Genomic DNA, 72,089 nt, shown 5'->3' on the forward strand with positions numbered 1-72,089 from the left:
AGTGGCAGTCGCTAAAGTGGATGACAGGTTAACATACAACATAGCAACATAGCATCCTCACACAAAGTTGTGGAGGGAAGAGGACATCCTGGAGCCTTGAGTCCAATCTGTGGAGGAGCCCCAAAAAGGATTTCAAATGGCTGAGTTGGCTCCGTATTCGTTCCCACATCCGCATGTACATCAGCACAATGGACAGAGCTTGTGTCCATGACAGATCTGTGTCTGCACAGCATTTTGCTAGTTTGTTTTTGATTGTGCCGTTCTCTCTTTCCACCCCACCCCCACTCTGTGGATGATAAGCACAATGCTTTCTGATGTCTATGCCCATGTATTCTCCTATCTGCGTAATGGCCTCATTAGCAAAATGTGAACCGTTGTCGCTAGAAATTTTGTCTGGTAGTCCCCATCTAGTAATGATTTCCCTCAGTAGTGCCTTTGCCACAGCATTTGCTGTCTGTGCTTTTACTGGGAAAGCTTCAACCCATTTGGACCACATGTCAACCACCACCAGATTCTTAAATGGCCTGGTGGGAGGTGGATGTGCTCCGGGTCCTGTCCCCTTTTCTGGTCTACCAGAATTTTCATAATGCAAATTAGGCATGCTTCATGCTTTTGAGCTGTTACTGTGAACCCCCTTGTGAACCACTCCTGATTTATAGCTTCTAACATCCCCCCTTTTGACACGTGGTCTAACCCATGTGTCAACTTAGCAAAATGAGGGAAGAAATGTCTTGGGAGACATGGATTGGAGTTTGGACCAACCCAGATAATGGAGGTTGGGTCAAAAGCAGCCCCAACAGCCTTCCACTGAGCTTTCTCAACTGGTGTAGCTAGCTGCTGCATGGAAGTCAGTGACGACATTTAGTCAGTGAAGGAGGAGACAGGGATTTTAACAAATAAGTGTAAGTGAGGTGCGAGAGGAATCAGAGCAGCTGCCTTTGCGGCTGAGTCAGCAGGTAAATTAGCGGACCCAATTTCTTAGGGAAACTGGGTCTGTACTGCTTGCAGAAATTGTCTACACTTCCAAATAGCCACAAAATCGTGCACTACCCCAAAAGCATAGCGTGAGTCAGTGTAAATAGTCACGGTTTTGCCTTCTGCAAATGTGCAGGCTTCAGTTAGTGCGATGAGCTCTGCTGCTTGTGCCGATGTGACATGGAAGCGGTCCAGAACGGAGTACAGCAGAATCTGAAACAACAGAGAAAAAAACAAAACACCCGATTAGTGCCCCCTTGGTCGCGAGAGGCAGACCCATCAACATACAAAATTAGGTCAGCGTTGGTTAGAGGAACGTCTTTTAAGTCTGGTCTAGGTGTGCACACCATGAGAAGTTCGTCACCACAGTCGTGTTCGTCACCTCACATTAACTCACTCAGATGTTCTTTATGCTATAAACAACCAAATGTGTGTTTCGTGATAGCATTCTACACGAGGATGAAAAATTAAAGAAAAGAAAACCAAGTTTAATATTTCAAAATGAGTGATCTGTAGGTCTAAAAACGAATTCAGGCGACCTTTCACCTCCACTTAATTAAATGCACTGGTTGCAAGATAAAAATGTGAGTTAATTGATTTAGATAAAATCCCCAAAATCCACCCATAATTTGCAAAAATTAATTTAGAAGTTGTGTTGACGTAATAATGTTGGTAATTACATCAACTTAATATTGTGTCATTTGAACTCTGATTTCTGCGTTAATTGATTTCAAACTAAATTCAAGTTGAGGTATTGTAATGCAATGGCTTGATAACTTAATTGTTCTACACCTTGAGTTAAGGATTTCAAGTCCACTCCCACTTAAGATGCCTGGACAAGTTCCCACAGTTAAGACAAATAGAAATATACAAAGGACATTTTAAGGTGAGTGTCATCTTTTGTCATTCAAATACAACTTGAAATTCAACTCTCCTGATTGAAACATCATGTGTTGAAATAAACAACTGCAGTTCAAAAATAAAAAGTGAATTGCTTAATATTTTTGTTGTGCAATTCATTAATTTCTTTCTTTAAAGGCAAAAACATGAAAAAGCTAAGAGAAAAACCCTATTGAATACAATATTATTTGGAGCAACTTAATTTAATGGCTGTCAACTTAAAATCTGTCCATGTTCAACATGTGGTAATTAAGTATACACAACTTAAGATTACATTTAAATCATACGGTAAAACAAGTTGGAACTTTTGGAGTAATCAACTTAAAAACTTGTGTTTATGCTACCAATTATTAAGTAAGTGGTAATTGAAAACACCTGATTGTAGAGGAAACGCCTTCTCCCCTAACTCAAATAACTTTGTTGCTTTAACAACATTTCATTAGAAGTTGTCTTAACTCAATTACCATCGATGCAACCTATTGCCTTGATTCTCTTTGTTAAGCCAAGCATTTGTTTTTAGAGTGTACGTAGACTGGGCCTCCCATATAACCTGGCTGAGCCGATATAAAAACAATCAGCCAAATAACTTTTCAAAACATCATTGATTACTATTCTTTTAGGTACTTTTAGGTTGGCAGTGAACATAAGTCAGAGGTACATGGTGTACTTTTCCTCCACTACATGTATTTAATACCTTTAGTTACTTCACAGATCTGGATGAATGATGTGAAATCTAACCAAGTGTTAAATCAGACTTTAGTTCCACCTGGAGTAAATCCACAAGCTACCCTCCAGTATACAAAGTCATTCAAACTAGCTGCACCTTTACCAGCTTTGAGAACACTTTCATGATCAATCATTATAAAACATATCATATATATTATTCTGAAATGGACCAATCTGCACAATGAATACTTTTACTGTCGCTACTTTCACTATATTTTGATGAGAATCATTTTCTACTTTTACTTGAGGAACATTTTGAATGCAGGACTTTTACTGTACCACTCTGGTACTTCTACTTTTACTCAAGTACAATATCATATACTTCTACTTTTACTCAAGTACAAGATCTGAGTGTATTAGTCTGAATTGTAGCTACAAAATCACGCAGAGCTGCATAAAAATAGCCTCACAATGGTAACAAGTGGAAAATAATATTTACAAATGTGTACAATGATTTGTAGGTAATTTTGACTACTCAAGACACCTGACTTATACAAAGGAAGACTGTGTTCATTCTACAATTACATGGGATTAAAGCAAGATGTAGTTTTACTTGTATAATACTTCCATTTTGTATAAAAGACAGTTTGTTTTCATCTGTTTTCGAATAAACAAAGTATTGGCTTTCAGAATATTAAACTTGTTTCGGCAAATAACCTAACCCTAACCCTCCAACCGATGAACTTCAGGGAGAATGGACTCTGGAAAATAGCGATGTTTGGGGTTATGCATTCAACTATATAGCGAATGAATTGCATTTCTACAACCTAAAGAAGGGGGAAATGTACGGACCACAGAGTGCTAAAGCGACGCTGACCTCGACAGATTGGGCTGTGTTAACTCTGGTGTCTTCCAGAGAGCTCCACCCCACCACTGGATTGGAAGAAGGAGTGCATCAAGAAAACATAGTGGAACCAACGGTGTACAAGATTTTTGCAAAGAAAAGTCAAACGCAGACAGCAGGCGAGATCAAAAAAGAGTTTGCACCGCTGCCCCTCAAGGTGGAGGAAGAAGAAGGAGATATTTCCCCGCCGCCAGAAGTGAGAAGAGTCCTGTCAAGCACCGTATGGGAAACTAAAAGCGGACCCTCTGGGCGCTGGTATTACCGCTCAAGCCGTGTGGTGACGTTGGGTAAAGACCCCTCTGATGATTTTGTTTTGGAGTATTTCAACTCTACATGCGGGGTTTTTCAAACATCCCTGCGTGTGCCTCTGACTGCTTGGCTGAAAATGATTGATGAGAAATCTGTAAAGCTTAAAGAACTTTTTAAACAGAGTCAGACATCGATAGACATTATACTGGTGAAAAAGACCCTCACTTATGCAGACGACTCCGCCCCCCAATCAACATAACAAGTCCCACCCACCTCAACAGATCATTTAAAAGTAAGGACCCCTCAAGAACGTTCTGTGATCAACAACCATGGATCTGGAAAAAAACAACTATCACCGCGAGCTGCAGCCTGGATCAAACGCCTACAGGACCGCCATCCTCACCAACAATTTGGACACCAGATCTCGACAACTATATGGCGGGTATTGATATCACGGGGTGGCTAGATATGCCTCAACCTCCATCTACTCCATCCGAGTCTCCAGGGGAATCAGCAGTAGTAGGCGTTGATATGCCATGCTATACTCGTGTTCCAGAGGTTGATGCTACAGAACGTGCCCGGACATCATCATTCCTGAATACGGTAAAAGCGGTTGTAGCCCATCTATTGGATAGAGTCGTGCAACTGTACAGAGAGCAAAAATGTAACGGATGTCAAATCGCTCACCCCAGTCAGAGGCAGCACGAGTGTTTGTTTCCGTCCGAAGATTACTTTCTGGATATAAATTATGACGATGTGATAAAGAGACTGTGGACCGTTCGTTTTATTCCAGCCATTCGGGATGCTCTACACCAAAGCCAGCTTCATGTGTCAGAGAGGAGAGTCTTTGGAGCTACCGAGGCGATTCTGCACAATCTCAGAAACACCAGACTCTTTGAGGCTAAAATGGAGAAAATTTACGAACAGCTGATAGAGAACGACGAGACCCAACTGAAGAATATAAGGGGTGCCTGGGCCTTTTGGCAGCAATAGGAAAAACAAAATTTGATACTTTTTCGTTAACGTATGTTTTATTTTGATCTGTTTTTTATATTTTACTTCTTTTAACATGTTTTTTCTATACATGAGTGTGACATATCAATAAAATGCTTTGCAAGAAAAACTTTTGTACTCATTACCTCAACGGGGTGTAACAGGAAACATGTCTGAAACGTGCTATGCATAAAGTGTATTACACTCCTTCTAATCCAGGGAGTTTAGGAGGTGTGGATAAACTCCATAGAGCTGTACAGAATGAAATGGGTAAACAAATAAATGTAGAGAAAGTCAGAGAATATTTATCTGAGCAGGACGCATATACTTTACACAAGCCTGCTAGGGTGCATTTTGTAAGAAACAGAGTTTTCGTACTCAGACCGCTACAGCAATTTCAAGCAGATCTCTGCGATATGCAGTCGCTGTCAGAATATAATGATGGTTTTAATTATTTGTTAACAGATGTATTTTCTAAAAAAGCCTATGCTCAAGCATTAAAGAAGAAGACGGGTATTGAGGTTACCAAAGCCTTTGATACAATTTTAACACACAGTGAGATCCCTAAAAAGATACAAACAGATGCGGGGAAAGAATTATTTAATAAAGTTTTTCAAAACTTATTGAAGAAAAGAGGTATAGCCCATTATGCAACCGCTAGTGATATGAAGGCATGTGTGGTAGAGAGATTTAACCGTACGCTGAAAACAAAAATGTGGAGGTATTTTACAGCTAAAAACACTCATAGATATATAGACGTCTTACCCGAACTACTTGAAAGTTACAATAATAGTTATCACCGAAGTATTAAAATGACGCCACTGCAGGTAACCCAGGAAAATTAGGCTCAAGTGTTTCGGAATCTATATAACCCCTCCAGCCTTCGTAAAAAAGCTGCTGTCAAAATGACCTTTAAGGAGGAGGAGCTTGTAAGGATATCCAAATTGAGAGGAGTATTCGATAAAAAATATGAGCAGAATTATACGGACGAATTATTTACGGTGTCTGAAGGCTTACCTCGGCAGCCACCTGTTTACAAGCTCAAAGATTATGATGGAGAAGAGATCAAGGGGGCTTTTTATGAGAAAGAGTTACAAAAAGTGAAGATAACCAATGACAAGGCTTTTCAAGTCGAGAACATTCTAAAAAGGCGTGTGGTGAGAGGGAAAAAACAAATGTTTGTATCTTGGCATAATTGGCCCGAAAAATTCAACAGCTGGGTTGATGCTGGCGAAATCAAAGATGTATAAAAGCAAACAGAATCAACGCTCAGTCCTTCATTACAGCCATGGAGATAAATGAAGGGTTCTATATTACGCTGCCGTCTAATGCCAGCCTGGAGGTATTTCAAAACAATACAAGCTCTAGTTATCAGGTGAATCTGGCACAACCTTTACACTTGGATGGTTCGTGGCAGGTTGCCCTGACAGAAATATCATACCCACACACCTGGTATAACTTACCTACGGAAGCAGCCTTTTTTGAGTGGATAAAGAAAGCAAAACTCCCCGACATATCCCCGACTAGCAAGTTAAGGCTTCATATGTTTAGAGCTGGTTACTATAGTAGCATAACTCAGCTCATAGAGGAACTTGAGTCCTGCTTCAAAAAAATGTACTCTGATGTCAGTTTACACTATAGTCCAATTCACAAGAAAATCAAATTTCTAGGAGGGGCCCAATATCGTTTCCGCTTTCCAAAACCCGTCGCTTATATGCTTGGAATACAACCAGACCAGTGGCTCAAATTTGATGATAAATCAGCAGCCTATCCAGCGGATATAAATGCTGGCTCAACACATCTATACTGCTATAGCAATGTGGTCAGTCACCAGCGGGTAGGTGACGCTTTTGCTCCTCTCTTGAGAACCGTAGATATAAGAGGAACATTCGGCGATACCGTAACTCAGTATTTTAAATCCTGCATACTACTTGCCGGTAACAAAAACACACATCGAGAATATAAAGGTAGAAATAAAAAACGACCAGAACAAACCAGTAAAGTTCACCTACGGAAAAAGTGTAGTGAAACTTCATTTCCGAGCCTCAAAAGCAGGGCAATCTTTTACAAAACGATGATTCATCAAGACCCCAACGTTTTGTGAGTTACTATGAAAATCAAGCGGGGGGATCCCTGCCTGGTTTTTATGGTGCACCGATGATGTACGGGCGAGGCATTGGCTCTATATTTTCGAGATTATTTCGTTTTGTCGCCCCCCTGGTGAGAAAAGGGTTCGCCATAGCTAAACCTCATCTGAAATCGGCGGCCAAAAATATTGCATCAGATGTTATCAGTAAGGCTGTCCATAGATTCGGCCGCCAATCAGACCCCGGATCTCAAGAAGGATCAGGTGGTCTGATGGTTTTGGCAAGAAGGGCCAGGAAGAGACCTCCAGGCAAACGGGTTCCGAGGGGTGTCGAGAAAGGAAAGCACTCAGTCAAAAGAAAATCATTAGGGAAAAAACACCCTCGGAGAAGGAACGTATTGGGGAGAGATATATTTTAGAGTGTTAAATATGGCTCTTTTACATCATAAATCTGCTGAATGCAGCATGGCAGAGCTGGATTTATTTTCAGCCCCCATGACGCAACTTTCTATAGATGAAAAACACTACACAGAGGTCCTTCCGTTGTCTGCCATTACGGAAGACGGACCCATAGAATTTTTTATCCCCGGGGACGGAGATAAATACCTGGATATGAATGACACCTTGATACATCTCAGGATCAAAATAACCAACGCAGATGGGACTAATCTGGCAGCTGATGCCCCCGTGGCCCTAGTTAATTACCCTCTGAATACAATTTTTAGTCAATGCGACGTTATTCTAGGGGACAGACTAATTTCTCAATCCAGTTCGACTCATCCTTACAGGGCGATGATTGAAACGCTATTGAATTACTCTGATTCTACTTTAAAAACTCAGTTCACAGCCGGCTTATTTTATAAAGACACCGCGGGATCTATGGACTCTATAGTCATAGCCAATGGACCAAATAAGGGACTGGTAAAGAGGGCCTCATTCACAGCAGAATCTCGAGAGCTTCATTTGATGGGTGCTTTACACACGGATATATTTTTCAGCAAGAGGCTTCTCCTGAACTCTGTAGATTTGAGAATCAAACTCACCAGATCTAACGATGCCTTTACTCTCATGTGTGCAAATGACTCTACATACCATCTAAAAATACTGGGGGCTTCACTTTTTATCAAAAAGGCCACAATCACGCGCGTCTGCAGTGCGTTTAGGTCATGCTGCGGCTCTGCTGAGAGGTAACGCCCTCTACCCCCTATCACGGGTGAATCTCAAGACATATAGTATACCGGTGAATTCTAGAATATGCAACCAAGAAAATCTCTTTTTGGGTAATATGCCCAAGTACATAGTATTGGGTATGGTAAATCACGAAGCCTTCACAGGAAGGAGACCGCTTTCACCTTTTAATTTCCTTCATAATGATATGGAATACCTTGCTCTGTGTCAGGATGGCAGACAAGTACCGGCCAAAGCATTCCAACCACAATTTAACCGGGGGTCGTCAGTCAGAGAGTTTTACAACATGTTAACTGCTACAGGGAGACACATGAAAGACTTACCTCTGAGTATTGACAGAGATGATTTCGAACAAGGATACTCATTATTTGTGTTTAATTTAACTGCGGCGGAAGACGCCGACGCCTTATCTCCCATCACAAGCGGTAGTTTAAGATGGGAAATTAGGTTCAGAGTACCGCTGCCACAGACTACCACTTTAATCGTATATTCTTGTTTTGATTAGATTCTGGAGATTCATTCAAAACGACAAGTGCTGGTAGATTATTACTAAGAAGACTACAACATGAATAATCACCAATTGGATAGTCTCCTGCATCATATGGTGGGGGACTCTTTTGGGGGGGTATGGGCCTCAGACCAGCTACCCCGAGTAAAACAATTATTTAGATGCCCTGTATACATGATTGTAAACACCCACCCCTCCCACATGCCCGGAGAACACTGGCTAGCAGTGACTTTAGAGGAAGGGGAAGGAACTTTTTTTGATTCTTTCAGATTTCCCCCCCGATTTTAGTCATTATCCTAAAAGCATCCTGCAATTTCTAGAAACACAATGTGAAACTATTTTATACCATAACCGGCAACTTCAGAATGTCATGTCTACAGCCTGTGGTCAACACTGTGTTTTTTATCTATGCAAAAGAGCGTCCGGGTTGTCTTACGAAAATGTGTTATCTTTGTATCAAGATGATGTGATAAAAAATGATGCTGCTGTAACGAATTTTGTGAAAAAATACCAAAGGTGTGAGAGACGTCATAAAGACACTCAATTTAACCACAGTGTTTGTTCGCTACAAATGTTCAAAGATTGTTATAAAATGTAGAAATAAAAAATGTCTGAAGACAAAATTAATTCAGGTGACTCTGTCTTTATTAGGAAAATAAAATATATAATACAACTTTAAGGGGTTAAATGTAACCATATTGGACTTAATATTCGGTCTTGCCATATCCTTTTCTTCTTAAGCAGGGCATTCTGAGATTCTACGGCTGTTCCTAAAGTGTCCCAACCGGGAGTAGCGGGAGATGTTTTTATTTTTCTTCTTCTTTTTCGGGGGATATTTTCTCGATTTAGTTCGCCCTCTTTGATTATGCGATATTGTTCACGAGCGTGAAGGTTTTGAAAAGCTGTTAAGGGAATGTCGATCTCATTCAGACTATTTAAAAACCCCCGCCAGCCTTTAGGCTCCTGGACATTTGTTTTATACGCGCAGGATAAATGTTTAAATAAATCTAACATGTGGGAACCTTTTACAGCTACCCCCTTTTCTATAAATTCCCCCGCTGGTGTCCATCCAGCTGTACTCGTGGTTAATTTACTCATAATGTACTCGGCATTCTTGTGGTAACGCTTAGGGAGGTGTTGAAGCACATCGTTCTTTATTTTATCATCGGACGTGCCATCCTTTTCTTCTCCTTTTACCACCCCCGTGTCTTCAGGTAGAGTTAGAGTAATATGTCGTTCCTCAAGCCTGTCTTGTTTGAGTAGGGTGAGATATCTTTGTAACAAGGTGTTGTATTTTATGATTTTTTCATAAGGGGTTAATCCTGGTTCGTTTAGCGTTGCTCTCATTTTTTCATGCAGTGCGTCTCATTGTTTCCTTACTATGAGGGTTAGTTACACCATTCTGATTGAGCTGATTAAACTGGTGAGGTGATAGCAGAAACATCTTTTGACTCATGATCGAGCGAGCCCTCCTAAAAGTTGACCTAAAATGGGGATCACCGCACCGAGCAGCGGCAGAAGAAAACCTCCAGATTGCTTTCTTAAGGCCTTGAATTTAGTTTTTAAGTTGGTCTTTTTATTGGCCAAGAGTTTGAAAAATGTATTTTGCTTCTTAAGCTTCTTATACTGAATGCCTGACAGGGGGATATGACCTTTTAAAAGATTTAGAGACAGTTCACAGAGTGATTGAAGAAAATCCGTGGAGCAGTTCTCGAGAATATCCTTGCGCTTTGAAGGCGGGGCTTGACATAAGGCCCTCAGCAGAGGCATGTTTCTTTTTAAACGGGCCGACATACTGTTTTTTCAAGTCTTCGTTTTTGGTACATTGTTACGGTCCCTTCTAGATCTAGGGGGTACAAAGGGAAGTAACAACACACCAGGATGACCAAGCACGACAAAAAGGGAGAGAAAACCGATCTCTGAGTAACGATCCAGTCGTTTAATGATCAATCAGGAACACGGCTCACCAGCCAACTTGCAAAACAACTCTTGCTACAAATATATATATATTTGGAGACATGGACACCACGCTGCACACATCCAGCCCGGGGAGAAGGGAGAGAGAGACTGCAGCTTTTCCCAGGTCCTTTATGGAGGCCCTGATTAGTGATTGGGAGCACCTGAGGAGAAGCTGCACCTGGAGACAATATAGAGGGAGAGAGAGAAACACACACATACACGACCACACAAACACTACGGCACGTAACACTTCCCCCCATAAAACCAAACCAGTGTTTGGTCACAGTTACCAACAACACTCATTACATATTTCACAAGCATGCTTGGAAGCTGCCACCTGCTGCTTCCAAGCCACACACTCCGCCACTAAATGACCAGGGTCAAGACAATAAAAACACAATCGCTTAGTGTCGGGACCTGGGAGAGAAACAATGAGCACGTGTGACACGTCTGTTACGAGCCCTACAGTGAGGATATTTGCCCTGAGGATACACCTTACCCCCGGCTATATCATTACCCATTATGACATCCACACCGACGACAGGAAATTTGGGGAGCACAGCAACTGGAAAGTAACCAGTAGCCAGTTCAGACTGGACATGGACATTGTGAAGAGGTGCAGGCACAAAACACATTTCAATACCTCTTACCACCATATTCGCATCACAGGCAGACTCATTACTCAAGGGCAGAGCACTCGCAAGAATGAACGACTGTAAGCCACCACTGTCTCGTAACACAGTAACCTGCCGCTGATCCTCCACCTTCCCTGATAGAGAGACAAAAGCCGTGGAGATGAATGGCTTAAAACACTCATCAGGGCCCATTTTAACAGTGGCCTGCCTACTAGGACACACTGTTTTAAATCAGGCCCACCCCTTTTGGGTGCTTGCCACCTGCTGCCCGCTCTCGCTTCCAAGCTGCACAGTCTGCTATCATATGACCTGGGTCAAGACAAAAATAACAAGCCCTGTTTATCCTGGGACTTAACACTGGAACACTGGCACAGGGAACGTAATGGTCAGGAGCTCTCCGATAAGTGTCCCGCTGAGGCGGATCACGCTGAAAAAAAACGCTCTTGTGTATCAGCGCAAACTCGTCTGCCAGAGTGGCAGCCTGCTGAAGGGTAGTCACTTTCTGCTCATTCAGATAGACTACCGTACGCTCCGGTACACAGTTTTTAAACTCCTCCAACATCATCAGCTCACACACTAAAGCAATGTCATCCGCTTTACACCACCTGTCAAAGAGGACTTTCTTCTCCCTCGCGAAGTCCACGTACGTTTGGCCCGAAGTTTTCTTCAGGCCGCGAAAACGCTGCCTGTAGGCCTCAGGCACAAGCTCATATGCCCTGAGAATAGCACCTTTCACATTGTCATACACCAAACTATCCTCGACAGAAAGAGAAGAGCAAGCCTCTTGAGCCTTGCCGACTAGCTTGCACTGTAAAAGAATAGCCCACACATTTTCTGGCCAGTGCAGAGCAGCAGCAATGCGCTCAAATGCACCAAAATAGACTTCCACCTCTGATTCACGAAACACAGGGACCAAAGAAATATGCCTGCTCACGTCAAAGGAAGCAGCAGGACCAGAAGGTGTAACTGCGGGATCACCCACCACAGCTGCTTGGAGCTCTAGCTGACGCATCCGGACAGCAGTGTCTGCCTCCAGCTGCTGCTTCCTGATCTCCAGCTCCTGCTTCCTGATCTCCAGCTCCAGCTTCCTGATCTCCAGCTCCTGCTCCTGCTTCCTGATCTCCAGCTCCCTCCTGAGCTGAAAATCCCTATCTCGCTCCTCCCTCTCACACTGGAGACGAGCCATACGGACTTTTACCCTAGCATCTAATTTAGACCCCGTAGGTGAGGATCCTGCCGAGAACGAGCCAAATTGAGGTGTGGTGAAAAGTTTTGCCTGTTCCGTATCACTCTGAACACCAGGAGTAACACCAATGCGGCCTCCACCCTGAGATACTGCTGTTACAGCCCCGGCCACCGCGACAGGAGATTCCACTGAAGTAGGCCGACTCAAAACCCCCTGTTCCACTAGTCCAGTTAGCAAAGTAGCCTTTAGTTCACTTTTAACAAGAGCATAGGAGACAGAAACGTGATAATGGTCAGCCACTAACCGCAAATCAACCTTCCTACAGCAGTCTAGCTGACCCACAGTAGGACTGGCCACAAACTGCTCCAAAACAAAAGCCATCCTTAGCAACGGCTACTTATAAATGTATATATTATTATTACAATTTTTTTTTTTTTTTTACAAACTTCCCCAGATCCTGCCTACCAAACTTACCTAACTATCTTCTGGGGCGTGCCGGGCTCGAGGCGACTTTAAAGGCAAACATCAGTGGCCGAAACCCTGAATCGCCTGCCCCCAACAGGGAATAAATCCCCACCCAGGATTACCCCGAAAATAAAAAAGGCAAAATAAAAAATGAGTGCCTGAAGGAAGGACTGATTCAGCCCAGCTAGACACTCCCCTGTCTAAACTGAGGAAGTCAATGCTACCAAACACAATATCAACACTAAACCACAAACAACTACTCACTATTTTTCTGAAAGATTGGACGAGCCCCCATGTTACGTTCCCTTCTAGATCTAGGGGGTACAAAGGGAAGTAACAACACACCAGGATGACCAAGCACGACAAAAAGGGAGAGAAAACCGATCTCTGAGTAACGATCCAGTCGTTTAATGATCAATCAGGAACACGGCTCACCAGCCAACTTGTAAAACAACTCTTGCTACAAATATATATATATTTGCAGACATGGACACCACGCTGCACACATCCAGCCCGGGGAGAAGGGAGAGAGAGACTGCAGCTTTTCCCAGGTCCTTTATGGAGGCCCTGATTAGTGATTGGGAGCACCTGAGGAGAAGCTGCACCTGGAGACAATATAGAGGGAGAGAGAGAAACACACACATACACGACCACACAAACACTACGGCACGTAACATACATAAACAACTAGCCATTGATTAGGTAGTGCTCCCGATCTAAGCTTGTAGATGTCTGGACAGGTGGGGGTCATGTCTACGATTAAGTAACCATGAGGTTCCTTGGTGGCGTCTTCAAAACTTTGTAGGAAAAATGATTTATTACCAGGGTGTATTTGTTGAGCAAGTATGTTCATTTGTAATCTGTCTCTGGGGTTTTTAAACAAGACCATGTAAGTAGTATTTAAACTAATTGTGCGACTGTTTTTTCCCTGGTGAAAAACATTTTGGGTAAGCATGATAACGCTCATGTTTCTATGATGACGGTATTGGGTGAAAAGTCTGACTACTTCCGGATGCTCAGAGGCCTGAAATATAACATCGTCTAATATAATCAAATGACTTTGATCAGGAGGAAATAGCGATTCATCTTCAAATGATTCAGGCAGACCCTTGACGAACTTCATATTTTTATTCTTTTCCTGCAGTTCAGCATACATGGGTTGGAAAGAAGTATAAATCCACACAATATTTTGAGGCTGGACATCCATTACATGAATACAATTTTGCAATACATTCTTGACAAAAAAAGTTGTTCCACACCCACTAGGGCCCACTACTAGACAGGAAAAAGGAACACGCAGTCGGGGGTCAAAATCAATTTGACTTGGTGAAAACATGTTGTCTCTTTTTTCAATTATTTTCTCAATACCCAAAAGGCAAATTATTTCCCCCGGCTAACAAACGTCTCTTGGTGAATGACACATTTCTCAAAGCGAAACCCTCTTTATTCCTTACAATGCTGTGTTGCGGGACCTCAATTACCCTCCCCCTCTCAGAGTTTTGAACGTAGCCCTCCACCAGGTCGGCCAGACTGTCAAAGTTCACTCGTTCGCAACATTCGTGCGTTTGTGTGATGCCTTTCACGCGCATCACAACTTTTTTTTGATTTTTGGTCTTATAAGCATAACTTTTAGGGCCTGCTGAAACAAACTCTTTAATCGTATCGCCCCCCAGCTCGTCTGTCAGGTCTCCCAGATAGACCCCCATCGGTAGGGGACTCTCTCATTGTCTTGTCACATAGATTATGCTATCTGTGTCGTAGTAGAATACTCTGTGCTGTAATTTCTCCAATTCACTGTACAGTTTCAGCCTGGCATACGCTGTGGTAAAGATGAATATGTTATCCACCTTGTTGGGAGTAGAGTAACAATTTTCACCGTAGCACCACTGAACAAGAGCCGTTCGGTCGTTGAGGAATGAGAAATATTTAACCTTATGTTTAGCTGAAAACAAGAGGTTAAGAAATTCTTCGGTTTTGGTCACAATCTTAGTCTGAGTCAGATTGCTTCTCTGGGCAAATTTACCCCAGAAACTGTTGAGACATAGTTTTGTCACTTGTCTTTTGGCGGGGTTTGATTTGATTTTATCTGCATCCAGCAAGATGCCCTGCTTAGCATGATAGTCTGCCACATACTTTTGTCTGCTCTCATCATTTGAGGCCTCTGAAGGGTAGCCTGATGCTTCTTGTTTACCCTTCAAAAATGTGTGTATATAGTCTACAAAAATGCTGTCACTTTTCTTCTCAAAATGCCACACCTCTGTGATCTGAGTCATCTTGTACCCCATGTCCAGGGCTTTGGTGAATTCTGGGGTCACCCAAACCCCTGTTAATGCTCTTTCCTCTTTGCTATGCATGCAGGGCCCTGTTGGTTGTTAAGCTCAGCGCATGTGCGGCATAGAGTGAACACCAGTTTACCAGCTGCAGTTCGGTAGGGCAGGACAGGAAAGTATAGACCCCTAGGAGGTTCTACTGTGGCTTTGATTAACCCGAAATAACTGCGAGGGTCTTTGAAATATCGGAATATGATCTGAGGGTGTCCAAGTGGATATAGGCCTGTGCAGTTTACAAAAGGGTAGAGTGAGGTGAAATCACAATAATGAACCAATTCATCTGCCGCTGCTGTGTGCCTCAACTTTACTGCACATGTCCTTCCCCCGTATAAAGCATCGCGGGGGGTCAGTGGTTCTGGTGCATTGTATACCCTGAGGAAAGCCTTCAAATCTTGATTGGATTTTTTCATCTCAACCCATGTATGCTCACGCATAATGTTCACTTTGGCCCCGTGAACAGACTCTAGCTCATGCAGTTTTGCCTCACTAGCAGCATGGAGATGCTCAAATGTGTCACCTATCAATGGATTGTTCTCATGCCCCTTATAGCAAGAGGGGCATCCGTGATAGAAACAACCAAGAAATTCCCAGACAATCTTTTCCCCGGTAACTTCGGCAAACCCGTCTACGACGAAACGTCCCACTCGTTTCTCTCCATCATTCAACGCATGTTGAATAAAAACACCTTCAGTCTGAGCTACCCACTCCAGCCACTGAATACCTGCATCTGAGTACGTCTTGTTTTCACGGCGGTAGTCGTCGGGTGGGGATATTGCCAAGGTTTTGGGCGATAGAAAGTTTGTGGTAAAAACGTTCATACAGGCAGAAGCTATAGTCGAGCGACTAAAAGGATCAACTCCTGTCTCCCCGAGAAAACCTTTCCGAAATAATGTGGCCCCCTGGGCAAGAATGTCCACATCGTTTTTACAGTAAAGCAATGCCTGCTCTCGGAAGTCAAAAGTACCCTGGCGTACCGCCTCATACCACGTGAAAAAGTCACTCTTTTCACCAGTTGTCATGCGTTCAACCCCATAACAGTGTGCGGGTGGGTAAGGGCCTATATAACTCAGGTTAGCCTTGGAGCTGAAACCGTGAGGGAAGTATCCCTTGATTTTATCTCCAAATCCCAAAGCTTTTGGCATGTCTGCTAAACGCATAGACAGATAAGACAGTGAGTCTATGTACTTGTGCCCGAAATCCTCGTCAGTAAAAGAGACCACTTTACTTCCCTGCATTATTAACGGGGGCTTTAGCCCCTGTGCAACCATTGCGTTGATAATGAAATAGCTGTCAAAACCCTTAGCATTGTGAGCGATGAATGTTGCATTCTTGAACTTTGGGCGCCTAAAGTGTGCCAGAAACTGCAGTGCACAGTCGATTCCCTCACCGACCCAAATTTCACCCCCCAAGGTTTTTGTACAAACCAAGAAAGGTATATGTACCCCATCTGCCCCCGCCATTGTTTCAAAATCATAAAACACAATGTTGTCATTGTGTTCTGTCTCTTTAGGCAGCACTCCTATGTAACACAAATGTTTTTCACACCCGAGCGTAGAAGCAGATGGTAATTTTTCCTTGCATGTCTTACATTTTTTCGTCGCACACTTGTGTGTTTTATCTGCTGTACTCTTGGGGGTGTAGTAAGAAAGTTGGCAATCTACACACTTTGTGTAAATCACAGTTACTGGCAATGTCTGTTGATCTCTGTTTCTGCTCTTTATGTCGAGAGTGACAGCCGACTGTACGGCATGTTTTGTTGCAGTCTTTACAAAAGATGGGTTTAAACTCTCCCCGAGTACATGAGGGGTCAAGGCATACATAACAATGACCAGTACAGGAATGATTCCATTGAGAGCTGTAGCCTGTGTAACAATGTTCACAGACATACGAAGAGCCTAAAAACCCCTTCAAGTTCTTGATACCATAGTAGTGGTTGTGAAGGAGGAACAAAAACACAGTTTTGTCTCGTTTGGGGGCGTCTGTCTGGAATTTACAGAGGGTACGATCATCATTGCTTCGGTAAAATACCACTATCTTGCATTTTAAACTCTCTTCGAATGTATCAATGTCGCTGAATGTCACAGCTGTATGAGCTGTCAAACCCGCCCTCTTCTGAATCTCTTTACCACGTTCAACACCTTCATTATCAGTGAGGTTGTCGTGTAACAACAGTGCTAAATTAATAGCAAAACACAGCTGGTTGGAGGAGTTCTGAACAACGTAAAGAAAACGCCCCTTCTTTTTAACAATCTCATTGTCGAACATTTTACTAATCATCCGTTTACCCTGAACCCCTCCACGGGGGGACTGAACAATTTGAACCACTCCATGTTGCTTTCTGCCATTAAAATCATATTTGATTGCATGGCGTTGAACAGCCCCTCCTCAAAATCATCCAGATTGTCATCGAGACCATTTAAAATGGCTGACACGTTACCCCTTAGTTGTTCACCTTGTAATTCAATCTGCACGATATCTTCTCTCTCTGCCCGTGCAAAAGCATATGCAAGCATGCTATGCACATTGTTCATCAGACCCTCAAAATAGACTCCAAAGTCTGCTTCAGCCCTAATAGGAGGTAGGACAAGAGACTGTCTCATTTCTGTGTTATTGAATACAGGTCGAGAGAAAACACTTGGCTCGGCATCTCTGCTAGTGCCTCCTCCATGCTGTGATAGGGGGCCCTGTGATTCAGAAGCATTCGGGGTGTCATTCTGATCAACATGTCCATTACTTTGCATGGAGCAAACGGGTGATTCTGAGTCATTCGAGCTGTCATTAACACACCCGCCATCTTGCATGCTGGAAACGGGTAGGCCGGCGTTGGCCGAAGCTTCGCTATTTTGTCCATTCAGACGGAGGACATTGTCTAGAGGCTGATCTAAAAGCCCCCGGTCCTCGTAGCAGTCTATCACCCAATCCAAGGCACCGTCTAATGTTTTTGTTGGACTGCTTGAATTTGTTTCTGACAAGGCCGTGGGCTCGTTTACAGCTGAGCCCTCGCCATTTAACTCACTGTTGTTGCCTGAACACTGCGGAAATGACAGGTCCCTATATCTGAATTCATCATCATCACTGTATAGTTCATTTACATCAGGAAACACATCAAGAAAAGACCTTTCTCCATCTGTATAGGGGTTTGTTTCTGTCAAGGGCATAGGCTCGCTTACATCTGTTATTGCGTCATTTAGCTCACTGTTACTGTCTGAACACTGTGGAAATGGCATGTCTTCGTACACAAAGCCCTCATCATTGTATAGTTCAATTGTATCAGGTAAACCCGCGATAAAAGACCTTTCACTATCTTTTAAATCATCCATGCTTGACCGTTTTTAAGAAATCACCCCCGCAAAAACAAAATCAGAAATATATGTGGCACCGCTGAAGAAACATTTCACTTCGCTTCTACATTTATGGATGTAAAGTCAACATACCTGGCGGATACATCAATAACAGTTTTACATGTGATCTCCAGCTTATTCAGGTGGTGTGGCCTTAAAGCAGACCTTAACAAACAGCGTTTGTCCTTTGATAATGGGGAGGATTGTTCTATAGAGAAAAAGACAGAGAAATAAAAGAAGAGGGTATAAGTATGTTTTTTGAAATACCCAGGATTATACATTTAACAAGAAAACAAAATAATTTAGCTATCATCTTGTAAAAGCAAACATAAAAAGCATTTTTTTTTTTTTACCTGGTGGGTTTTAATTCTCAAGCACAGTCTGTGTTGATATGTCAAGCCTGACTTGATGAAGAGATCTGAGCTGAGACCATTCAAGCTGCAGGATGGGTGCAACCACCTTTTTTAAATCCAAGAGAGTACGTATATTAAAACGTTATTCTGGATACTTTAACATGAAAACATATTTGATTTTAAGAAATATAGCTAAATACACTTATAGTTAAAAATGTACACCACATTATTTGTACTTAGAAGGATACTTCATTAAAGCTTCTAAATAATTACGATCTAGGGCTGTTACAGAATAGAAAAACAACAGATGCATAGAGGTTCTTTAACACACATCAAGCAGCATTAACTAACTACATGATATTATAACATACAAATAAAGTACTTACCAGATATTTTCAAAAGATCTGGGCCTGATGGGGAAAAGCGAAGAGAGGCTGTCTAGATGCCTCTGACCTTACTTATAGGCAACGCAATATGTAAATGACTCTAAAACAGCCAATAGGGTTATTCCTGATTGTTTAACAAATTAGCATTATATTGTATTTGGTTTTTATGGCAGAGCAAATACTTTTTTAGGTTTAGGCTATTCTCCTATATATATATATATATATATATATATCACACACACATATATATATACATACACATTACAAAAAAACATGTAGATAGTAGATGTATACATGAAAAATAATGTAACTGCTTTCTCTTTTTTGCTCTGATCATCTGCCTTGAATCCGCATACTCTGTAATTTTACAGCCTCAGACCGTCTCTCTCTCCACACACACACACACACACACACACACACACACACACACACACACACACACACACACACACACACACACACACACACACACACACACACACACACACACACACACACACACACACACACACACACACACACACACACACACACACACACACACACACACACACACACACACACACACACACGGGGGCTTTTATGGTTTCTCCCACACATGTCCTGACTTGTCTCAGGCAAGTCCAGACTGTTCGCAACTAAGAGGTGAGAGAGAGAGAGAGAGAGGTTGACAGAGGCTGACATTACTTTTTTTAAATATATGTTTTTTAGATGCTTTACTTTGATTTATTTAATGTTATTTGCAAGTATTTGTAAGTTATAGTCAATACTGTATACAGGATTAGGGGGCACAGGAAGTGGTTAGGAGGCGGGACATAGATCCTATGCATACTAATGTGATTGAAGCAGCATTTTATTTTTCTCATTTTAAAATTATTTATTTATTTTATTGTGTAAACCGGAAGTGGGGCGGGACTTCCGCCGGAAGTGGGCGGGGCTTAGATGTGTGACCTGTCACTTTTCTATGCATACTAATGAGACGAAAGTGGCATCCTTATAACTACTCCCCAGAATCAACCAACAAATGGAACATCAACACCCATGACAGCCAAAGTCAGTGTGGGACATTTCTCAAATGCTGTTTCACTGTCATATTTCAAATATGTACCCTCTTTACCCATAGACATGTCTTCTACATTTTCCAATTTTCAATAGCATGATGTGTGTGTGTGTGTGTGTGTGTGTGTGCGTGTGCGTGTGCGTGTGCGTGTGCGTGTGCGTGTGCGTGTGTATGTGTGTGTGTGTGTGTGTGTGTGTCACTTCCCTGGTTAGATGCTGCTGGCTGAATTTTCGTCTCGCTCGATCGGGTCCCTTCCTCCCCATCTGGTGTATGTCAGTCTGATTGTGAATGGCCCCGACCTTGCTGTCCCTCTCTGCCTCCACTGCCTGTGTTCTGTGAGCAGTCCCATAATCCAATGTTCAACACTGCCACACTTGAAACATCTTTCTCAAATGAAGGTCTTGCTTCTCGTCTTCTGCCTCGGAAAACCTCTTCTGCCTCTCCCTCGGTATTGTGACCGGCCAGCATTCTGCGTAGCTTGCGCTGTGTCTGTGAGTCCGTTGAGAAAGGCATTACTGAGGTGTGTTGCCCAAACACCTGCTTGGGCTTGGGTTTGTTTATCCCGCTGTTGTCCCCATCTACTTGGGGCTGATGGGGGAGGACGGGGAGTCTGTTGACTGCATGGCTGGGACTTGCGGTGGAGGTGGTTGAGGTGGGCCAGCCGGATTGCCAGGGTTGTACCCCGGGGGAGGGAAAGGATACCCAGTCGAGGAGAGGTCATTCAGGCCTGCAATGGAAGGATACAGAGATGTCTGGGGTTTACATGGTTTTGGAAATAATTTATTTTCCTTCTTTTCTTCACATTCATCTTCAACCTTAATATTTTATTTAATGCCCAATGCCAACTGCCTTCTTTCACGGCATTCTGCTTAATCCTCCCAGTATTTATTATAAACACTTTCTGTGAGTGTCCAGTTTTCTATATAAGTCTTTTACTTTAACTTTATTTTTATTTCTACTTCTTCTTGTAATTTATTCTTTAGGTTCTTGATTTTTAATTTACTCAAAAACCTCCCTTTGGAAATCCAAACATTTCCGTCCATATATTTAATTTAGACAGACTGTCCTCACCATATTTTACTCTCATGACATCCACAATCGGACCCTCAGGGGGGTGTACAAGCCCCCTACTCTGATGTGATATTTGTTTCTCAGTACAAATCACGCAAAAACTGATCGTAAACCCACGATCTACGACGGGATAAACCCTACTTTCGAGCAGTCCCTCTCATAAATGTCATGGAGTTTTAATTACGTTTAACTTTAAACAATTTAGACACTGCACTTCTCACCCAGTATTGAAAAGCCTTTTTAAGTCCGTTGGATCTCGTGAAGTCAATCAGTTCCACCCCCGGCGCTGGTCCTCTCGTCCCATACGGTTTCTGTCGGGGTAGAGGAGGATCCGCGGATCCTGGAGCGCCCACCATCAGCGTCCGTAGGTGTCCCCAATCGAACTTGCAGAGACCCTGCTCGCAGCGCCAATTGTTATGGAAATCTAAAGACCCCAATACTGTAGAGTACAAGTCAGAGTGATCAAAACAAATAAATGGTGAATCAGACAGAGTTGTCTTTCTGGTATTTATTTGAAGCTTCAAATATATATTAATACTATACAATAAATATAGACACAGGTCTCACAGAGTATAAAATATGTCTGCGCGAGTGTGCACAGTTCAATATGGTAGCAAGTCTTATATACAAGAAATGGTGGGAAGGTAAGAAATCTGTCTTCACACGGTCACATTGTTATTAGACACATGTACTTGAGCTGTAGATCTCAGGAAAGGCAAGTTCTTGTGTGACTATGTGTGAGTCCATTCATAATAGCAGCTGTGGCCTTGAAGTAGAGTAGATAGAGGCAAACAGCACATCTAACCAAATGAGAAGCATTTGGTTTAAACATATCAGGATATAATAAAATGTCCACTACAACGGTTATTGCTGCTCCCGCTGTGCATAATCTGTGTAATATGTAGCCAATACATTCCACATTGTTGGTAAAATAATATTTTGGCCTGCCGCGAATGTTTTTTCTGTAGCCCCGGACAATTCTACCTCAATAATATAATACATTAACTGTGCTTTACGTGAACCTCATTTATGACACTAGAGAGGACGACAGGACTGTAATTTCCCGTGTTCAGTGAATGCAACAGAGGCAAGACACCAGACCAATCAGAGAGTTGCATGGAAATAAAAGTGTGCTTGTGTCATTCAAACTCGGCTCTGTGTGTGTGTGTGTGTGTGTGTGTGTGTGTGTGTGTGTGTGTGTGTGTGTGTGTGTGTGTGTGTGTGTGTGTGTGTGTGTGTGTGTGTGTGTGTGTGTGTGTGTGTGTGTGTGTGTGTGTGTGTGTGTGTGTGTGTGTGTGTGTGTGTGTGTGTGTGTGTGTGTGTGGGAGAGAGAGAGGGACCCGTGCCAGCAGCAGGGACCGTGTTGTTAGCATCTGGTTAGCTAGCTGCACTAACGGACATACGGAGCTGTTGGTTCCACAACAAGCTGGAGGAGAGCTCTCCTCTCAGACTGAGAGGCTCAGGTGAGCTAAAGGACTCTCTGAGTGTTTAGATAGTTAACTTTAGTCTAAGTTATCTCAGTGGGTCTCAAACGGTTTGGTCACAAATTATTCAAAAGATTATTTCCGCGGCACACTTTCATATGATCATTATCGTTATAAAAAAAATAAGAGAATAAAGGAAAAACAGTTATGAAATACTATATGGCAGTAAAACAAGAATACAGTTTGTGATTTGTAAAATATCCATAAAGAAAAAGAACATCTGCTTACAGTTGTGTTTCATCTGGGTGTCAAGAGATGTATCCATAGATCTCTTAATGTTGCTCTCAAAGTGCACCAGATTGATGCTTTTAACTTCAATATTTTTAAAAAATCTTCCCGGGGGAGCATCCCCCCCGGACCCCCCGGGGGTGAGGTCCGCTCCCCACTCGTAAAAAATAGCACTTTACCCCTGCCTATATGCCGTGAGCTGATTATCGAGCCTTCATTGTAACAGTCGCGGGTGTACTGTGTGTTTGCGTGTGGGGAGTGCTTTTGTGCGTGCTCTATAGCAGTGGTTCCCAAACGGTGTGCCGCGGCACACTGGTGTGCCGTGAGTCAAGTCTGGGTGTGCCGTGGGATTTTGTGACGTTCTCTACTCTGATTTACATGAAGAACAACAGGAGGTCACGGCTCTCTGTTGAGCAGGACTTGCGAGTGGCCCTCTCCTCAGTGCCACCAAGGATTACAAAATTCTGTGCGCCCCAACAGGCACATGTATCTCACTAATTTGTAAGTCGGCAAAAATATTTACAATAGCACATGTTTCAATGCTGATTGCTGAAATGTTACATTTATAATTTGTAGTTCAGGACCATGGACAATGCAGCTTCCTTGCATTGACAGTTCTCTGTGCTGAATTTCTGCTGAGTTTCAATTGCCTCATTTTTAATGTTGTGACTTGTCTGGTTTAAATTAGTGTGTTGCTGCTTTGATGAAGCCTAATTTGATAAAGTTTCAAATTAATTTCTGAAATATTTAGTTAATAAATATTTCATGAGTAATATAGTTGTCTTTGTCACATTTTATTTGGCATTAGTAAATAATTAAGCACATTTACAGATATTTTACATGATATGAGTGATAACACGTGTTATAAGGGCTATTTTGCACAACAGGTGTGCCTTGAGATTTTTACTTGTCCTTTGGTGTGCCTTGGGCACAACAAGTTTGGGAACCACTGCTCTATAGTGCCCGTAATAGTGTTCACTGGAGTCCAGCACCTCAGCACCCCCACTCAAAATACCTTCCTTAAAGGAGGAACACCTTCGTCTGCCGCAGAAGGACTGTTCCAAACTCCAGCATACTCAGAATTCCACCGAGGCCGCGTCCTTGGTTTGAGGGAAATTTCGAGGCTGCACATGTAGACTTCGCGTCCTTCAAATCCCCACAATGCTTTGCGCACGGACCAATTTCCCCAAATCTGTGGCGGAAAATGTAAGGTGGGGCCTCTCATATGACGCACACCTGCACACTTGCTAGCCTATTCCACTCTTCGTTTTCCGAATGCCAGGAAGGATTCTTGACTAGCTTCTGAAGGAAGTGACTCGGAAGACATGTGCTACCAAGCAAGCATCCTCGCGATTGAGAAACGGCCAGTGTATTTCTCCAAATGTTTTCACCGCCATGTCTTTGAAGAATTGTGACAGTAAGCGGTCAAACCTACTACGACTCTATCTTCATTGGCTGCGGTTTAACTCAGTGTTTACATCGGAGTTTCAACACACTGCATGAGAACACTACAAACAGTGTTTGTGAGCTTTCTAAAGTGTGACTGTACAACTGGCGCAACACAGTCAAAAAGGTCTTTCAATGAAGAATCCTGACGTTGCTCCTCTCCCACCTCATGGTGTGTAAGTAATACCGAAAACTCAGACAAAGATGGAACCTCCACTGTGTCAGTTGACTTTCCATCTGGTAGCAAGTCATGATCCCTTTTCGCCCTAGCACGTGTGATCACACACGAGGCCGTGACGTCTGGCATCACTGTAGAGCACTTCTCAGATCCTGACTCAATCAGACCACCAGTGACTAACAACACAGAGGGAACATCAGCCCAGACTCTACCACCTGCCAAACCGTTACCCAGAATGAAATGTATCCCCTTGATTGGAAAAGCTGGGCGTACACCAATAGCTACCTCCCCTTTAACAAGGTCACAGTCAAGATACATCTTATGAACAGGAACAGGGAAAACCGTTAATCCCATCCCCCGACTCCGAACCGTGTCACCAGTGTCACTTTCCTCAGACAAAGGCAGAACAGAGTCAACGATAAAGGAGTCAAATGCACCGGTATCCCTAAAAATTGTAATTGGAACTCTGACATTGCTACCTACCAAGCCCTCTCTTATAAAAGGATCATAGGACGCCAAAACCTCTGATCCCCATAAGTGGTCTGTAAGCACCTCGTTAACACAGCAGCTTTTCATAGGAACAGCTAATGCAACTGGTTTACCCACAAATCTTCCTCCCTTGGATTTTGCTCTAAGCGCCGGACATTCTGGTTTCCAATGGCCTTTCTCACGACAATAGTTACAAGTATCCTCAGATGTTTCCCAAGCCACTTTCTTTGGATCCATCAACCAACATCAACAGCCCTTCTACTTCCTTCAAAAACGGGTAGAGCTCCAGCGCGCCCTCCGAACCTGCCCTTATGAAGTAACACAAACTCATCCGCTGCCACCGCAGCTTCGGACACCGAAGTAACCCTGTGTTCTATTATATAAGTAGCAATGTTGTCAGGAAGAATGTTTTTGAACTGTTCCAAAATCATGAGTTCACCCAAATTGTCAAAAGAAGTGATGTCCAGAGCAGCTAACCAACGTTTAAAATGAACCGACAAATCCCTCGCCATTTCCACATATGTTTGACCCTGTTTTTTCTCCAAGGACCTAAAACGCTGTCGATAAGCCTCAGGAACGAGTTCATATGCTCTAAGCACCGCCAATTTTATTTTAACATAGCTAGAGCTATCCTCCAGACATAACGCGGAATATGCAGACTGTGCTCTTCCTGTGAGCACACACACTGAAGCATCAGGGCATAGTCTGCATCCAGCCAATCCCTAGCCTTAGCTACCCGTTCAAAAAGCAAAAAAAAGTGTCAGGATCACTTTCATTAAATTGCGGTAACAAGCACAAGTTGTTAGTATCGAACCGATGATGGGACCTGGGCACCTGTTCACCGTGCCGCTCACCCAACGCCGCACCATCTCTGACCATAGAAAGACGTTGTCCTTCCATATCCAGTTTGGCTCTCTCAGTCTCCTGCCGCATCCGCTCCACTGCAATTTCCTTTTCAACCTCCATCTCATGCCTCATTTTGTCATGATTCAGCTGCAACAATAACATCTCCTTCTGCTGCTCAAAGGACAGTGAACTAGCCTGCAACAGTGGTTTTAACAACACACCTCTTTTCTCTGCCGGAAACACTCCCGTTTCACCTAATGCCGTCACAATAGAGTCTTTTATAGTGCTTTTTAGCCTCTTATCGCCGACGATTTCAACCGAGAAATGTTCAGCAATAACGAGCAGCTGCTCTATTGAGAAATTGTCAAGGGCTTCCTGAGATGGAGCCCTGATAAATGCGTCTACATCCGCCATACTATCACACAACACCGGAGCTTACACTGAGACGAAAAGCAAAAATAAATGATTGGAGTTCCCCCACTAACTGCGGCACCCACTAACTAATCTCCTCCCTAGTCTTCATGTAGTTACTTGCGGCGGGTACTTATGCACTGAAGACCGCTGGCCCAGCAAAGCGACTAGCAAGCTAGCAACAATACTGCGACCACGGCCATGCCCCCAAGCCGAGGCTTCAGCCACTTTCACCACAACATTAAACACCCTGCCCAATGATCCCAAGGGAATCGTCGCTACAACCTACCAGGGGAAACTCCGCACAAATAATGAACTAACTCCCAATACCAGCTGTTGAGATCTTCATATGAAGTGAATACTTAAAACGAAAGTTAATTGAGATCATGGTATGAAGTGAATACTTAAAAAACGAAAGTTAATTATAAATCATACATGATCAATCATATTCTTGTATAAACCCATAATGAGAATGCTTCTTGACGGTTTTTGAATATGTATCTATGCTTACAATTTTTTCTGTTGCTATTTGAGAACTTTGCGTTTTGAAAAGAGGGTGTTGTGAGTTTTCATAGTATGTTTAATACTTAAAAACGAAAGTTAGTTATCAAATATAATCAATTATATTCTTGTATAACCCACAATGAAAATGCTTCATATTTTAGGTTTTCTATAGTTACAGTATAAACAAAACCAAGTGGGTTGTTTAGGTTGAGTTTTCTTCCTCTCCTCTGGCAGCAGTCCAGAGAGAGAGGGGGGGGGGGGGCTTCACACTAAGGGGAGAAACATTAAGAGGCCAAAGAGAGTTCATGTCCTTTTTACCTCATATGAAAGGGTGTCTTATCCCATAACAGCTGTGGAACATGTTGAGACATGTTTAGCCTTGTACATTAGTGCGCATGCGCAGTTTTCAACTGAATTGGGTGAAGAGGAGGAGTTTGTTTTTTTGGGTTTAGGATCCAGTTTTTTTAGCATAAAGAGACTGGTTTTTTGAGAGAGCGCGAGAGAGGGGGGGTGACCCTTGGTAGACTCTCTCCCGGTAGGCTGTGTGCTTCAGAGCTGGGTTAATAGCTCTCGGTAAGGTCCTACCAGACGGGGTAAATATCTCTCAAATGTATTAGTTGTTGGCTGAGTGGAATGATTTGATGAGAGAAAAAGTGTATGGAATGTTATAAATACTGCCATCTGTGAGGAAAATCTCCCCTCCGAAATTGCAGATAGGTATGGGTTTTTAAATGTTATACCCGCCGTCTGTGTCGGAAAAAGTGTATGGAATGTTATAAATACTGCCATCTGTGAGGAAAATCTCCCCTCCGAAATTGCAGATAGGTATGGGTTTTTAAATGTTATACCCGCCGTCTGTGTCGGAAAAAACGGTATGAAACTGATGTGAATTGAGTTGGTGAAAATGAAAAAGTTGAATGCTCTTTTTATTGTCACCGGTCTTTTTACGAGGAAATACCTCTAAATTCTATCGGGAGAATTTTAAAATGTCACAACTGAAATGGGCAGTTGAAATTAAAACATTTTGGTAATACATGTAAGACTGTGAATTAAAGTTTCATTTGAACATAATCACAGCACCAGGTTTTTAGTATGATTATAATGTTGTAAAGAGAGAAGGTAAAAACCCTGTATTAGTTTGGACCTATTTTTCTTCAAATAAACTGAATCCCACCTGTTGGATTGGGATCCTTTAAAAGACACCTGTGCTCTCCTCTCCTGCGTCAAAGGTAAGATTGCACCCTGCCACACACACTTAGGTAGGAGCACACTCCATTTACTGATATCAAAATCCTTCGGGATCGCTTAAACAGATTAAAAAAGAGTTGTCTGAATTGAAACAGCAGTTAATTGAACCTGGTTCTTCGGGGGGGTTAGGAAGAGGTGAGATCTTGCTGACGTTGGTGGATCTGAGCCAAGCCGCAAACTTACATAGACTCAATAATCTTCGGAAAGGTCAATTAGGAGGTCAGAATAATTTACCGGAATAAATTATCAGGACCTCTCAAAACTCTAAACACAGCTTACCTTACCGGAATGGACGAGCCCCCAGCTGTCATGGCTTGGCTCTCAGCCACAACAAACGCGCGACAGAAACGAGAGCGTGAATAGAAAAAAAAGAGTTTATTTGGCTGCTGCTGAATGACACAAACAGGCGAAACAAAAGGTCAGCTGGTCGTGACTGCTCTTCACGTTGCGTCCTCGTGCCAGAGAGAGAGAGAGAGAAAGCGAGATCCGGTCCAGTCCTTTATCCGGTTAGCTCCAGCCGCCAGGTGTCCTCAATTCCCGTGAGCACACACAGAGGGAGAGTCATTAAAGGGCCACACACACGCATACCCACCACCAGAGATAGTGAGGCAGGGGTCGTCACACTATGCTAACCTAGCATGTGGGTGTTTTCTTCTACTGAAGGTATTGTCGTAGAAAGCCGGTGAAGCCATTTCCTGCTGTCATTATATTCTGTTTGCATGTGGGTATTCTGTTTGTGTTTTGTAACTGTAAATTGTATTGTTTGTTTTGCAAGTGTAAATTAATGGTTATATTTTTATATATTAATTTACAAAGAAAAACCGAATTTGCCACCATGGATAAATGCATATCTGTTAAAGGAACATGTTAATTTAATTATTTAGAACTTTGTGTATGCTTTCTCAGTTAGCTTCAGGCCTCACTGAGGAGAAGTATTGAGGTAGAAAGCTGGTGAAGCCATTTCCTGCTGTCATTATATTCTGTTTGCACAGATAATAAACCTGGTTGGCAAGAAGGAAGCCATATTCATTCGACAACACAACGCAGAGATACATGCGGCGTCAACCCAGAGAATGATTAGATAAATAGAGAAAACGGATATAATTTGTAAGTGAATTTATTAATGTGTTTAATAAATTCTGGCTAGGACAACCACACAAACGGCAGCAACTTTCCCTCTGCTTCATTCTTTTCTCCTGTTCAACAGGCTTATTATCTGATTACCAGCTCTGCACAGCAGACTTGTAACACTAGCAGCAGTGGAAATTGAGCATCAGAACCTGGAGAATACAGCAACAACAACAAGGATCCATTTGAAGATAGGTAAATATTACAGTAATAGTGTACTTTCATTGTGTGGGTGTAACATAGTTAAATAGGTTGTAAGAGAGAGAGACTCCTGTCCCAACTCCCCATTTTATTTTTAGTTGTGCATTGTTATTTGTGCTTGAGAAACATTCCACTTGAACTTTATATTTTAATGAACTTAGTAGTAATTATTGTCCTATATTTATTTCCGATTTCACAGCTGCCTGGGCCTAGCAGCAAGAACCTCCATCTGTGCCTGCACCCAGGTCAAGATCTACCGTGGCTCAAGGGCCTTCACCAGAGCCATCACCACCAAGGACCAGAGGACCAGCATCACTACAGCACCCTCCATCTGTGCCTGCCACAAGATTAAGATACACCTCGGTACAAAGGCCTCCACCACAGCCATCACGATCAACCCAGCCAGCAAATAAGTCTCGCCTAGCACACCTCCCTCCCTCCGACACAGCCACCAGCAGCCCATACACCATCACCCCCACCTACACAGCAGCCAGACCCACTGTCTTGGAAGACAGACAAAGACCATGGTGTTAGGGAAATAATTATCATAGACGCCAAGATGTGACATACAGGACAAACCTTGATGTCTGTTTACCTCCTTTAAGGACACAGGCTGTTTCAGCCAATAATGTTATTGTTCCCATTCTGTGACCGGTCAATACTGGGTCACAGATGGTCTGTATTGTGGGTACACTGGGACACTTCCTTCTCTGTTGTCTGAGGACTCCAGGGCATGACATATCCAAGGCCATAAGTGGCAGAAGCTGGTAACTTAGTGTGCCCAAACTATCTAAAGCTATCTTATCAAAACATGTTGATGACTCTCTGTGGAACCAGTTAAATGGGCTAGCAAGAGAGAGGCTCTCCAGAATTGACGTGGCAACTCTACCGTGAAGTCAGAACCTCTGACTCTTGGACTTGTGATGTGAATCCTCCGGCCGTAACTCCAAATAAACCATCAGTGTTTGACATCAAAGCTACTGCTCCTACCGTGTCTCCTTCCTGAGTCGGTGACTCCCACTGCATTGCTACACAGAAGTTTCCTCTTCAAATTGGCGTTGTCGGCAGGATGCCAACAGATCTTCAGATTCTGGTAAGTGTGATTTTCAAATCTACTTTGGACATTGCCTTATCAGAATCTGTGATTGACGGTATCCTAAAATTACCTGTGAAACTGATCGGCTGCGTTTCCTTTTGGTTAATGAACATTTGGGGATAGTTAAACCCAGGGAATCAGTGTCTGGGGACTCAGTCCTAGCTGATTTCCTCTGTGTGTGCTGCTCGGGACGGAAGTGCCATACAAGCATGCACAGCTCATGTTTAAAGAGACCTTAAGGAAAGAGCATCAGTGAGGTGGAGCTTCTGTGTGAATTGAAAGCAATGTAAAATATTTGTATTGGACAAATCGCCGGATTTTGAGGGTCTTAGCGGCCAAACATAGCAGTTGAAAATAAGCAGCCAAGAGATACCATACTGTTATCACCTCTCTATAAAAAACGGCTCCGGCTCCGGCCTTGGGAGTGTGTGTAAAAACACCTCCCCCGTGTTTGTGGAGCTGGGGCAGTATAACTGAGAGGAAGAAAATCACAGTTTTTTTGTCTAGGCTTTAACTCACGGCACCGCCGTCCTTCAAACGGGACGGTCTAAAAGCACTCGTTGTTTAGGACCGCTTTCTCATGGTTAGACGGGCCAGCGCGAAGTGCGTGCATCACCGATGCGCCACGGTTCTCTGGAGCAGGTGGCGGTCAGGAGTGCATACATACAATTATAGGCTAATTGATCAGAGGTGTGTAGTGGCAAGCAAGCATAGGCAAACTGTGTTTCACCTTGAGGTGAACTCGATAGCAAGTGTATATAGGCTGGTCGTACGGACTACAGTCAACTGAGCTGTTGTTTGGATAGAAAGGGCAGGGAAAAAGTCTGTGGGCTCCGATCGGGGGGGCACAGCGCCACTAGAAACAAATAGCCTAGTGGTTGTCGCAAGAGGATAAGCTAGTTATCGTTCTTGGACGGCTTTCAGGCACCGATAAATCACTTGTATACAAGGGTGAGGCGTGAGAAGACGCCCCACTAATTCCCCACCCCCTCTAAGATCTCTCTTAAATCCGGACTAAATTGAGCTAGATGAGCTTTGCTGTCGCGCTGGTGTTTATTAAGAGTTCATGTTTTGTTTGTCTGATTGTTTGTATGGGGGGTCTATATTGGTTTGTCCCGCCGTCTTGTGTATGTTTTGTAACAACTAATAATGAATCAGTCCATAGACAGGGTAAAATGAACTCAACTTTAGTTATCTCACCAAAGTAAATGACCTGAGAAAAATAAAAAGTGTTTTTATGTCCTGCCTCTGAGTGTGCAGGGGAAAATGTAAACAAGAAGCACACTGTTCAGGGTGAGCGCTAGGTGTAAGAAGAAAATAAGATTATATTGCTTTAAGAATCCATTCTTAGATGGTATTGCTGGTATGTTAAGATATCTTTGTGACCTTGTATAAACCCTATGCCCGTCCTGCGCCCCGAGACCCTCAGAGACCTGCCTGAGGAGATCAGAGTTGCAAAATCTGTTTTTGTAGGTCAATGTTGTATTATTTGTTTCATTTATTCTTAATCTATGTATTGTATAGTAATAATGAATAAAAACGTAATGTATTGAACACATTCCGAAACAAAGCAGATAAGACAGAACAAGACTCAGACATAATACTAATTGTTGTTGAAACCTTTTGCGCTGTTGCAGCAAAATGGAAACTGTGTTAATTATTCTGTTCCAACTGGCCACTGGAATCAGATAATTAATATAAGTTGAAGTTCAATTACAGTTTTAAAAAGTAGTTTAACATTCTTTATTAAACTGCTTCAAATTATTTCTCGTATCAACCAATTCGTCTCTATAGACATTACTAAAATTAAAATAGTTGTTAAACTACTGACAGGTTTTCTGAAACCGAGCTTATGAACAACAGAGTAAAGGTTGCTGGTTAAGCCAGGATCAATATATTTGTTGAAGTTTTTATTGTGTGCATAATAAATGTGTTAAATGAATTGAGCAATTCTTTAAAAGTATAATGTTGCAATTTCTTTAAAATAAGTAATTACAGTTACAAAATAGGTGTTGTTTTCCAAGGGCCTCTCTTTCACAGGCCCACACTTTGAATCATAACACTCCCAAGTCCTACAGAGATCAGTATCACTTTGTGTTGCAAGCCAAATCCAGGGGTTCTACTCGAGCCCAATTTTAAATACCATAAAGAAAAGTATTGAACCCAGCTCGAGCTAAATGTGAAATGTATTTAATTAATGTGCAAGTGTTTTGATTTATTTAAAATGTTCCAGTCTAGCTTCCTTCGAGTTTAGTATAAACAACAGATTGGTTCTCATAACATTCTCACTGCTGTGCTGTCCCAAATGTTTTAAACCTTGGGCAGACAAGCACAAGCACAAACACACACACACACACACACACACACACACACACACACACACACACACACACACACACACACACACACACACACACACACACACACACACACACACACACACACACACACACACACACACACACACACACACACACACACACTTTGGATGAGTAATCACTTTATCCAAATTGTAAACTGTTGCCTTCTTTAAAGTTATTAGTAATTCAAGATTAATTATTAAATTAAATGTGGTACATAACAAATAATAAACAAAATAACTTTGATTTGATCATTTTGTTCACAACATTAGACCTTGTCCTCTAATCTCTACTAGAATAAGATAAGTGTGCATGTTTGGGTATTTTAACACTCCTGTAATGTACCTAATCTTGTTATCCTTTTCATTACAGAGCTGGGAAAATGGTGTATTGATTAGATTCTGATCCGTGCAGTCCAATTTTGACTGACTTTAGATAATGTTAATTTTATTTCAACCCATAAGTAATTATTTAGATTAACTCAATATTTCACATGATGGATTAGTGCTCCACATTTTTCCCACTAATTTGTTGTGCAATTAGGCCAATGGTAAAGAGAGACATTGATGACCTTGTGTCCCTTTTGTTGGTACGTGGTTCCATTCTATCTATGGCCTTGGACGATTTCACTAAGAATCACCCAGTTCTGACAGTCCAGCTGAGTGCAGTCACAGAGATGCTATGGCTGCTCTACATGAAATGACATTAATGGTCTGGTCCGAGAATGGACACCATTCCCTGCTTCCAGAGACAATGCCGCTCCTCAAACTGAACAATACTGTCTCACGTGGGCCACTCCCCCCACCAAGCCATGAACTGAAAGCTTTGAACACCTGGAAGCCTCCCGGTCACACCAGCACCAACCCTTGGGTCAGTCAGATGGGACTAACGGCTTAACTTAGGGCATTTGGTTCAGAAATATGACTCTCGTTACCGCAGAGTGGGTTGTTTTTTTAAGGCTATTCATACTGCTATGCAGAGGATGCCTGTAGGTTGGCAAGCTGTTAAAAGCCCCTACTATTTAAAAAAAAACAGGCCTAATGTCAGGGGCCTCTTAGTTCTACATGTATTCACATTATATGGACAATGTTTCCACCTGGTAAAACTAAAGGCTGCACGGTACTCAGGCTACAATACGACCATTTTGTTCTGCTCTAACGATTCAATTGATAGATTCTACATCAAAACAATTAGCTTTTATTGTTTCCAATGATAACGTCATTTTAAGTGGAGGAATGCAAACCTGTTTTCAAATGTAAGGTTTTGAATTTGTTTGACTTTCCTCAGTAATAACACCCTCAGACACCCACTCATATGTTAAGGGGATGAAGCTTTTCCTGCCAAATCAGATATGCTTTGTTTTTTTAACAAAGGTATGCATTTCCTGCATAATATATGTTTCTCACAATTGTTTTTTTGTAAGCTGCACACAGGTGATACTGAGTCTTCTCGAGTAATAGATTACACCATGCTTAAATAGACTCATAAGTTATTATTTCATATGTGACATGTAAGAAAAGGGAGGGAAGAGTAAATTATATTGAGTAATTGATTTTATATTGGAACATTTATTTCTCAAACCTGTTTTATGGAAGAGGAAAATATTTCTGATAAACTAATATGTTATCAAACGGTAAATGGTGAATTAATATAACATTTAGAATCATTGAGAAGGGGTGATATCCGCAGGGACTAGCTCACCTTTAAATTACAATAACATTTCTCTACTTTGGACTGATGAGTATATGATTCTTGCATGTTAAATGACTAACACAAACCTTACATTTATGCATGTACATGTGTCAGGAAGGCTCCCAAATAATTCTGAGGGGCCTATCCTATTTTTGTATTTAAATGATAATGTGCTAATCCATTACTTTGAGTTGTCTGCACTCAGGAAAACATCCCTATCAAGTGTTAACCCAATAACTAGGACAGCTCTGAAGGCCAAGGGTCAGAGAGAGAGGGTCACACTCTCCGGCTGCAGAGGGCACCCCCATCCACGGGCAAAGAGGCACGAGGTTGTTCGAGATGAGAGGATTCTAATCTTCAACTATCTGAGGAGATGGGATGCTTCTTCACCATTCTGCTCGGTGGGCTCAGGCAGACAACCCTGCGGGACGAGCGAGGACTTCAGAGGCTACATACAAGGTTCCTTGTTTCTTGGAGGAGCAGATGTCTTCCTAACCTCTCCCATCACGGGGGGAGACCTGGATGCGCCACTTGGAATACGCAGTTTTGTCTGGCACTGCTCTCAAGCAGATAGCAGAAGGAATGCAGGCGGATGAGCCTCCGTTTCACTGGTGGGGATCAACTACAGTGCTCACTGAATGAGCCACAAAAGCAGAGCAATTGGGGGGTTTAAATATGGCGCTCTGAGGAAGAGTTTGAGCCAATCAGCACCTCCGTGCTAATCTACAGTATCAGGATGCCTTTACACACACCAGACACTCGTTGTCATAAAGAGAGGAGGAGAACGAGTCAGAAAGACTGAAGGACACGTTTTTCCAGCTCTCGTACAAAGATGAACTTTGAATTGATTTTATATCTTGGATGTTTACAGATGTACAATTAATGACTGTCTTTATATTTCCAATGACAAGACATGTGTTGAATAGTGGTGATTAATATATGATTGCCGGATCAGATTACACTTTCGCACTAAACAAAATTAATTCAGATTATAAAGTATTGAATCACAAGATATTTCTACTATTATCACAGATAATGTTAATATCCTTTATCGTCCAGCAATCAGGCTTAACAACACTACTCTTTAATGTATTATCCATGCACAGAAAGACCTACAATGATGTTTCAATTACTGGATTAATTTCAGTTTTGGCCCAAAACAAATATTTATAATATTTCATATAACAATTATGTAGCATATTTGATCCTCAAATTAGAGAAGTATAATTTAAAGAAATTGATATTATACATTCCACATTAGAATGTTTAATCCTTCCTTTCCAGGTTTTTACAAAAGTCTTTGAATATTTGCCTAACTTTTCCTTTTCAGATTTTGAACAATGTACTTGACTAAAATGAATGTATTGATTTCACTAAGTGCCTTACTCTTGACTAAAGCGTATTTAAGTAAACGTAAAAGTAATCCTAAAATTGAGGACACTGCACTTTTGCAGATTACAGATTGATCAAATCACCAGTGTGAATTCTATACTCTAACTGTGAATTTTTAGCTGGATCTCTTAGGATCCTGAGTTTTAAAATGCTTTTGACTAGTGATTGCCTTGAAGTAAATCTTTAAAGCGGCAAGCTGGTTTTGATTTTATAGCTTGATGAATGAAATTAACTAATGGTAAATGATAAAAGATATTAGTTTAAAACACATATTTAGCCATTGTGCACCTGTGTTTTATGTGTGTTCATAATTATGCTTTTGACAAAAGATGATCAAACACTGATGAGAGATGATTTTTCCTATTATGATTGGCTGTATCAATCATTGTGATTGAATGTTTCAATCTTATTCTACTTTGTGATGTAATTAATGTAAGGTGAGACCACACTCGAATCTGGAGACGCCTATTGAGTTAATTATTGACCAAATTATTATTAGACTAATGTTTTTAGGTTATCATAAATGATAAAAAGAGTGGACTGTTAGGGAAATAATTATCATAGGCGCCAAGATGTGACATACAGGACAAACCTTGACGTCTGTTTACCTCCTTTAAGGACACAGGCTGTTTCAGCCAATAATGTTATTGTTCCCATTCTGTGACCGGTCAATACTGGGTCACAGATGGTCTGTATTGTGGGTACACTGGGACACTTCCTTCTCTGTTGTCTGAGGACTCCAGGGCATGACATATCCAAGGCCATAAGTGGCAGAAGCTGGTAACTTAGTGTGCCCAAACTATCTAAAGCTATCTTATCAAAACATGTTGATGACTCTCTGTGGAACCAGTTAAATGGGCTAGCAAGAGAGAGGCTCTCCAGAATTGACGTGGCAACTCTACCGTGAAGTCAGAACCTCTGGCTCTTGGACTTGTGATGTGAATCCTCCGGCCGTAACTCCAAATAAACCATCAGTGTTTAACATCAAAGCTACTGCTCCTACCATGTCTCCTTCCTGAGTTGGTGACTCCCACTGCATTGCTACACAGAAGTTTCCTCTACACATGGCACTGCTCCCCCTGTCTTTACATTTATAATGAATAGTTGGTTGAGAAAGTTCTGATATTGTCAGGGTTCGTACAGTCATTAAAAACCTCGAAAAGTCATGGAATGCAATATTTTTCCCAAAGTTTTGGAAAAGTCATGGAAATATAACTAAAGTTGCATCAAATATAATTTATATGTTATCTAATCGCCGAAATAGTAATACTATAATGATAATAAATACTGTATCGTATAATGCAGTGCTTCTCAAACTTTTTTCAGTAATGTACCCTCTTTGAAACATTTTCTCAGCCAAGTACCCCCTGACCGATCCCGAACATTTTTGATCGAAAAAGCCTATATAAATAATTACAATATAGTGATGTTCCCTCAGTGTGTGATGTATTCACTCCTTCCTGGTATGCATTACAACAAACTAAGGATATTTTCATTTTATGCATGAAAAAAAATAACATAACACTTTTATAAAACAGATTTTTCCAAGGAGTTTTTCAATTTAAGTAATATGTTATTGTGAAAAACTATAAAATACAATACACACATTTGACATGTTTATATGAGGACCCCCTTGGTGGTTCTAGGAATGTTTTATATACGATTGTGTTTTCTATTTAACTTATTTTACTAAGATTCTTTTTTTAATTAACCTTTTTTTTTCTTCTTTTTTTAAATCTCACGTACCCCCTGCAGTACCCCAACGTACCCCCAGGGGTCCGCGTACCCCCATTTGAGAATCACTGGTATAATGAAACGTAAAATGGCAACTGTGGCAGTATTTCGCTGGTGAGAGATGTTTACAATCACGCCCTCTAGTCTACAGGAGCTACTATTTGATATAAAGCTGCCAAGATGCTAGGGAAGTGCAGTTTCAACAATGTATGGCTTCTAAAGAATAAGTACCAATTGTGGTTATCAAAAGACATTGACCCAAGACGTGCTAAATGCAAACTGTGTTGTAACATATTCAATATTTCGAATATGGGCGAGGCAGCGCATGCTAGCCACATGAAAGAGTCATTTAAAATCATTGGTGAAAAAGTGTATGAATCCTGTATTGTAAATATTGAGATTTTACAGTTTTGTTAACTGTGATGGTTATTCTCGCGTCCAGGAAAGAGAAGCTTAAAAAGGAGACTAAATGGAGTCTCTGAGATGTTTTCAAATTGGTACTTTAATTAATAAAAAGCGTGGTACAGTCACAAACAGGATATTGTCCGACAGAAAAGCAGCTGTCTCTGGCCCTCGCTAGCAGAGAAAAGAGGCCGAACCGCTCAGGTGCTGCTCTTATATAGCTTCTGTAGGCTCCTCCCTGCGGGTCGGCCCTCCACATCTTAATGTCCGTTGTTACGTTAAACAGAGGATTCAGGCTTTGTACATTCAATATATACTTAAACACGACTCTTCTCCTCATATTGTCTTTCATCACTTTTCCTTTAACACATTCTAAACGTTGTAGTTAATATTCTAGAAAATACTTCACGGCTGGTTTGGTTTCTGGTCATTCCGGATGTTGTCACATCTTACCCACGTCTGTAAACAATAACTTTATTCAAAGAAACTATACCTTCATTTAATATTCAGCAATAATAATACTTCTATAGTTGCAGTGTTAAAATCAGTAGGTTTCGGTGTGCATCACTCCATGTCATTTCGCTACTAAATTAACCTCTATAAGAAATGGTAAACTAGCCACATGCTAACCGGAGATGACGGATTTTCAGAATAAAAGCTTAACTGGTTGTGCACAATAATTTTCTGGTTTTTCAGTATAAAACAGCATTTAAACTGAAGGTACATTTAAGGTACTTTATGCCATCAAAACATTGATTTTAATTTCTAACAGTCCCTCCTTACACACCTAAAAGGTGTGTATAATACTGAAATCAATGAGTTCTTCATCTGAACTCTGCATAGTACATAATTCATATCAAAAACATACAATCAAAATGGAATAGTGCGAATATCCTCAACTTTACAAAAATACAAAAATACTTTGACTGTGTTCAAACATAAAAGTTTTCCCTTGTGCATAACTTCTAGTGTTAACATTCAATATGGCTCTTCAAAATAGCAGCAATGGCTTGGTATCAGAACATTTCTTCCTCCCTCCTTTCACAGAAACCGTTCTTATACCACGCTCAGTGTTAAGGCACTTGTTTTTACAAAGTGAAAATAAACTATTCATTTTAGAATTGTAATGATTCGAAAATACATGAAATCTACCATATAGAACAGTGAAAAATAATAAAAATGAAATAAACTATCTTGTACCAGTGTAATGTAATAATAAAACAAAAAATACACTATCTTGGAATAGTATAGAGTAATTAAAAATAAAAATACACTATCTTGGAATAGTATAGAGTTCAGTGAAATGGATTCACTCCATTTTAGCATTTTATTTTGCTCACTTCTTCAGATGATTTCATCATTTAAAGAGTCACATCGGCTGGACATTCATTGAACAATCTCATCTCTGAACATCCACATCATTTAACATCATTCAAACTAACTCGTCATTTTCATCTACATCTGTATACGGGGGTGGATCGTCCTGTTCTGCTAGCATTTGTAACTGTCTCCTCATGAGAAATGTACCCTCCCTCCTTTCATACCATTTAAGGTATGAAAGTAATATGTTCTCTAGAAGAGGCCGTTGTAATCAATCGGTATTTTAGGACATGGAATTAGTGCTACATTTAGGCCTCCCCTGGGCGCCCCTATGCTATCCTTGTACCCTGGAGCCTAAACTCCCCCTGGGACTGGTCTCTTAGCCCTACTGGCTTTGGGGTGGTCTGTTCTAATACAGTGATAAAGTCCCTGAAATGGTGTGAAAACCGGTGGAATATCAATAACTCATTATACTAATTTATTTTCATTTCTGGTCTACTTAAATAACTATGCTAACCCCCTTTAAACAGTGTGTGGAACCTTGGGTGCTCTAACAAGGACTTCAAAAACAGAAGTCATTTCATTAATGGTTTGTAGTTCAATTCAGGAATTTTCACTCATGGCAGATATGTTTCTCCTTTTAAATAACATCTCTAAATGTCAGGTCATCACTGATTAAATGGAGGAGCATTAGGAGGTGGTGGCACTTGTCTTTTAAAACTCATACTCTGGTGCCGTGCGCTCCCTCTGAAGCTGTAAGTAAGATTTAAAACATCTGCAGGGTGGGTTGAGCAACCCCTTCTCCCTGAACGATATTTATTGTTGAAAATATGCACCATTAAAATGAGTGATCCAAGGCCCCGCATGTATTACTCCCAATTGTACTAGTTTTTTCAAAATTAAAATCTTCAATCGCTCTTTGCCTAGTGTCTTTTTAAAACTCTACATCTTGGACGACAAACAAATGTTGTTTCCACCTTAACAGTTCTCCTGTGGTAATAACCATGCTACAATGGTGAAACCAATACTCTAGATTGGAATACTTTCTTTGGCTTGGTTCCAGCTCTACCTTTAACATTTTCCATTCAAATAAAGATTTGCCTGCTATCTATATTGTAACAAATTAAATCTTCCCCAAATTCTCACATGAATAAGAATCTCTATAAGAATAATTTGTTTATATTATGAAAAGATTGAATAATATGTTCTACCCTCAGTGTGTTTTTAGGATTATTTTCTAATAAGTGTGTTTATGTGTAAACTCACTCACTCCTGTGTTCCTTCTCTCCCCCTCTGGTCGTCAAGCCACGACCCCCTCACGTTCTGCTGGCCCATGCCAACTCCTCTGGTTCTGTCTCCTCCTCCATCCTGTCTTCTCCTCAGTCCATCCGCACTTGGATCTTCCCGCTGTAATTCTTTTCAGTGGCCCAACTGCTTTGCATTTCATCTCCTCCTTTTCAGTCTCTTGGCTGTTGCATGGAGTGGTGTATTCTGCTCTCATGTCCCACTCTGCTCTTGTGCCAAATCTCGCGGCTCAGTTTGGAACTTCATGTCCTGTTTGAGGGACCGATGAGAGTTTGCCTCTTTGTCAGCATGCTGGTTTGGTTCTGGATGCCTCAGGTGGAGATGGTTCTGGATGCCTCAGGTGGAGATGGTTCTGGATGCCTCAGGTGGTTGTTGGTTCAGCTCGGGTTGTCTGTCTTTAAATCGGAGGAGGAGTCTCCTGTGGTGAGGTCATTTGTCTGAAGATGGGGTCGTAGCGTTCTGACAGGCAGAGAGAGAGAGAGAGATCTCGGGCAGCATTACCTATAGCTAATTCTAACACACTGAGGTAAAATATATCCAATCCTTTCCACTCTATTTTCCTAATCTTACTATCTGTCTTAGATGTTAAATGTCATCTAAACCCAATTAATGTCTACTAATGGTTGTGCCATATCCCTAAACATTGTTTCCACCCACTGTAACATGGCTACTCCAAATAACTCTTTCAGGAAACCATTTTCTTCTATAGATTAAAAATACCTACATGTTTCAAGCACCACATATTTCACACACTATAAAAGAACGTCCCCATATTTTCTCCATTACTTTAAATCTCACTGTTATTTAGAACATAAGTAACTTTTGTGACTGAACATATCTGCAATGTCGCCACAATCTGCTGGGGAATTTTGTTCATAGAGTTTGTACGTACAAAGCTGTACTTGTGGGTTAGTAGCCTGTTTCTACTGTAATCATTTTTCAATAATTGTGCTCAGTTCACCGGTTGGTTGTCCATAAACTTAACAGGGGTGTTTCTGGCACAGACTAAAACATGGATCCAGTGTATTTTTAGATTCCCCTAATCTGTAAATTCCCATCACCTACATATCCCAATCACTTAAACCCATCTCATCATTTGATACAAGAACTGCATATATGGGGGGTGAATCATCTTGATTATAACCGCCTCACCTTTGGGACCAAGTATTTCTAACTCCTCCTCTTGTTGCTCAGCTGATCTTTTGGCTCTGGGGATAAGTGAAACTCTCTGAAACACAGCTGGAGTTTTGTTAGTGATGTGGGCATTCTCTATGAGTGGACTAATGGATCCATGTCTTACTTGATATTGTACTCCCCATCCAACCAGAAAGGTGCCAAGTGTAATGAGCACAATCAACAATGCTATTCTGACTCTTATCCCTAGGGGACCCCACAATAGCTTTGGCTTTGTTCTTGACATCATCTCTATTTTCTCCCTGGTTGTGTCAGTTACAGAATTTAAATAATGAGTACTATAATAACGTATACTAAAATTTGACTCTTTTTCAGATGTAAAACAAAAATAGGTTTTCACTTTAGTGTACTATCTATAAAAATCTATAGACAATTCGTCTTTTGAGCTGTTTCTATCTTTATCTTATTTCTATTTATTGTTTTGTTCCAGCTCTGCCAAATCAGTCCTAACTCCCAATAATGTTCTGGAAGTTGCCAGTGAAGGGTGACAATGTGTGAGGTGGTGTCAATTTGCTCCTTTTTCTTTACCTTTAAACCGGAGCGCGTGTGAAGTTCGTTACAACTTCTCACTGTTCCGTCCACCGGGGATCAGCTCACTGTCTTTTGTGAACTTTCACCCTCACCCAATCACCTGGCAGAACAGGAGTCTCTTCTGGTGTCTCGTCTTGTATCTCTGTAGCTTTCCTAGCCTGTGTAGACAAAACTTGGATAATATTACTCAGAGTTCTGACATATTCATCACTTCTATTCGTCTAATATCCAAAACTGGACCACTCCCTCCTTGGAGGAGGCCCAAGCTTTGGCATACCTTTTGTCGTTATGAGACCTATTATTAACTACATTTTATTATTCATTAACTACAACGTCACTGAAATCAACATATCTGTATAATCATGACACTCCCTCCTTTGAGCAGAACATGCTCAATTAATATTGCAATGATTACCCTATTCGGAACAGGACATGTAAAACCCATAACGTTGCATTAAATAAATATAACTTCTCCGTGTACCCATAAGGCGTACAAAATATCGTATGATGTGTGGCTTTCTGATGGTATAAAAACATATTCACTCAAATCTGCCATTAGCACAAAAATGGTTTACATGTTGCAATAATGGCTTTTGTCCTGGTATTATGCATCATTGTTGCTGCGAAAAACAATACCCCTGGTGTCGCTAATGCGTCTCAATAATTCTAGGATTAGAGGATTGTTTGATACTGCTGAACAAAGATATGATAAAATAATATTTATCTAAACTAGAGGGAAACATACGAACCATTCTCACAGAGGGTGACATGCATGAAGGGCTGGTGCCCCTCACTCAAAATGAGATAGTGCCTTACGCACTACACTATAAATCAGTAAAATTACTCAAGAATAAATAAATAAAAACTGATTCTTTAAACTGTTGTTAAAACCCTACAACTTCTTCATCCAAGCTCTCAATCAGTGTTATGTTATTTAATCTGCAGCTCATTGCCTTAAAACAGATACTTCAGACCGATTATAAAATTGTGTTTGAGAAAAATGTAATCTGACTCCATAAATCACATAATTGTTTGACTAAAAAACTACACTTCCACTAACAATAAATGAAGTTCCCCTTTAAACACAGCCCCGGTCTTCTGACGGGGTCTATCTATGTACTGGCTGGAAAATGTTGTGCCAGTCTCTGTCGCTCTGTCACTGTTCTCCCGCTAACAGTCACTCTCTAGTTCTGCTGGGTTCTTGTTGACTTCTTCACTGGTTTGAGACAAGCGACCCTATCGGACACCTCCCTTTGTAGCCAGACTTCACCACAGCAGAAGCGAGTTTCTGTTTTTAGGTCTCAACAGCTCCACGTCAGGTGTATCGCCGCCCCTTGAACTGCAGTCGGTGTAAACAGGAGGATTTGGTATGGATCCTCCGTCTTGGGCGAGTACTAGGTTTCCGTCTTCATATTTTTGGGTGGAAACCCCATCGTCTTGACCTCACTAGCTGTGTGGACACAATAGTTTTCTGTGTGGGGGAACAACATCACTCGTAATCTCTTTCCTTCTCATAATTACAAAAATAGTCTGCTAAATGTTCTATTCTGTGGATGCTTTATGTGTAAATGCAAATGCTACTCTCGATTCTGTTTTTACATTAAACATTAAACCTCTCCCTTCTGTGGTGACATATATGGCTCAATGTAGCTGGATTTCAAAATACCCTTGTGCTGAAGATGCATCACCTGGTGGTCTGGCCCTCTGAGCTTCCTCATTGTTGTGGTTGATACCAGGGTGTCAGTGGCATTTGGGTCATGTTTGGCAATGCTGTTCGTCTTTGACATCCCTGAGACCCCCTGCTTCTGTCGTAGTCATGGAAACCTCCCCCAGGGTAACTACATGGAGGGCCATTGTTTGGTGCATGTTGCCTTAGTAGTTGCGGGCAATCTCTGGTCCAATGGCCCATTTGGTTGCAATGGTAACATCCCTCAAACCGTAAACGTCTTCTGCCTGTGCCTCCTTGGAAACCTCCTGGTTGTTGGTTCTGCATCTGATTCTCTGGCACTATCTGAGATTTAACTGTTTGAGGTGTCTGCTCTGCATTCTCTGGTTCTTCCTGAGCTTGAATTGTTGGAGGTGTCTGCCCTGCCTTCTCTGGAAGTTTCCCCTCCCTTCTCCTTGTCTTGTTCCTACAAGCTACGGTGTCTTGTTTTTTCTGCTATGTCTTCCCTCACTGGCAGGTCTGCTACTCGGACCACATTTATGCTGTGTGCCAATAGGCTGGCATATTCCAGATGGAGTATCAGACTTGTAACTCTTATAAATCTTTCTTCATCTTCACTCCAGATAGTTCTTTTAATTGGAAAGGTTAAAGCATCTGATCAGATTATTACCCTTTCCTTGATATCTGCGGTTGAGCCTGGCTCTGCGTCTAGTCTCAATTTAGTTTCTTTTGGTGACATGTTCTCTAACTATTCGAATGAATATTATTAAGTTATCAAAGATTGAAACACTAATCCTCCGACTAGCACCTTCGTTCCTGATAAATAATATCCTATGTCATCCGAACTTAACTTTAAATCTGGGTAGGTTTTTTTTTTTTTTTTTTTAGAATATATATATATTTTTTTTTATGATTTAAGTTTTTTTTTTTTTTTTTTTGTAAAATATTAATAAATTAAAAGATAACATTTTTTTGAAATTTTAAAATAAAAATTGTACAGTGTATCGTTTTTGACTTTGAGATAAGAAAATCGAAGTCTTGTGAAAATCTAAATCTACTGTGTACAGTGCATACTGAAATGTATGGAACTATGTAAATGTCATAATTTGTGTTAGATTTAATCAATTGGTGTTTGAATATTCTACAGTCTAGTTTGAAAGTCTATGATGTAAAGTTTCTCATATGTTAATTAGAAACCACTTTGTAATTCTGTCCCGGCGAATGTGTTCATCAATAACACTCAAAATTAAGCTTCAAAATGTTATAATATCTTTGTAATAATTCTGTATTACCAGCAGAGTGCGCTGTTGTAATTTCCAGCTTAATCCACTAGGGATAGCTGTTGCAAAACTGACCTCTTTTTAACAAGAAGAAGCTTATTTCCTTAAAAATGGGAAGAAAATGTGAATATGGTTAAACAACACAGCACATAACCGCCAAAACACACTTGCAAACAAGAATATCTCAAATAAACCGCCAATACACACTTGCAAACAAGAATATCTCAAATAAACCGCCAATACACACTTGCAAACAAGAATATCTCAAATAAACCGCCAATACGCACTTGCAAACAACAATATTTTCAAAACCAGACTCCTACAAATACCAAACTTCCCACGGTAAGATAACCTGTCTATTTTATAGTTCCAACTTCTGCCAATAAATATGATTTGTCCTTCTCAATATGGAGTGCCTAGCCTCATGTGAGTGGGACTGTGTGTCAAAACAAACAGAGTACTTTCAATTAGCATTTCACGAAATGGCGACTGCCGTGTGGCTTATTTTCAGCATGAGGACAAGACAAGATGGCAACTGATTTTCCAACCTTTGACCTGAAGAACAAAGGGATTTGAAAACACCTCGTGGCTCTCAGAGGGGAGTTTAAATAATGGCGGGGTGTAATCTTGTCAAGAAAATTGAACACAAAACAACACTGCAGTTTAAAATAACATTTCTATCTAGTTTACTATGAAAAAAATGGGCTTTATCTTATTGATATCATCACTTAAAGTTAGGAACCCTTACGCATAAGCTATAAACCTATCTACGTATTATTTGACTTTATAGTCCACTATTGGTCAACTGCTGCCATTTCGACACGCTAGGTGGGAGTATTATGGTAACTTATCAGCGACTATTAAATGACCGTCGTCAATTTAACGTAATGCTGTTGTAACTCCACATCTCGTATTCCACCCGCAATATCTTGGTTGAAACTAGAACAGTTATGACCACTGATAAAGCTTACACCTTAATCAAGCCTTTCCTCAAAAGGACTTTTTTAAAACAGTTCTCAACTGTTTTCGACTAGCACTGTCTTCAGTTACTCAACCCTAAGTTGATTCGCTATGCCTTGTTTGTTTTCAATTACTTGATCCCTAATCAATTCGCTATGTCCCACAGATCTTAACAATAATCGTTAAATGGACTTATATATCCTTACGTCATAGGCTAATTTAACTACTGACGTAACCAGAGACACCTACATGAAAACACAACAAGACACCTACCCAAAGTACAATGGCCTCACACATTTATATTTTAAAATACTACACACACACAAATTAATAGCATGCAGGGTTAGATATAAGAAAAAAAGAAATTGGAACTCACCCTGATTGTGAAAATGCAACGCCATGTGTTATGGAATTCTTATTGTTATAAATTTGGTTGTTTTAACATTAAATACACAGCTATTTTCAGGATCCGCTGGCCTCCGTCCAACACAAACCTATTTTGTACTGCATAAACTATGAAGAATTTGATTTAACAGGTTTCCTCTTACCAAGTATTCGAGCTCGTTGTGTCGAACGGAAGCCGCGTCTCCGGAAAACAGCTGGTTGTGTAGTCTCTTCTGTCCAACGAGAATCACGTCGCGGAGCACCAATTGTTAACTGTGATGGTTATTCTCGCGTCCAGGAAAGAGAAGCTTAAAAAGGAGACTAAATGGAGTCTCTGAGATGTTTTCAAATTGGTACTTTAATTAATAAAAAGCGTGGTACAGTCACAAACAGGATATTGTCCGACAGAAAAGCAGCTGTCTCTGGCCCTCGCTAGCAGAGAAAAGAGGCCGAACCGCTCAGGTGCTGCTCTTATATAGCTTCTGTAGGCTCCTCCCTGCGGGTCGGCCCTCCACATCTTAATGTCCGTTGTTACGTTAAACAGAGGATTCAGGCTTTGTACATTCAATATATACTTAAACACGACTCTTCTCCTCATATTGTCTTTCATCACTTTTCCTTTAACACATTCTAAACGTTGTAGTTAATATTCTAGAAAATACTTCACGGCTGGTTTGGTTTCTGGTCATTCCGGATGTTGTCACATCTTACCCACGTCTGTAAACAATAACTTTATTCAAAGAAACTATACCTTCATTTAATATTCAGCAATAATAATACTTCTATAGTTGCAGTGTTAAAATCAGTAGGTTTCGGTGTGCATCACTCCATGTCATTTCGCTACTAAATTAACCTCTATAAGAAATGGTAAACTAGCCACATGCTAACCGGAGATGACGGATTTTCAGAATAAAAGCTTAACTGGTTGTGCACAATAATTTTCTGGTTTTTCAGTATAAAACAGCATTTAAACTGAAGGTACATTTAAGGTACTTTATGCCATCAAAACATTGATTTTAATTTCTAACAGTTTCTTATGTTAACATAAATAGTTGGTTGTAAAAAAAAAGTTGTAATGCTCAATTTGTATTTGTACACATCACATGAACCTCAGTATGGAATATTACATTACGTTACATTGCATTTAGCTGACGCTTTTATCCAAAGCGACTTACAATAAGTACCTTCGACCAACAAGATACAAACTAGAAGAAAACAGAATCATATAATAGGGCTGCACGGTTTGAAAAAAACTGACATCGCGATTCCCCCCCCCCCCTGCGGTATATATTGCGTTTTTTTTAACCTGTTAAACCCCAAAGTCCCGGCGGGTACTTTACTTTTTTTTTCACGACAGTGTCTCAGGGGATCGTAATATTTAAGAACCTATTAATGTGTTATACCAGATTAACGGAAATAATCTCAGCTAACTGACGATGCAAACCATTTTTACCAAAACAAAACACAAGTCTCATAAGAATCATCTAAATGACCCCTGAGCGAAAAATGCTAACGGACATTGGCACAGAACTCAAGATAAAAGTACCCTTATTACTTATCGTAGCTACACATACAAGATATCCGATAAAAGCTGAGGTTCCACAGATTATTTAGGTATATAGTATCATCACTGAGTGATCTGAACTCGGACAGGGGAAGCAAACACAGACATCACAACACGTACCTTTACGTAGCTTCTAGGGGAGATGTCTCTCCGTAGCTGTCAATCTGATCAAAAGACGTGTTTAATGGCATTAAAACGAGAAAGAAAAAACGCGGCTGAATCGGTTAATCCATAGGTTTTTAACGTCTCTGTATAAACAAATTATTTAATATATAATCCATAATTCAATTGTTATGTAAATATCGCAGAGCAAAAGTTAGCTACTAATGGTAGCTACCAGAGTGGCTGCTGCTTCCGGTCTTAGCTATGCGGAAGTCTCACACACACACATTACCAAATAAGGACTGTGTGATTTCCCCTCGATTCCATTGGCTCTGACGGTCAGAAAGAGATGTCACATGTCAAAATCCAGCAAGGTGGGCCAGAGATATGGAAAATCCACCCAAATGGCCCCAAAAGAGGTTTTTTTTGGTGCTAAATCTGTCTAAAAAGGTCAAATATCCTTGTTTTGCATCAATCTTGATACAGAATGATTGTGATTGGTGGTTTGCTGTGCATGCAGGGACATACACTCTGGTGGCTACCATTAGCAGCTAACTTTTGTGCTCCAATTTTTACATAAAAATTGAATTATGGATTATAAACAATTGCTTCAAAGCCACAGATACATTATCAATCTATGGATCAACCGATTCAGCCGCGTTTTTTCTTTCTCGGTTTAATGCCATTGAACACGTATTTTGATCAGATTGACAGCTACGGTGAGAGGATCTCCTGTAAAAGCTCCATAAACGGTACATGTTGTGATTTCTGTGTTTGCTTCCCCTGTTGCGAGATCGGATAGCTTAGATACTATACTTAAATAATCTGTGGAGTCTCAGCTTTAATCGGATATATTGTATGTGCAGTTTCGATAAGTAATAAGGGTATCTTTATTTTGAATTCTGTGCTAAAGTGCGTTAGCATTTTAAAAAAAAATGAATTAAAACCGCACGTCCCTGCGGTGTGAATACCGCGCATGCGCATACCGCGGTTATCGCCATGACACGTTATATCATTCAGCCCTATCATATAAGTACATCAGGTTTCATAGAGCCAAAACATTTCAAGTGCTACTCAACTGGCTTTAGATAAGCCAGTCCTTTATTAGTATATAAGTGCTTTGTTAGTAATTCTGTCGCTCGAAGTGGAGTCGAAAGAGATGAGTTTTCAGTCTCCCCCGGAAGGTGTGTAAGCTTTCTGCTGTCCTGATGTCAATGGGGAGCTCATTCCACCATTTTGGAGCCAGGATAGCAAAGCCACGTGTTTTTGCTGATGGGAACTTGGGTCCCCTGCACAGTGCGGGTGCAGCGAGCTGTTTAGCTGATGCAGAGCGGAGTGCACGTGCTGGGGTGTACGGTTTAACCATGTCCTGGAATATTAAGTCATTACTCATTCCTGATGTAACTTTTCTGTGGTGAAAGTAGAGTGATAGAACTATTTTACTCCAAATTCTAATTAACACATTTTCATTTTAGACATGAATAACACATTTATATAGGCCTATAGGGTAATTCATATATTTCACTATTTTTGTGAACCAAAGACTTTGGTAAACCAAATCTGAAACACCAAAAAAAACAGTTTTTAAGTTTTCCAAAAATCGGATCTCTAAACTAAGTATTTCATAAGACAGTGCCCTACGGTGAGTGACTTTGCGTTTCTAGAAAGACCAGAGACTGAACATTTTGATAAGTAACACCATACATTATAAGAAGTACATTTAAAAGGTGATTTAAGGAGACATCTAAAAATTGAGAAAATACCCTTCACTTCACACTCCAGAGGGTTTAGGAAAAGGGTAAGGCGATTTTATTTTTAAAAGACAATGAAGGCAGGTTATATTGATTGATATATTTATTATATTGAAAGGCAAATTAATACATAGTCCCATGAATCCGGAATAATGTACAATTCACAGCCTCACAATGTCAGGAACTTTTCATCTACAGATTGCTTTGGTCTGGCTTTACTCTTCACTGATTGGTTACTGAAACTTTGAACTTATACGGACCTCCCCGTTTATTCGCGCGAAAATACGCACGAATCATGGCGCAAATGGCTTTCCATATGTGGCACCCCTGGGATGTGTGACCACATTGATATAATAATTATTATTGTTTGGAGTTGGAATATGCCTTTGTTTTGTACATCTGTCTATTTTCATTTCGTTGGCGGGGTTGAGCAGTGCATTTGGTAGTGTGGCGGAACGTTTGTGTTCCGGGGACTGGTTAGAGGGACGGACTTCCGGGGTTTCCTCAGAAGTAATCTGGAAGGAAACTGAACACAACAGCCTCATCCCAATACCCCTCCTCGACTCCTCTCTTCCCCTCCTCCGGGACTTGACCCGGAAATTGATCAAGACACGCCATGAAGGACGTCCCAATAGCTGAAATGCACACAGAGGAGTTGAGGAGGGGTGAGAGAGGAGGGGTGCGGGAGGAGACGAAAGGGAGGATACACGCGAGCAGACTACGCGGAAGTGTTTTCACTAAAAGCCCCGCCCCCACCTTCACAGCTGGTCGATTTCAACAGAAGAAAACCGACAAATGTAGCTCAGCGTAAGTTCAATCAGGAAGACAACATCATCGGGTGTCACACGTTATTTCAATAAGTGATCAGGGGCATTACGCCCCGGCTAGCCAATCATTGCACCTGCTAACCTCTTTAAATCTGCTCTCCCCTTCCTGTCAGTTGTCATTTCAGGTGTCAACGCACAAGGTAGTAAACGAATAATCCTCCGCAAACACTCAGAAAAGAAAGAAAAAAACCAACAAAAAAAACCACAATGTCTAACACAGACTCCTCCGATAACGAACCGTTTTTCGAAGGATCTTGATCCTGGCTCCGATGTACCTCCGGATGCAGCTTCGAACTCCTCAAGCCTCCTGCCGCCCGCCTGGCTTCCCGTGACAGCTCACAATCAGCAGAAGCAAACTTCATCATCACCCATTTACGGCAGCAGGGTATCTCTGCAGCCTCAGATCTCCCTCTCTCCCAGCTCCGGGAGCTCTCGGACCAAGTCTCCGGCGCGGTCCATCAGCCCAGGGCAGCAGCCCCAGCAGCTCCAGCCAACTCTCCAGCTAACACCCCCGAGAGGCCGGGGCGAGGACGCGGGCGGAGCCGCGGGGGGAAAAGGAAAAAAAAGTCAAGTCCCTCTAGAGCTGGTCCATCTAAAAGGTCCACCTTTCCCCAGGCTCACCCGAGTGTCGCCCAGCCCGGGACCCCGGTAATCAGCCACTAACGGATAGCATAGCAAACTCCCTGCAATCTTTGGCTAGCTCAATGCTGCTAATTGACGCTCGCCTGCAGGCCATGGATAAAGGCCCCGCTGGAGCTTCAACCTCTTCTGCGAACTGGGCCTCGGTCCCCGCTTCGCTGCCAACAGGATTTATGCCGGGTCATGGGGGTTTTCATCCACAAATCATAGCTCCCCCTCACTCCCTGGCTTCCGCACTCCCAGCGCCTCACTCAGGTAGGCCTCATATTCCCCAGAGCGCTCACATTTCCTCTCGGCTGAGAGCGAAAATCCTTGAAGGGAAAGACATTAATTTAGTCAGCCTCATCTTGCCTTCCCCGGAGTGCGACAAGTCCATCGCCGCGGGAGGAAGCATCACTGCCGTTTTTAAGTCCGCAGATCCTCGGCTCCTCAAAGACCTCAACATAGGACAATTTCTGGTTGCTTTCGGCATCTTCCGCGATGTCCTGTGTTCCGTTTACCCGGAAAGAAGAATTGAGTTAGACGCTTATCTGGGCCTCATCGGCGATCTTTATCTTAAATTTGGGAAATCCACGTTCTACTCCTATCACAAGAGCTTTTCTAGCAAAGCAGCGCTTCACTTAGCCCACTGCAACGTTCGCCTGGACTGGTCCGTGCTGGACACCGAGCTGCTCGTGATGGCGACCGGCGGGCAACAAGTTGTTTCATGCATCAGCTGCGGGACGCAGGGCCACACCTCCCCCTTCTGCCCATCAGTGCCTTTCTCCGGGTTCAGAGCTTTTCCTGCGTCACAGTCGGGGAACAATAGACAAAAAAGTCAGGTGCAGAATAGTGCCTGCAGGGAGGCTCACCCGAAGTCAGTTTGCCCCAGGCGCGGGCGCGTCAACTTCCCGCAGCAGAAAACACGTGGGGGAAAAAACTCCTGAAACATCACCTTTCCACCCCCATCAATATCCCACATTTAGCAGCAGCGCTTTCTACTCACCCAGATCCCGTGTTCGTAGAATATCTTCTGTCAGGGCTTTCTCAAGGGTTCAGGGTCGGGGTTATTTCTCCTCCCTCTGTGTCCTTTGTTTCAAAAAATCTGCAATCAGCATCTAAAGAACCCACCATAGTCTCCCAGCTTATCGAGAAAGAACTCAACAAAGGATACCTAATCGGTCCTTTTCACTCACCCCCGTTCTCAGTGTTCCGGACAAGTCCAATAGGAGTAGCCACGCGTAAATACTCTGAGGAAAAAAAGGCTGATTTTCGATCTGTCCGCACCCCGCTCCGGCCCGTTTTGCAGTATTAACAGCCTTATTCCTCCAGAGCCGTTCTCCCTTCATTATGCCTCAGTCGATAACGCAATCAAACTAATCAAGTTTGCGGGGCAAGGAGCCTGGCTCTCCAAGGCAGATATTACTGACGCATTCAAGATCATTCCCATCCATCCATCCCAGTGGAACATGTTCGGTATTAGGTGGGAAGCTAAATTCTACTTCGCGGTTTGCTTGACTTTCGGGTGCAGAAGTAGCCCCTGTATTTTTAATTCCTTTTCCGAAGCTCTCTGCTGGATTCTGCTGAATAATGTCAGGATTCCCTCCGTTCTCCACTTGCTGGACGATTTTCTCCTCATAGATCCCCCTCGGGATAACTCAGGCGCTTCCCTGGCAAAACTCAAATGCTGCTTTCAGGAGCTAGGCGTCCCCCTATCCGGAGAGAAAACCATAGGACCCGACACAAGCTTGGAGTTCTTAGGCATCACACTCGACACTATAGACATGAAAGCATCTCTCCCCATCGCCAAACTGCAGCGCATACGCGACATCACTAAATCCTATTGCGAGCAACAAGTCATCACCAAACAACAGCTGCTCTCCCTCCTCGGGCACCTCAACTTTGCCATGCGCGTCATCCCCCAGGGGCGCTCATTCATCTCCCGCCTCCTGGACGCAGCGTCGGCTGTAACAAACCTCCACGACCGCGTGTTTCTAGACGAAGGCTGCCGCTCAGACCTATGCTTCTGGTCTCTCCTGCTCGCCCACTGGAATGGCATCACCTTCTTTTACGACGACCTCGTGTACTCCTCTGATTCCATGAGGTTTTTCACGGACGCTGCCCCATCCGTGGGTTTTGGGGGTTTCTTTCAGGGAGAGTGGTTCGCGGGCCCGTGGCCTCCCTCATTCCCTCCCTCAGGTCCGCGCTTAGGTTTAACCCTGCGGGCGCAGGTTGCGGACACAGGTCCGCGCTTAGGTTTAACCCTGCGGGTGCAGGTTGCGGACACAGGTCCGCGCTTAGGTTTAAACCTGCGGGCGCAGGTTGCGGACACAGGTCCGCGCTTAGGTTTAACACTGCGAGGGCAGGTTGCGGCCAGTGGGTCTGCGTCATGTTAACCCTGCAGTGCAGGTTGCGGCCAGTGGGCCCGCGCATGTCTAACCCCGCAGCCCGGAAGCGATTCCGGCGCTCATCATGTCCCCATGTTAATCTCTCTTTTCATCCATAGATCTCCGCAGCCAGCCGCAAGGTAAGGATTGCTCACAGCTCCGTACTTCATACTTCACTTCTTTTGGGGGTTCATCAGAGCGGTTCTTTCCCTCCTGAATGATCATCCTGCAAACCCGGGGCCTAATCGCCAAAACATCATTACAGTTACTTGTTGTAATACGTCAATCACTATTCCCGCATATCATGTGTCCCGATAATAAACATGTACTCATACATCACGTCTCTCCTGATTGAAATGTAGCTCAGCGTAAGTTCAATCAGGAAGACAACATCATCGGGTGTCACACGTTATTTCAATAAGTGATCAGGGGCATTACGCCCCGGCTAGCCAATCATTGCACCTGCTAACCTCTTTAAATCTGCTCTCCCCTTCCTGTCAGTTGTCATTTCAGGTGTCAACGCACAACCCTCCTCCACCCCTTCGCCTCCTGTCTCCTAAATACAGGGCCAAGCTAAACCTTCTCCCTTCAGATCGGACTGAACTACTATCACCACCACCAGTGTCTAGACCCCGGGGGGTTCATCAGAGCGGTTCTTTCCCTCCTGAATGATCATCCTGCAAACCCGGGGCCTAATCGCCAAAACATCATTACAGTTACTTGTTGTAATACGTCAATCACTATTCCCGCATATCATGTGTCCCGATAATAAACATGTACTCATACATCACGTCTCTCCTGATTGAACTGGAAGATGAGTGGAAAAAGCGTCACATAATAAAGTGCTCACAGCTCCGTGGGAATTATTATGTGCAATACATTTCTAAAAGGCTTTCACATTACTATAATTATATTTTTATTTAAATGTAGGCTACATTTTACACCAAAACGGAACACAAAAGCAGGACCAACCTAGGGTGACCAGATGTCCCGCTTTGCGTGGGACTGCACAGCATTTTCACGACTTTTGGTGCGTCCCGCAAATTGAGACCATGTCCCGCATATTTCCTTTTGATTGGCTAAAACGCTTTTCTTTAAAATCAGATTTATCCAATGGCTGTTGAGAAAGCAGGGAAGGCTATCATCACGGGGCTGTGTTTGCTGTCAATCAAACTGTAACACACGGCGGGTGCTGGTCAAGTGTTAACCAATGAGAGTAACTCACTCACACACACCCCCCCGCGGCCCCGCCAAACAACAACAACGAAAGTCAGTCAATAACGCAGGCGACGCAGCAGGTTATGGAAAATGGAGGAAACTGAAACTACAGCTAAGAAGAAAAGAAGATGCACATACAACAAAGACTGGGAAGACACGTACCCGTGGGTGAAGCCAGTGCAGGGCGACTCTCAGAGAGTTTTTTGCAATCTTGGCAAGAATAATTTTTCAATTTCACATGGCGGTGAATACGACGTCAAAAGACACAGAGAATGCGATTCTCACAAGAAACGTGTCGCTCAAAAAGAGACATCCTACTCTATGGAGACATTCTTACTCAAACCAAAAAATGATGGCCACTCAGACAAGGTAACAGCAGCAGAAATAACCAGTGTTACCATAGTGACTGTGGTAACAAGCTAGCGCCGACCATTTTTCCAGACTCTGTCATAGTAAAGAAAATGTCATGTGGTCGTACAAAAGCAGCATCCATAATAACAGATGTGCTTGCCCCTGCCTCTGTGGAGAGTTGTTTGACAGAGCACCTGCTGTTGCTGTGATGGACAAAACTGAAAGCTATTTTATTTTATGTATTATTATGTTTTTGTTCCCTCCTGGCCAGTTTTGATTTGTACTTATGGTTTTATTTTATCTATTAATTTATGTTGTGCCTACTTGTACAGGTAATACACTAGTTGAATTAGGAAGATGCATTTCTAAACACTTGAAGTGAATAATGCCTGCTGCCTTGGTTAGCCTTAGTTTACTTTTCTTTATTAAGATACTAAATTGTTACTGCATTTTAACCTCACTTTCTGTCATTGTTTATTGGATGCTGTTGAATAAACCAAATGAAACAGAATAGAAATAGAGATTTTTTTCCAGGGGGGGGTTGGGTGCTGTTGAGAGGGTGTCTCAACAGTTACTGTTTAATCTTCACATCTTGTATTCATGTGTATAATTTTGAGCACCACATTATTGAAAAGTATCGATAAGAGTATCGAAAAATACCGATACCGATAAGCAGTACCGGTATTGATAAAATCCTAATGATACCCATCCCTAGTAAATACTGAAAACGTGACCCACAGACCCAAACAGCACACAAAGGTTAAAGGTAAGCATATAATAATGTTAAAATGTGCTAAATATATACACTGCAAAAAACAACAAAAGAGGAGTAAAAGTAGCTCACGACTTGTTTTGTATTTTGAAAGTAGCTCTCATCCTAAAAAAGGTTGGAGACCCCTGCATTAGAGCGTAAACACTGTAACTACAGATGGAGCACTCCAGATCAGACTCAGATGGGTGTGTCCCAGTCAAAAGCCCAGCGGATGCCAGCGGCTGGGGGTGTTGCCAAATTGCTATGAGGGCGTTGCCCAATTTCCCCATTTGTTCAATTACAGGATTTAACCATGAGATGGTGCTTCATTCACAAAATACACAAAGACAACTGTTTGCAATGTTTGCAGCTCTGCAGTTGTGTTTGCTGAATACTGTAGCATTTAATCACTTATTTGTTACTGTATGGTTTTCACAAGCTACCTTAATGAAAAAACATCAATATTTTAGATCAAATAAAGTATATAATTTGCTTTATGCAGTATATTTCTTGTAATATTGTTGGGGTGTTTTACACAGTACAGTAAATCAACTTATACATTAAGATAAGATAAGATGGACCTTTATTAATCCCGTGGGGAAATGCAGTAGTTCAAACAGCAACAGGGTGAGAGTGAAAAACAGGACAGCACAGATTCACACAGATTAATCAAATCAAAAATAAGATGAGCGATACAAATAATAATAATGAGAAACTATGAAATAATAAATGAATAAAACTAAAATGTAATTATCATATCATATATTATAATGTATTGTATTATTAAGTAATATCATACATTAACTCCATTATAGCAGATGCCACATTGAATGGATGAACACATTTATGCATCAATAATTACAAAAAAGAGTATTTCTAAATACAAGTTGTAAAAATACTTATATGTATTTAATATTAACCCTTTGGAGTCGACCGTCACGCCGGCGTGATCAGATCACATGACCTGTGCCGCATAAAAACAACAGTCCGGACAACATTGCCGTGTGTTTCTGTCAAAAGTACTGGCTTGAAACTATATCCCAGTCTTTGTTTCATGCAAAAAGACCCAGTAAACATGGAGATACGATGATATAAAGTTAATACATTTCAAAAGTATGAAAAATGGAAGCACATATTTGAATATCTCCGCCGTATTTTATCATTTTACGAAACGGAAAATACTGGAAACTGTAGATCCTGCTCAACAGGATGTATATGTGTATTTCTGTCGAAAGTACTGGCTTGAAACTATATGCCAGTCTTTGTTTCATGCAAAAAGACCCAATAAACACGGACATACGATGATATAAAGTTAATACAGATATATTTCAGAAGTATGAATAATGGAAGCACATATTTTAATATCTTCACTGTATTTGGTCATTTTACGAAATGGAAAATACTGGAAACTGTAGATTCTGCTCAGCAGGATGTATATGTGTATTTCTGTCGAAAGTACTGGCTTAAAACTATGGCCCAATCCCAAACCACTCCCTCGACCCTACCCCTCCGTGACGGAGTGAACTCCGTCTGTAGCCACACTCGCAGCTCAACGAGGCTTCCTCCTGTCAGATGGATGGAGTAAATACAGCAGCAAGCTTTGAGACGGCCTCCCCTCTCTCCGGCAGAAACAGGAAATGCCGTAACTGTATGTAACAACGGTTTCAAATCAGCATCTCTTAGACAAAAAGTTTAAATTAATAACTAAAATAAAACTCCAAACATCTTTCATTGTGTTTCAAAGCTCTTTTAGTTTTAAACCTGATGTTTATAAGCTTCTTAGCTTTTGCAACGGTCTGTAAATATACACAACTTTATAATAAAATGCACAATTTTATCTTTTTCTAGACTAAACACAGGTATGATCCTACGTTAAAAACATATGAGGTCATCATGAGGTTGTTAACATCGCAGTTTATCAGTGGATGTTGGCTGGAACTACTTTTTAACAGCTTGTTTCCTGACGGACACACACAGCGTGACTCCGGTCAGGTAGAGACCGGTCTCAAGTCAGCACCGCTGCAGACTCGCTGTTTGAGGGCTTGATAGCCCACTCCCCCTCCACACCGCTCCACACTCGTTGCTTTGGAACAGCCCTTAATATGGCGGACCCTCCGCGTGAACGCGCAAACGGAGGGGTAGGGGGTAGGGGTAGGGTGTAGGGGGCGGTTTGGGAATGGGCCAGCATGCCAGTCTTTGTTTCATGCAAAAAGACCCAATAAACACGGACATACGATGATATAAAGTTAATACAGATATATTTCAGAAGTATGAATAATGGAAGCACATATTTTAATATCTTCGCCGTATTTTATCATTTTACGAAACGGAAAATACTGGAAACTGTAGATTCTGCTCAACAGGATGTATATGTGTATTTCTGTTGAAAGTACTGGCTTGAAACTATATGCCAGTCTTTGTTTCATGCAAAAAGACCCAATAAACACGGACATACGATGATATAAAGTTAATACAGATATATTTCAGAAGTATGAATAATGGAAGCACATATTTTAATATCTTCGCCGTATTTTATAATTTTACGAAACGGAAAATACTGGAAACTGTAGATTATGCTCAACAGGATGTATTTACAAGGGAGGGGGTGAGGTAATCAGGTAAACAGAGTGATAGGGACGGGTGGCCCAGTCGTCTGTGCGTTTGATCATCAGATCAAGGGGGCGTTGGGGAACTCCAGTTTGAAACCCGCTCCCGCCCCACTGCGTCAGGCCGTTGAGTCCTTGGGCAAGACACTTCACCCGGATTCGCTCCTGTGGGTATTGTCCACAGTAGATGACCATTACATGTATGATCTGTATGTGTAATGTGTATTTGTAAAGAGCTTTGAGAGTCATTGATAAAGCGCTATAATAAATATAAGGATTATACGAAACGAGACGAAGAGAGATGGCGGGAGACTGCGATTGAAGTAAAGTGACAGACAAACATTGAGAATTTAGATATAGTTAGATAGATTTAGAGTTTTGAAGATTCAACTATGATGAAGAGAACTCTGAACGTGAGTCAAGCTTTAAGCTTGTTTTTTGACATGGAGGAGGAGGAATCTGTGATGTTGCCCTCTGTGGAATGTGACCCTTGGGAGAATTCCTCCACACATTTGCGGAAGTTTATGAAGAGTATTGTGCAGAAGATGTGATGCAGCATATTTTTGGTATATTCATTTTAATCTCACCAATATATAAGAGGTGTATTGCATCATGTTATCCCTAAATATATGTGTGGGTATATACATTCCTGTGTATTAATAGTTGAAGGAACAAAATACATTTTTCCTCTTAAATATAGAGAGGTTTTTTATAGATTCCTGAAACAATGTTCCCTTTTTCTTTAAAGTAGATTAGCGCAATAGTCTTTTTCTTTCACTTATAACCTTTTCATCAAAAGGCTATTTTTGAGGGGTAAAATGCAGAATTACTTGTGAGTTCTGTTTTGAGTGAAAAGATTACCCTTTTGAGTGTTTTTCTTGGTTAACCATTAGATATAGTGGCTAAATTCGTTCTAAGTTAATTGTGCGCATCCTGCAGGCCTTGAGAATTTAGTCACACAGTTAAGAGAGACAATGGTCCTTTTAGACTAAGGGTGAGCTTACTTCGGGTGAATAAAAGTTCAGAGATGATTGGGGGGGGTATGAAGACAGTTAGGCTTGTTGGTGAGCTAGTTCTGAGGATGTCATGGGATAGTGACTGTTTTATTCCTAACAAGTATGGCTTTCATAAAGAAACACATGACTTGGGTGATAAGATGTGTTTTGTTGTAAAATGGGCCCGTTTGGTTTTCTGCTGGCCAGCGCTGGGTCACTGTGACAAAGCATATTTTGCGTCTGCCAATGAGAGGACCTGAAAAGATGACCAGCTGACCTCACCCCTTCCTTCTGTCTTCTGGTATATATTCTGTTGATTCCTGAGTTCGGCCTCTCTTCACATGCTGTCAGGACCGGAAGGATCTCCGCAGCACGCGAACCAGGGCAGAAGTGGCCGGCTACTTCTTAAAACATTACAATATGATTTTAGTATATTGTATTATATGGTGTTGTAATGTATTATAGTGCATTGCATTATTACCTTTGATAATTAAAACAGATTGTTTAAACTGGTATCTGGGTGTTCTCTGTCTGATTTCCTTCCTGTTATGATTTTAAGCAGGACTCGTCAAAACGACACGCGGAGCCGAGTGGGGTTGTAAAAACCTCAAAACTCCAACACATTCCAATGGCCAATTCGTTTTAAACAAAGAGTTCGCAACACAGGACAGCATAGGGTGGGGGCTGGTGAACGGTCTGGTCAATGTTTGTAAACACAATCCCCAGGATGTGTCCTAATCAGGAGCCGGGTAAATGAGAGACTGAGGAGCCCCCGAAAAACAGATCCCGAAATAGCTCGTCCTGGTTTCCGCAGCAGATAGGCCTACAGTATGGTGTCTGTTATGTCAGTTATTTTAAATAAAACGTTGAAAACTGAACTTGAAAATGGTTTCCTCTTTTTATTGTATGTATCATTTTCGGGACGGGGAGACGTGTGTGATTACAAATGTGCAGAAATGTAAAGTGATCTAACTAAGTTCTATTCATATTCTTGACGGGAAGAGCAGTGTAAATGGGTGGTCATATGCCAACCTGATCTCACCAGAATGCGTGACTCCACCACGACTCCTTAACACCGCATTGCGTGGTGGAGTCACGCATTCTGCTACATTTACGTGTCGGCACCACGCAAAAAACCCCAATGTAAAGTGAATGAGGCTCTTTTGTCGTGGTGCACACACGCATTTCTACAACGTCCCGCAGTGAGCTTTTATTCTATAAAACGTTTTTAAAATCTACTATATAGCTTGTAGTAACTCACGGGAGGCTTCTTTTATTTTATTTGTATTCATAATCATTTTTATTTTTCGTCAGAATGTAAAAATTACATTAGTTACGAATTTTTGTTCTCAAAAAACAGTGCATTGTGTGTAATACAACTGTGCTTTTTATTAAATTAGTTAGTTTTTAAGGAAGGCCAGAGCTTCAGCTGTGTCAAATAGATTGTTCCCTTTTAGTTAACGTTATTTAAAAGATAATGATCATGTCCCCTTTATTGTATTTCGAGCGTCCATTCCCATTGGATAACGGAGAATTTTACACCCGGAAGTAAGTATTCTCCTTGCTCTCGATTTTACAGTGATATCTGAACTACTCATCAACTCAAAAACACCAAATGTTCCTTGTTAATTACACAACATTGATTGGTTTAAATTGTGTACAATGCTTTTGTATTTTCCCCCATCGATTCGGAGAAACGAATATTTTTTCGGAGTTTTTGGATGGCAGAAGACACTACTACCCAGAATACTCAGCTATCGTTTGGGACTACACCATGTGCTTAGCTTGACAAGCCCCGTGTGCGCAAAGTTTACACCGAGCGTCAAAAAGCACCTTGAAATGGAATGAAACCCATCGACGGCACACTATTCAAAACAGGAATCGAACGTGTCCTATCCCCCCCCCCTTAGGTCACAGGCTCCTCCAACAGTGCAACACAATAAAACAGATACACAGAAGAAATAGTGCAATAAGAGTCTATATACAAGTGATTGGAATCTTTTTTTATTTTTTTTAAACCTTTATTTAACCAGATAAAAGCATTGAGATACAATTTCATTTTCAATGCTGACCTGGCCAAGAAGGCAGCAACGTTACACATAACACATAACACACACATATAAAAGAGAACATAACTAAGAAAACAAAAGACAAAAAAGCAGTCACTACATTGTGAATATGATATATTAGATAAATAATTTCTAAGTAGCAGCCAGATGAATGTTATGGATGTTGTTTCTAAGTTCAGGTGTTTAATAGTCTTATGGCCTGTGGGATGAAGCTGTCTCTGAGTCTGGTGGTTTTAGTCCGGATGCTGCGGTACCGCCTGCCAGACGGCAGCAGACGGAACAGTTTGTGGCTGGGGTGATGGGGGTCTTTTATAATCCTGAGGGCTTTCTTTAAGGTTAACGTGGTGTTTTTACTCCACTACATTTATTTTAGTTACTTTACAGATTTGGATTAATGATGTGAAATATAAACAACCCTTAAATCAGACTTTAGTTACACCTGAGTAAAATTCAGGGAAGGTGATTGTCAAGTGCCAACAATCAGGAGAGATATTTGATATTGGTGCTTGAGAAGACTAAACATTTATCTGCATATCCGTATAAAGCATATTCATTACTCGTTATTCTCTAATCGTTCATTAAAGACTGTATATAATTGATATTTTGCACATCACTTTCAAGATTTCAAGATTTTCTAAGGTTTATTGACATAATCATAACTACGGTGTAGTTAGGGTCACAGGTTCCTCAACAGTGCATTACATGACATCTATCAATATGTGTATACCTCCACCATTAAACTGTCATATTTTGCACATGTATTATTCTATCTAACATCTTATAAGAGTATAATAAATATGTATAATATCGGTTAAAATAAGTGCTTCAACATAGTTAACATTGCAGGAAAGTTGATTGTCAAGTTCCAAAACAAACCATGCAATATATTAGACGTTAAGTACTTTGTCAGGCTTAACATGTATCTGTAGATAGATACCCCCAAAGCTTTTTTCTTATTTAAAAGAAGACCTTAGCCTAAAGTATTCTTTAATGTTTAAATAAAGCCTTATTAGTTTGTCTGTTTTGCACATCCTCCTATCAGGCACTAAACTGTTTTATTGTAGATATTATTTACAGTATCTTCTTGATATTTTCTATTCTATATTTATATCATTGACCTTCTACTTTCCCACTATTTTGTATGTACTCTTAATATTTAAATGTTTTCATCAACAGTGGTTTACAAAAATGAAAGACATTAAGAAAAAGGCATTTTAAACAGTCATTAAAAAGCAACATAATCTACCTGCATTGCAATTACTCCAAACGTGTAATAACGTGCTTTAACCAGTAGGAGGTGCGGGTTAAAAAGCTGTCAAGTTTACAGTGTTAACAAAATAAAATATACTGCTGTTTCTGGTTTAGTTTACGACGGAAAAGCGATGGAAAAACCCCACAGCAACACAGAAACTATGGTCTTAACATGACCCAGCAGTCTAGTAGTTAATAAAAAACAATAATATCAAAACAGATTATTACTACTAACGTTATTGTGAAATTAAAACAGAACCGTAAAAGAATAGTTTCCGGTCTATTCTGATGCCCGATCTCTGTAGATAAATAAAGAACTACGATAGATGTGTAATATTTAATGCGGCCAAACCATTTATTACAATGCATTCATGTGATGACTTTCAAAGAGTAAAGCAAGCACTGCTGAATAAAGTATGATTTTATCTTTTACGAAACGTTTTTTTTCATATGGAATGCAGTTGGAGAGGGTTAGGGTTACCAATCACAGAGCTTGAGGACTGATCACGGGGCTTGTCATGGCTAAGCACATGGTGTAGTCCCAAACGATAGCTGAGGATTCTGGGTAGTGTAGTGTCTTCTGCCAGCCAAAAACTCCGAAAAAATATTAGTTTCTCCAAATCGAAGGGGAAAAATACAAAAACATTGTACACAATTTAAACCAATCAATGTTGTGTAATTAACAAGGATAATTTGGTGTTTTTGAGTTGATGAGTAGTGCAGATATCACTGTAAAATCGAGAGTAAGGAGAATACTTACTTCCGGGTGTCAAATTCTCCGTTATCCAATGGGAATGGACGCTCGTAATACAATAAAGGGGACATGATCATTATTTTTTAAGTAACGTTAACTAAAGGGAACAATCTATTTGACACAGCTGAAGCTCTGGCCTTCCTTAAAAACTAACTAATTTAATAAAAATCACAGTTGTATTACACACAATGCACTGTTTTTTGAGAACAAAAATTCGTAACTAATGTAATTTTTACATTCTGACGAAAAATAAAAATGATTATGAATACAAATAAAATAAAAGAAGCCTCCCGTGAGTTACTACAAGCTATAGCCTATAGTAGATTTTAAAAACGTTTTATAGAATAAAAGCTCACTGCGGGACGTTGTAGAAATGCGTGTGTGCACCACGACAAAAGAGCCTCATTCACTTTACATTGGGGTTTTTTGCGTGGTGCCGACACGTAAATGTAGCAGAATGCGTGCCTCCACCACGCAATGCGGTGTTAAGGAGTCGTGGTGGAGTCACGCATTCTGGTGAGATCAGGTTGTATGCATGTACCAAATATTTGTGTAACTGCATCCTGGTAAAATAAAAATATAATGTCTTTGACATTAGCGCTGCTATGCAGCCACCTGTGCCCTGTACCACGAAGCCAGTTCAACAGACCCTGGATATGTTTGAGTTATCTTAACTAACCCTAACAAACGAGATCTCGCTAAACGGTCCTACGGCGCTGGTTATCAACTCGGTAAATCAAGCCAGGGTTTCTCTCTCCAGCTGAGAACGCGTTCACGTGAAAGGGGCGGGGTTAGCTACATTTGACCAATCACAAACAGGGACAAGTGTACTGACAGCGCAGCGTCATACTTCATTAATGAAAAGTAAACTAATATTAGACAAATATGAACTTTAAACATCCATGATGACTTAAACATATAATCCAGGATACAAGCCACATAGTTGCACCTGCAAGGAGAATACAGAACAACTCGTTAAAAAATAAACTACCGAGTGTTTGAAAGCGTACAACAGTTTTATTATACTGCCCCATCTAAAACACGAAGGGATCTGACTTTATTACATTTGAGTTGAGTGTTTCACCAACTTAATGTGTTGCTTAAAATAATACGTCTGCATACAGTATATGTGACAATGTAACTAAGTGTTGCACGGCCAGATACGGCTCGAGAAGCTGACTCAGATAAGGAAATATTGTGATATCGATGTGAGATCGATGATCTGATTGATGATGTGATGTCAGTGTGATATGAATGATAAGTGCGACACGTCAGCGTCTTCTCTGCATACGGCAGTTTAAACTGCATTTCCTTTTTCCTGTAATATGACTTGATAGATTTAAACTCCGCACATTGAGCTCTGATCGGTCAGCAGGTGGTGCTTTCACTGAGTTGATCTCTTTTCTATCGACACCGGAGGCGGGCAGCGTAAAATGAAAAAAAAAGTTATTTAGCCTTCCCAAACTTGAGCCTCAAGCGCCGCCTATGTGTAGGCCTACTGTATACATACAAAGGCCATTCAAGCTAGAGTGCTTCTGGAAATGTTCACATCAGGCACCTTTAAGTTAAACAATACTAAACAATTAACACAGTAGGCCTAAATTATGTGGATTAAACCACATTTATTTCGTTAAAAATAAACGAAATATGATTTTGTTTGAAAGATTAAGATCAAGTTAAACAATCAGGTGCACACTTTAATGTGCCGCCACCTCCGGACTCGGCTTGACTCGGTTTAAAGAATGCACAAATGTGTTTAATAGTTTATGTCAGATATGTACTAAGTAGCCTAAATACATTTGTTCCTGCTCAAGATTAGATTCAACTTTATTGTTAATGCACATATTGCAGGTACTGAGACAACGAAATGCAGTTTAGCTTCTAACCAGGGGTGCAACAAGCAGCGAAAAGTAATGTGCACAATACTACAGAAAACAATTAACACAGTAAATTATGTGGATTAAACCACATTTATTTCGTTAAAAATAAATGAAATATGATTTTGTATGAATGATTAAATGTAGGGTAAATTGCCCTAATGTGGGACATTTTTGCATTTCAGACTTCGGGAATATATTGCGATATGAAGCCGATACAATAAATCAAAATCCAGTACCATTCCGAAATCCCCAGTAATATTAGACACTAATAATACAGTAAACTATTAACACTGTACATATTATTGTTTGTCCGTGGGATTAGGATGATCGGTAGTGAGACCCGTGCTGCATTTTCCTCCGGTCGGATGTGATATAAAAACAAAGCGATTATTTTTGTTGTTGTAAACTCACGTGGATTAAACTACATGTATTAGTGCATTAATTTCAACTCGCGAACATATGATACATTAAATGATCGTGAGGATGATGATTGAAAATCGTTTGTTTGAGCCTGGATGCATTTCCTGATCTAAAAACATAGCGATGGTTTTGTACTTACGCCAACGTGAATTAAACATTATTTTGTTAAATAAAAACATGGGGATGTTTAGTAAATGATTACATGTCTCTTATTTAGCACAGAATATGATCCTATCCTTGACATATGGATCTTAACAAATATCCGCTATATCAGATACCTGCAGATCAGCTGTTTATTTCACATGAGTTCCAGTGTGGCAGCTTTTTAATCAGGGCTCCCCCTGGTGGATCCATGATCCATTGCAGCTGGTTTCATTATAATTAAATGTATTTATCAAGGGGGCGTTTCAAGTCCTGCGGGGGGTTTTCCTTTTCAGCAGGGGCCCACCCCGTGCCGATCACAGACCCGCACGGGTAGGCGTCTGAAATGGAGCGCTACATCTGTATAAGTATCTAAAATAAATATGTGTAATGAAACAAATACCAATAACTGTATTGCATTGTTTTCTTATGCACAATTACTTCATACTGTCTTTGTCTTTTTCGTCCTGCATTTATTGTGCCCCCCTCAGAAAATAACTTACCCCAGCCTGGCCCCCCCCGGTCAAATTGGTCTAGAACCGCCACTGCACGTCTGGAAGTTCCTTACGGCCCGTCCACACAGCGGCGTGCGTTGACGCTTGCCGGCGGGCAACAACCAATCACATGAATCTCACGCCCCAGACACACAAGCACACGGTTTGATTGGCTAGAGCTTGTACTGGCATATGATTCGATTGGCTGACGCCTCCGTCGAGGCGTCAAAAGTTGAACATTGCTCAACTTTTTAAGCGAGCAACGCCAGCAACGCTCCACGTCGCTTCCCAAAATGCAGTTCGGCTAAAAGTGTCGTCACCCCATTCAAAGTGAATGGGCAGAAGCGTTGGAAGCTTCAACGCACGCCGCTGTGTGGACGGGCCGTAAGTGTCCAAATGTTCAACATATTCTAACCAGCATTACTGTGTGTGCTTTAACCTCAGGAGGACAAGCTTATGATGAGACAATTCACTATCGTTAATAAATCGTTGTGGCACATCTAGATTTCGATGGTATCTTGAATGCAGCATGTCTAATAATGAGTGTCCCTCAGAGTGTCCCTCGGTGTGTCCCTCAGAGTGTTCCTCGGTGTGTCCCTCAGAGTGTGTCTCTCAGTGTGGCCCTCAGTGTGTCCCTCAGAGTGTGTCTCTCAGAGTGTCCGTCAGAGTGTCCCTCAGTGTGTCCCTCAGATTGTCCCTCAGAGTGTGTCTCTCATATTGTCCCTCAGTGTGTCCCTCAGTGTGTCCCTCAGTGTGTCTCTCCGTGTGTCTCTCAGTGTGTCCCTCAGAGTGTGTCCCTCAGTGTGTCCCTCAGTGTGTCCCTCAGAGTCAGAGTGTCACTCAGTGTGTCCCTCAGTGTGTCCCTCAGAGTCAGAGTGTCCCTCAGTGTGTCCCTCAGTGTGTCTCTCCGTGTGTCTCTCAGATTGTCCCTCAGTGTGTCCCTCAGTGTGTCCCTCAGAGTGTCCCTCAGTGTGTCCCTCAGTGTGTCCCTCAGTGTGTCTCTCCTTGTTCCTCTCAGAGTGTCCCTCAGAGTGTGTCTCTCAGAGTGTCCCTCAGAGTGTCCCTCAGTGTGTCTCTCCGTGTGTCTCTCAGATTGTCCCTCAGTGTGTCCCTCAGTGTGTCCCTCAGAGTGTCCCTCAGTGTGTCCCTCAGAGTGTGTCCCTCAGTGTGTCCCTCAGAGTCAGAGTGTCCCTCAGTGTGTTCCTCAGAGTCAGAGTGTCCCTCAGTGTGTCCCTCAGTGTGTCCCTCAGAGTGTCCCACAGGGTGTCCCTCAGTGTGTCCCTCAGAGTCAGAGTGTCCCTTAGTGTGTCCCTCAGAGTCAGAGTGTCCCTAAGTGTGTCCCTCAGAGTGTCCCTCAGAGTGTCCCTCAGTGTGTCTCTCAGAGTGTCCCTCAGAGTGTCCCTCTCAGAGTGTCTCTCAGTGTGTCCCTCAGAGTGTGTCCCTCAGTGTGTCCTTCAGTGTGTCCCTCAGAGTGTCCCTCAGAGTATGTCTCTCAGATTGTCCCTCAGTGTGTCCCTCAGTGTGTTCCTCGGTGTGTCCCTCAGTGTGTCCCTCAGTGTGTCCCTCAGTGTGTTCCTCAGAGTGTCCCTCGGTGTTTCCCTCAGAGTGTGTCCCTCAGTGTGTCCCTCAGTGTGTGTCTCTCAGATTGTCCCTCAGTGTGTCCCTCAGTGTGTCTCTCTGTGTGTCCCTCAGTGTGTCCCTCAGTGTGTTCCTCAGAGTGTTCCTCTGTGTGTCCCTCGGTGTGTCCGTCAGTGTGTCCCTCGGTGTGTCCCTCAGTGTGTCCCTCGGTGTGTCCCTCAGTGTGTCCCTCGGTGTGTATCTCCGTGTGTCCCTTAGAGTGTCCCTAAGTGTGTCTCTCAGAGTGTCTCTCAGTGTGTCCCTCAGTGTGTCCCTCAGTGTGTTCCTCAGAGTGTCCCTCAGAGTGTCCCTCAGAGTGTCCCTCAGACTGTGTCTCTCAGAGTGTCCCTCAGTGTGTCTCTCCGTGTGTCTCTCAGAGAGTCCCTCAGAGTGTGTCTCTCAGAGTGTCTCTCAGTGTGTCCCTCAGTGTGTCCCTCAGAGTGTGTCTCTCAGAGTGTCCCTCAGTGTGTCCCTCAGTGTGTCTCTCAGAGTGTCCCTCAGAGTGTGTCTCAGTGTGTCTCTCCGTGTGTCTCTCAGATTGTCCCTCAGTGTGTCCCTCAGAGTGTCCCTCAGTGTGTCCCTCAGAGTGTGTCTCTCAGAGTGTCCCTCAGTGTGTCTCTCCTTGTTCCTCTCAGAGTGTCCCTCAGAGTGTGTCTCTCAGAGTGTGTCTCAGAGTGTGTCTCAGTGTGTCTCTCCGTGTGTCTCTCAGATTGTCCCTCAGTGTGTCCCTCAGTGTGTCCCTCAGAGTGTCCCTCAGTGTGTCCCTCAGTGTGTCCCTCAGTGTGTCCCTCAGAGTGTGTCCCTTAGTGTGTCCCTCAGAGTATATCCCTCAGTGTGTCCCTCAGAGTCAGAGTGTCCCTCAGTGTGTCCCTCAGAGTGTCCCACAGGGTGTCCCTTAGAGTCAGAGTGTCCCTCAGTGTGTCCCTCAGTGTGTCCCTCAGAGTGTGTCTGTCTGTGTCTCTCAGAGTGTCCCTCAGTGTGTCTCTCCGTGTGTCTCTCAGAGAGTCCCTCAGAGTGTGTCTCTCAGAGTGTCTCTCAGTGTGTCCCTCAGTGTGTCCCTCAGAGTGTGTCCCTCAGTGTGTCCCTCAGTGTGTCCCTCAGAGTGTGTCCCTCAGTGTGTCCCTCAGTGTGTCCCTCAGAGTGTCCCTCAGTGTGTGTCTCTCAGAGTGTCCCTCAGAGTGTGTCTCAGAGTGTCCCTCAGAGTGTCTCTCAGTGTGTTCCTCGGTGTGTCCCTCAGAGTGTCCCTCAGTGTCCCTCAGTGCGTCCCTCAGTGTGTTCCTCGGTGTGTCTCTGTGTGTCCCTCAGTGTGTCCTTCAGTGTGTGTTCCTCGGTGTGTCTCTCTGTGTGTCCCTCAGTGTGTCCCTCAGTGTGTCCCTCAGAGTGTTCCTCTGTGTGTCTGTCGGTGTGTCCCTCAGAGTGTCCCTCAGAGTGTGTCTCTCAGTGTCCCTCAGTGTGTCTCTCCTTGTGTCTCTCAGAGTGTCCCTCTCAGAGTGTCCCTCAGAGTGTGTCTCAGTGTGTCTCTCCGTGTGTCTCTCAGATTGTCCCTCAGTGTGTCCCTCAGAGTGTCCCTCAGTGTGTCCCTCAGTGTGTCCCTCAGTGTGTCCCTCAGAGTGTGTCTCTCAGAGTGTCCCTCAGTGTGTCTATCCTTGTTCCTCTCAGAGTGTCCCTCAGAGTGTCCCTCAGAGTGTGTCTCTCAGAGTGTCCCTCAGAGTGTGTCTCAGTGTGTCTCTCCGTGTGTCTCTCAGATTGTCCCTCAGTGTGTCCCTCAGTGTGTCCCTCAGAGTGTCCCTCAGTGTGTCCCTCAGTGTGTCCCTCAGTGTGTCCCTCAGAGTGTGTCCCTCAGTGTGTCCCTCAGAGTATGTCCCTCAGTGTGTCCCTCAGAGTCAGAGTGTCCCTCAGTGTGTCCCTCAGAGTGTCCCACAGGGTGTCCCTCAGTGTGTCCCTCAGTGTGTCCCTTAGAGTCAGAGAGTCCCTCAGTGTGTCCCTCAGTGTGTCCCTCAGAGTGTGTCTGTCAGTGTCCCTCAGAGTGTCCCTCAGTGTGTCCCTCAAAGTGTCCCTCAGTGTGTCTCTCCGTGTGTCTCTCAGAGTGTGTCCCTCAGAGTGTGTCCCTCTCAGAGTGTCCCTCAGTGTGTTCCTCGGTGTGTCCCTCAGAGTGTCCCTCAGTGTGTGTCCCTCAGTGTGTTCCTCGGTGTGTCTCTCTGTGTGTCCCTCAGTGTGTCCCTCAGTGTGTGTTCCTCGTTGTGTCTCTCTGTGTGTCCCTGAGTGTGTTCCTCAGTGTGTCCCTCAGAGTGTTCCTCTGTGTGTCTCTCGGTGTGTCCCTCAGAGTGTCCCTCAGAGTGTGTCTCTCCGTGTGTCTCTCAGAGTGTCCCTCAGTGTGTCCCTCAGAGTGTCCCTCAGTGTGTCCCTCAGTGTGTCCCTCAGAGTGTCCCTCAGAGTGTGTCTCTCAGATTGTCCCTCGGTGTGTCCCTTAGTGTGTCTCTCAGTGTGTCCCTCAGAGTGTTCCTCGGTGTTTCCCTCAGTGTGTCCCTCAGTGTGTCCCTCAGTGTGTGTCTCTCAGTGTGTCCCTCAGTGTGTCCCTCAGAGTGTCCCTCAGAGCGTGTCTCTCAGATTGTCCCTCGGTGTGTCCCTCAGTGTGTCTCTCAGTGTGTCTCTCTGTGTGTCCCTCAGTGTGTCCCTCAGTGTGTCCCTCAGTGTATCTCTCCGTGTGTCTCTCAGAGTGTCCCTCAGAGTGTCCCTCTCAGAGTGTCTCTCAGAGTGTCCCTCAGAGTGTCTCTCAGTGTGTCCCTCAGAGTGTTCCTCGGTGTGTCCCTCAGAGTGTGTCCCTCAGTGTGTCCCTCAGTGTGTGTCTCTCAGATTGTCCCTCAGTGTGTCCCTCAGTGTGTCCCTCAGTGTGTTCCTCAGAGTGTGTCTCTCAGATTGTCCCTCGGTGTGTCCCTTAGTGTGTCTCTCAGTGTGTCCCTCAGAGTGTGTCCCTCAGTGTGTCCCTCAGAGTGTGTCTCAGTGTGTCTCTCCGTGTGTCTCTCAGATTGTCCCTCAGTGTGTCCCTCAGTGTGTCTCTCAGAGTGTCCCTCAGAGTGTCCCTCGGTGTGTCCCTCAGTGTGTCCCTCAGTTTGTCCCTCGGTGTGTCCGTCAGTGTGTCCCTCGGTGTGTCCCTCAGTGTGTCCCTCGGTGTGTCCCTCAGTGTGTCCCTCGGTGTGTCCCTCAGTGTGTCCCTCAGAGTCAGAGTGTCCCTCCGAGTGTCCCTCAGTGTGTCTCTCCGTGTGTCCCTTAGAGTGTCCCTAAGTGTGTCTCTCAGAGTGTCTCTCAGTGTGTCCCTCAGTGTGTCCTTCAGTGTGTTCCTCAGAGTGTCCCTCAGAGTGTCCCTCAGACTGTGTCTCTCAGAGTGTCCCTCAGTGTGTCTCTCCGTGTGTCTCTCAGAGAGTCCCTCAGAGTGTGTCTCTCAGAGTGTCTCTCAGTGTGTCCCTCAGAGAGTCCCTCAGAGTGTGTCTCTCAGAGTGTCTCTCAGTGTGTCCCTCAGTGTGTCCCTCAGAGTTTCCCTCAGTGTGTCCCTCAGTGTGTC

The 72,089-nt window shown here is 42.3% G+C and overlaps 2 long non-coding RNA genes across 2 annotated transcripts; both read left to right on the top strand.

The window, feature by feature from the left end:
• The first annotated feature begins 29,101 nt into the window (after positions 1 to 29,101).
• Positions 29,102 to 29,638, top strand: LOC117554956. The gene is made up of 3 exons (XR_004570339.1): positions 29,102 to 29,196; positions 29,297 to 29,412; positions 29,618 to 29,638. It is a non-coding gene; the product is annotated as an uncharacterized LOC117554956 (long non-coding RNA).
• Positions 29,639 to 50,951: 21,313 nt separating this feature from the next.
• On the top strand, positions 50,952 to 54,770 carry LOC117554957. Its single transcript, XR_004570340.1, has 2 exons — positions 50,952 to 51,103; positions 54,497 to 54,770. It is a non-coding gene; the product is annotated as an uncharacterized LOC117554957 (long non-coding RNA).
• The last annotated feature ends 17,319 nt before the right edge of the window (positions 54,771 to 72,089 follow it).

The sequence above is a fragment of the Gymnodraco acuticeps genome, unplaced genomic scaffold (genome assembly GCF_902827175.1).
Source record: "Gymnodraco acuticeps unplaced genomic scaffold, fGymAcu1.1, whole genome shotgun sequence".
NCBI lineage: Eukaryota > Metazoa > Chordata > Actinopteri > Perciformes > Bathydraconidae > Gymnodraco > Gymnodraco acuticeps.